Source organism: Mercenaria mercenaria, chromosome 17 (assembly GCF_021730395.1).
Source record: "Mercenaria mercenaria strain notata chromosome 17, MADL_Memer_1, whole genome shotgun sequence".
NCBI classification, from domain to species: Eukaryota; Metazoa; Mollusca; class Bivalvia; order Venerida; family Veneridae; genus Mercenaria; species Mercenaria mercenaria.
The window spans coordinates 2,932,678-3,004,766 of NC_069377.1; the positions used below are offsets into that span (position 1 = coordinate 2,932,678).

General features: G+C 34.7%; 2 protein-coding genes across 4 annotated transcripts; one reads left to right on the forward strand and one right to left on the reverse strand.

Annotated features, from left to right (window-relative positions):
* Positions 1–9,540: 9,540 nt before the first annotated feature.
* On the reverse strand, positions 9,541–29,565 carry LOC123537494 (1,4-alpha-glucan-branching enzyme-like). The gene is made up of 15 exons (XM_045321228.2): positions 29,381–29,565; positions 28,797–28,966; positions 27,823–27,938; positions 25,826–25,942; positions 25,479–25,623; positions 23,852–23,942; positions 20,939–21,148; positions 20,044–20,159; positions 18,697–18,827; positions 17,841–17,939; positions 16,797–17,079; positions 15,323–15,510; positions 12,944–13,077; positions 12,350–12,467; positions 9,541–11,791 (listed from the first exon to the last, which is right to left on the reverse strand). Exons 1-15 carry the CDS (start codon positions 29,470–29,472, stop codon positions 11,744–11,746), a joined length of 2,058 nt encoding a protein of 685 aa, XP_045177163.1. The 5' UTR covers positions 29,473–29,565; the 3' UTR covers positions 9,541–11,743.
* A 4-nt stretch (positions 29,566–29,569) lies between these two features.
* Positions 29,570–45,712, forward strand: LOC123537496 (mitochondrial inner membrane protease subunit 1-like). Of its 3 annotated transcripts, none has more exons than XM_045321230.2 (6): positions 29,570–30,516; positions 34,584–34,748; positions 35,880–35,968; positions 37,193–37,307; positions 39,045–39,155; positions 39,819–45,712. In XM_045321230.2, exons 2-6 carry the CDS (start codon positions 34,635–34,637, stop codon positions 39,864–39,866), a joined length of 477 nt encoding a protein of 158 aa, XP_045177165.1. In that variant the 5' UTR covers positions 29,570–30,516; positions 34,584–34,634; the 3' UTR covers positions 39,867–45,712. The 3 variants fall into 3 exon arrangements, with proteins under 3 accessions (XP_045177165.1, XP_045177164.1, XP_053384761.1); XM_045321229.2 differs by having other exon boundaries at positions 29,576–29,867; XM_053528786.1 differs by lacking the exon at positions 29,570–30,516 and adding an exon at positions 33,077–34,142.
* The last annotated feature ends 26,377 nt before the right edge of the window (positions 45,713–72,089 follow it).

Here is a 72,089-nt window from a genome sequence, read left to right on the forward strand (position 1 = left end):
TTTATGGCGGCCATCTTGGATTTCTCAGCTCGCCACCATTTATGCCACTTTATGACGGCACTTACAGAATCTACAAACTTTAACGAACATTTTCGGTATATAACATGCCTTGTTAAAAACCGGGCCCTGGTTACCCCTAGAAAAAGTGGACTTTCTCGGCCGAAGTCACCCTACCACTAGCTTTGCCAGTGTACATGTATATGCTTTACAAGCCCGGCAAGAAAATGTATGAATCGGCAGTGCGGCATCGTGTTGTGACAGCAGAAAATTCGCCGTAGACAAGCACGTATTGGTATAAAAAAAATCTGTCACATCTGTTCCACCGCACAAGACACTGGTCTGATTTATTAATGGAAATTAATTAAACGCTAAAAACCAGCTTTTATTTATTTACCTGAACTCTTATGTTAATAAATTAATTGTAGGAAGCTGATATGCCGTGTGGATTCATGTTATACTTGTATACTTGTATACAGGCGACAAAGTATATCTTCGATGTCTGTAGCTAGAAACATTGTCACATTGTTTAAAGCTAAAAAAAAATGTTTGTATTGTTTAAATAAATCATCAGTAGTTTCACAAATTTGAAGTCTTAGAAACGGATAGACGGTACAGTTGATTTGAATTCCAAATTTTAACAACTACTACAACCTAAGGATGCTATCGCTCGTCTGCCTGTAAGAAAATAGCTTATATAGTCCGTTTGGTTTCTATGTACAAAAAAGGGCTATAAATTTGACAAAATGCATATTAAAAAAAGCAAAGAAACTGAAATTTTCTAAGTACAAAAATGGCCATAATTCTGACAAAATGCAAATCAGAGATATGGTTCACGGCCTACATAGTCCCCTAATATTCATAAACAAGTGTGCAAAGTTTCAATGCTGTAGCTCTTACAGTGTTTGAGAAAAGGTGGACCTAAACAAACAAAAATTAAGCAACGCCGACGCCGACACCGATGATCAAGTGACGACAATACCTGGTAGATTTTTTTCACAAATCAGATGAGCTAAAAATCATATCATTGCCAATCCAGTAACAGTATTTTAAATTGAATTTCGAAGACAGACCTCATTGTATATATTTGCAATCACTATTGACCTTTGTAATTATTGAATACATGTAATAATTTCAAACTTAAGAGGAATTGCAGCGCCATTGAACCGAGTATATTTTGTATGTAATTATATGATCTAATTTTGTAAAACTGCGTAATAAGAAAATGCGTCAAAAGAATCAATTGCGGCCATTGTGTATCAATTCGTAATAAAGCTCTTGTTTTGCTATACACATGTATACAACGTTCCGTGACAATGATCGTTCCAAAAGCAATGTCACTTAATTTAGGGCCATATTCAACAAGAGCTGTCTAGTGACAGAGCGCTCGACTTGTTCATACCCATCCACATAATACTGACTTGTAAACTTAAGTTTTTTCCCCCAAAAATACTTCTAAATTGAAAAAAAGGCAATAATTTTGTAAACTGTAAGTCAGAGATTGAACATGGCTCAGAATAGTAATTTCATTACGTAAAACTAATTCTGGAAAATTGATACATTTGATTAAGAACAAACCTCGCACACTTGCTAAGTACATTGTCAAAGTGTACTTTTACAGGCGTTTAAGTTTATATAAATGATTTGACCCTCAAAAATTGATAAAAACAGTAGAGATGATATTACCATTATTATAATATTACGTAAATATGATATAGTTATTCAAGTTTTAACAAACATATTCATGCATCATATTTAATTTTGAACACAGAGCTCTTGCTGCATTGTATATATTTGTATTCATTTGTGACCACGAAAATATTGTATGTGATAATTACAAATCAGGTGACTTAATATAGGCTCATTGGGTCGGGTGTATTTTGTATTTATTTTTATAACCTAGCTTTGTAAAACTGTTTACACATGTCACTATAATAAACAATTTACTAACTTACTTACAAAGAGTTTTAAAGTATTCCATGCAACTTGCTTACATTCACTCATTATATTTCAATATTAAAAAGGCGCATGTTTTTGACAAAATGAATGTCAGAGCAATGAATCCTGCTCTGTGAGGTCATCACATGGGGTCAAAAACTTGTGATGAGATTTAACCCTATTAGTAACCCTGTTTATTTCTATGAACTTGTCCATCTTTTAATTTGTACAGTACCATTAGGGTGTTTACCAAAAAGATACAGACTGAATAGTGAACAGTGCAGATCTTGATCAGACTGCACGGATGTGCAGGCTGATTATGATCTATACTGGTCGCAAAAGCAGAATCACCCTTGTCCTGCATGATAAGGTTTAAAACATGATGAAGTGCAAAACTTTTGTGTCGCCGTATGTGGATGCGGACACCAATGCCAGCTACATTTTAACAAAAATGATTTTATAGATAATAATAGTTATGAGCATTTTTTTCACCCAGTTTTTCTCGAGCTTCTAGAAATTCTAGACAGTAAACTATGGCCCTGGGTACGTACATGATCTACCATGGTACGCTGGACTCAGTGCAGTGAAGAACCTCTGAGGGAAGAGAATGGGTGTGTACTGCCGCCCTTAACCCTTCTCATGCTGGACACGATTGACTTTGCCGTGCAGTCGGATCATGATCTGCACTGTTCGCCATTCTGTCGGTAATTTTTGGTAAGCATCCCTTTTAACAGTGAATGGTAGTGTTCAAAATGAAAGATGGACAAGTTCATTACAGATATTTAGCATGGTAAGGGTTGAAAATTGTCTTTCTATCTATTGTGTTCGTGTTGTATCATTATACAGTATAACAATTCAGTGATCAGTATAAACCATGCTTACAAATACAGTTGACATATTTTGAATATTTTTATCCCTGCAAAAGAAATATATATAAAAAGTATTTTTACCTTGCAAAAGTTCCGTATAATCCCAGTAATATAGTATTATTTAACACTTAATATCATCTGTGGAAGAACAATGAAAATAGACGGCACAAGATTTTTCTCTCAAGATTTTATACAATATTTTCATTAGGTGTTTTTCACAGTTGTCTAAAAATGATGTTTCATTAATAATTATTTATTTCATGATTTCCTTTAATGATAACCGGATTAATTACCAGTTTTTTTTAATTAAAGGAATGTTTTCTCGCGCGTGTACATTTCAAACAAAAATAAAAGTGTTGATATAATTAAATAAGATACGTGTATTTGTTTGTATATTGCCTGGTAATTAACTTGCAAAATTAACATGAAAATGAAACCGTGGCGATTTTAATTGATGATCAAAGTCTTCAAAGGATCCGATTCGGCAAATAATAATATTATTATTTCTAAAAACTGAGAGAGAAAAATATCATAAATTTGAATGCCAATCTTCACAGCGAAAAATTCTGGAAAAAGGAACAATTTGTTTTACACGTTTGGTGGCTTAGAATTTATTTTGCTTCATAGAGCGGCCGGAGTGGTGCAGTACTATGAAACCAGGGATCTTGAGTTCGCTCCACCACTCCACACTAATCCATTCCACTCCAGCCCCACTCCACTCCGGACTCAACAAGCTTCCTACCTTTCATCCCAACATATATCATTATCAATACAATCGTTATGTAATTAGCAAACGGGATCGTGCAGATGCTGTTACACGAACAAAACGTGCGTTAACCCTACAATCATATCTATTTCACCCACAAAATCCGCTAGCGTTCAGGGTAAAGAATAGATATAACTATAAAAAGAACGGAGACTTGCCAGACCTTCTCAAAACAAACAAAATAAGTGGTATTTTCTTTCTTTTATAACGGTTTTAGTTTCATAACTTTTATTAATATTTGCTGATCGAGGCCTAACTAAACTTGCTATATAACAATTGTTATCAGAATTTGCTAATTACATAACGATTATATTGGTAATGATATATGTTGGGATGAAAAGAAGGAAGCGCGAGGACATTGAACCAAAACCATCTTATAAGATCTTAATATAAGGTCATACACATTCATTCTAAATGTAAATGGAACAAGCGAAGAAAAAAACTGTACTAGAATGTACACGTGCCGATATAGTGCATAGATCTTAGCTCTTAGGGTACTGGTCGGATTTTGCTAATTAGAGTGCTAAATCAAAGTTGTAGATCTTATAGCACAAACAAGCCACAGGCAAACGAACAAACAGATATACACCAAGAGGACTTCCATTCATAATTCTACATCTGTCTTATCATTCTTTTCTTTTTTTTTTGTCATTTCGCAGTGTCAGATTATGCACTTTTAATCAAACTCTGGGCATTTTTTTTCACCCCAATTGTCACTGAGGAATAATGGCACATTTATAAAACCACAAGCCTTAACATGAAAATATCAATGACTCAGTTGTCATATTTTTAGTTACAAACACATGAAACATAAAATACATCATTTTTATGTTAAATCTTACTTCCGATAATCATTTTCTCACAAATACTATTTTTCAGTAAGTAGGAAATATTATTGTATCTATTGTCTTTGATTGTTTAAGGCACTGGTCCTGTAAGATTATGCGCAGTAGTGAAAGTAGTGATTTTCAAACCATGTTATTATGCATACTCTCTATTTGGATAACTGATTGACTAGACTTTAAAATTTAGTGTATGAATACAAACTTATCTCTGCAATCAGACACGTTGCATTAAATTATCTACTTTCGGTTTACAAATGAATTTTGACAGTGCGACGTGCCAAGTTTTGTAAAAAATGAAGTCTCAGGTAATATTTTCGTTGAGTGTTAATCGGTTTACATGAAAAACACTTTAACCTTTAGCCTGTTGGCGCAAGTGATTCTGCCTTTGCGGCCAGTGCAGACCAAATCAGCCTGCACATCCGTGCCTGCTGATCATGGTCTGCACTGTTCGCTATTTAGTCCGTATATTTTCAGTGAACACCCCTTTGAATAATAAGTGGTTTTGCCCAAATTGAATGATGGACAAGTCAATTTCAGAAATTTAGCAGGCTAAGGGTTAAACAATGTGATACAATGTTACAAACTCTATCAGGTCACGGGAAGTATGAACATTTTATTACCAGTGCATGCCTTATTAGTGTCCATTAAATGAAACAAAAAGAATTCGTACGTGACCGATAGAAAGTCAGTTCGTTTAGTGTTTTTATGAGTTGTCATTTGCAAAATATAATAAAATCGAACCGGAAGGTAGGTAAAACCGTATAAAACAATTCACGATGTCAAAATTATTTTTATCTCTTCATTTTTCATATGCATTTTTTTGTAAATATCTTGGTAGGACACTTTAATGTGTAACATAACTATAAATTCCGCATAAGATTGTTTCGTTGATGTCACTGAATACGCGTAAGAAGTTATCTTGTTTACATTGATTGTTGGTAATAGAGGCATTTATTTACCTTCAAATTTGAGATAGACTGACTATTCTTGTATCTTAAAACTGAGGCCTGAATATTTATCTACTTTTTAGCCAGCCCCTTACCCCAAACTGTATTACGGTTGTCCCAAAATAAGAATAATTGCAAACTTACTATGATATATGGGATTATAACATCTAAAGAGATATTCTGGTTTATACGTATAACTTATGTTTTTCTTAGTATAACATTTTACAGAATCCCCAGGGATTGGAAAGTGCCAGAGCCATGAAGGAATAGGTACCAACATATCCAGAGGGACTATGCTGATGTTATACTATTAAAGGAATATGCGTTAACGCTGTTCTAGCAGAAACACGTAAAAACTATGAAAATGAATATCTCTTAGAAATAATATATCAAAGAAATTGAAATCAAATCAAATCATTATTCGGAAATAATTGAGGTGCGAACTTTGGGAATTATATAAGGAGTGCACAGTCTGACTCGGCAAGTGATATAATAACACGCATCTGAACGACATACAGTGATTTTATCCAAGGGACAATCACTGTTTGAGTATGATTTATCCCGATCAAGGACCAAAAAGTACTGTGTTCATCCTTGACCACGCCCAACAAATATATTCCTAATCAACTTTCAACCCGCCGATATGACATTTGACGCTATAGCGTAATAACAGTAACGAAAGTACAGCTTTGTTGCAAAATGTCGTCACTGTTACAGTCCATTTAGTTTAATAAGGAAAGAAATAGTATATCCATAAATGTGGCTTTATCGCTTTGAATTAAAATCATTGTTTGAAGTTTAGATGCGAAAGAATAATATCACGAGGGCGCAGCCCGAAAGATATTATGATACGCATCCAAAGAACATGAATTTGAACGTTCCATGGCAGGACGTAAGTTTACGTATCACTGTCCTATGATGCAAAGTTCAATTAAGAAAAGAAATGATTTTGCCGATCCTATTCTGTCGTTCATTTCGCATGAACACAGAAAAAATAGTTTCATTTCTTATATTTGCATTATATTTCCTTTCCATTTGTAAACAAGATAATATTATAATTTGCACAAATTTTGTGGCATTTAACATTAAAATCAGCTTCCCGGCCATTCTGTTCAACACACGGAATAACTGAGACGTCATCTAAGCACAGGTGCTTGAAGCTCAACGAAATATATGTGCAGGTTAGATCTCTAGTATATTAGGTGGGTGGGATATGGTAATGCATATATTTATTGATAGAGCTTCAAGCGCCTGTGATCTAAGGAACGTTCTTCCTGACTATACGCGGACGTCGTAAAAACAGCGGTCGGTTATCACTAAGCAGCGATGACGTAAATTTCGCGCATTTCCTTTTGCTGTTCATAAGAAATGAACGTCATAATTTTCAATGGAAAAGAATGGGGTGAATGTAAATATTAGGAAATGACGTCAACGTGATTAGACAACGTTGACATTCACGCTCATTTCGTGAAAATTTAGTAACACTAATCGGGCAAAATACTAAATATTTTTACATGTTTATACAAGAATAGCCTTAACGCATATTTGTTCATGTAATTTTGCAGAACACCTAATGATATGAATTCATTACAGAAGAAGCCCCCCAGGCCGGACGCTGAATAAGTATCCTTTTAATTTCAGATTTATAAGTTGCTGCAGTCTTCCGTACTATTCAGTATTTGCGGATATGCAGGTTCGCCATTAGACGTATACGATTACCTTTTAGCTAACGGGCATCTTCAAAAGGCTCTACAAGCCCCAGCTGGTGGATTTACCGTTCCGGCCGGTATGGCTGTACATTATAGTATCCAAGATTCGAAAATGCACGATTCTGTAGAAATGTTAAAGGTAATGTTTGATCAAGTAGTCACGAAATATTATAAAGCAGTTGTGTTAGAGGGCAGTGACCTGCTTAATTATTACAGAATAGTTAACTCAATAACATCGGTCTCCGAACTTGACATAAATGATATGTCGATAAAGCTGAATAGAGCTAAACAGTCGTTTAGAAATGTGGTTGACAACATGATTGCTCTGCAAGGAGAAGATCATCTTCTCATAGAAACTGTCAGGCATAGAATCCGAGAACTACAAGATGAAATCAAAGAAAATGAGGCAGAGCGCGAATCAATGGACATACAAATAAATTCATTGGAAGAAGAAATAAGTGACAATGAAGAAAGCTCGCAAATTTATGCCCGAGAAGCCCGGGATATGGAGTACCATGCTCGTAGAATGGAAGAAGAAGCAGATTCCGCCGCTGCTTGGGGAGTTCTGGAGTTAGCAGGGGCAGCCGCAATTGGATATTTCACCGGAGGAGTAGGGTATCTAGTCGCGCCTGGTGCACTGTTAGGAGGCTTAGGTGCTAAAAATTTACTCTCTGCAGGAGATTACTGGTCTAAAGCTGAGAATTTGAAAGAACATGCCAGTAGATACAGGAATAGAGCAAATGAGCTGCGATATCAAGTAGAACTGTCAAAAAGATCCAAAATTCAATTGAAACAGAATGCCGAAAATATTCAGCGCCAGATTTTTCAGTTGGAATATTCATTAAGAAGAGTAAATGAATTATCGATATCGTTACACAGATCTGTTGGAGCGACTTATGAAATTGTCCTAATGCTACAAGACACGGTAGTTGCTGTAGAACGTGCTGAACTAGACGTTACGTCCCTGCAAGATCGGTTTAAACATCTGCCTCAAGTTATTTCAAAGGCATCTGCATCACTTTTGCAAACTACGAAATCTGCGTGGACAAGTATACAAGAACTGCTTAAGGTACATCACAAACTTCTCACATGAACATTCTTTCACGAATTTAACATGTGTAAAAGTATGTTTTAGACTGGAGTAAACAAAGTAAAAATTACGGTTTTTTTTTCATTTATCCAGTTTGATTTAATGCTGCTTGATAAATATATCAGGTATATTAAACCCAATATTGTTTTTCGCTTTTCTGAATCAGTATGGTATATGTGACAATCTGCCCACATATAAGTAAGATGAAAAATGTAATTGTCCTTAAATAAAGTCTCATCAGAGTTTTGAAGAACAGACATTTCACTGTTTTGTTCACAGTTTAATTTGTTGAGAGTCTGGGAAATCAAACGTGAAACATTGGGTATTTCGATATGCATTAAGGTTGCAGTGTAGTTCCGTACTACTTTGGACACTTTTTATACAATTCAGAAATACTGCCAGTGCGTTAATGGTATGGTTTTTAAAATTCTAGTATGCCATACTAAAATGATCAGTGGCCATGTTTTTTAAGGAAATTATTTGGAAGAAATTGGTACAGGCTCACCCAAGGATCATTGCTGTGAAATGATTTTCAATTGAGCCAGCAATTTCAGAGCAGAATATTTTCTGAGTTTTCCTTAAAGCCATATAGGTAAAACTAGCCCCGCCCTCTGGTGGCCATGTTATCTAACGTTAAAAGAATTGGGCAGAAGGTGACGCAAGGCTCATTGCTGTGCAATCTTTTTCAAATCGGGCTAGCAGTCTTAAAGATTTTCGAAATTTTTCATATAGATATTTAGGGAATACTAGTCCTGCCCCTTTTGGTCATCTTTTTTTTTACTGAACACTCGGATTTGAAGAAAATTAGTAGAGGGTCACCAAAGGATACCTTTTGCGACATTATTTTCAAATCGAACCAACAGAGTTTCAGAGCAGAATATTTCCAAAGTTTTCCATATAGTCTGTAGAAAAAATTCATGCAGTTTTCAACTGATATAAATTTTCCATGTTACCATGTACCCATATCATTTGGAACAACCTCTCGTCATTCTCCAGCTTTCAAGTGGGCAATATGCCAACATACTCATTGCAATCAGTTGCAGTAAAGTGTGTTTTAACCAGATTTTACTACGTCTGCTTATGATATCTGAAAGCATTAGGGAAGTTAATGATCGAAAATAGGGTGGTTAGGGTAGGGCAGATATGTGTGACCGGACCTAAATGCTTGTGTTCAAAATGTTCAAAGTGATAACTGTCTGCAGTATTCTAAAATTGTGGAATTCATTTGTAGCTTGTTGCTGTCAATGACATTGTCTAAAACAACCAAATAAAACATGTCTCCTTGCAATATGGTTCGATCATTTTGTGCTGCTTTCCAGTAATTCTATGCATGGATTATCTATATCTGAATTATTAGGAAGTTAAAGAAAAATAACACATTCTGGGATTACATACATGTATTCCAGTAATTCATTTATAAACCGTATATAGCTAACAACCATCAATATAATAACAAACAGATTACTGACAAAAAGCATTATACCAATGGCACATAGTTGATAGTACATAGCTTGATGTTGCGGCCTGGCAATTTTATGCAATGGAAAATCAATGGAAAATCAATCACATAAATGTTGCTCTGAAGCATAATCGACTCAGTGCAAAAAGCAGTCAACTGAATAGACATAAAGAAGCAATTAACTATTCTTTTCAGTGAGGACTGAGGTGTCGATCATTGCATCAATTATTAAAACATTTAAAACATCAGACACTTAGTTTATACCAATTCATTAAAAGCTTGAATCTAAGATACTTGATTTGTTCTCGACTCAAAATCAGTCGGAAGACATAACATCAATGTTTCATAAACATTCCAATTCCGACTTTCAAACTTGGTGGGTGACAGCTAGGCAGTGACCTAGCCGAATCTTACAGAATAAACTGAAGTCAAACACACTGACTTGCTTTATGGATTCTAAATCTAAAATATATACTACAACAAATAACAAGAGCTGTCCGTAAGACAGCACGCTCGACTTTTCTCAGTGCTTGACCCTGAATAAGAGCTTTGCCAGTAAAAGGGGCATAAATCTGTCAAAATTCTAATCAGAGTTATGGGGATTGTTTCTTATAGTGTAGCCTTTGATAGTAAATAACTATTTTAAGTTTCAGGTCAATAGCTTTGATAGTAACAGAGATATTGGACGTTATATAAAACTTTAAACAAACAATTCTAAGTTAAAAAGGGGCATAACTCTGTCAAAATTCAAATCAGAGTTATGAGGATAGTAAATAACTATTTTAAGTTTCAAGTCAAAAGCTTTGATAGTAACAGAGATATTTGACTTTATCAAAAACTTTAACAAAAAATTCTAAGTTAAAAAGGGGCATAAATCTGTCAAAATTCAAATCAGAGTTATGGGGATTGTTTCTCCTGGAGTAGACTGTGATAGTAAATAGCTGTTTTAAGTTTCAAGTCAATAGCTCTGATTATAGTATCAGAGATATTTTACTTTATCAAAAACTTTAACCAATGCCGACGCTGGAGCGAGTGCAATAGCTGTACATTTTCTTCAAAAAGTCGAACTAAAAACTGCTGTCAAACAGACTTAAAAACTGCTTTCAAACATACTTATAAATTTGTTTAATAGCTGTACATTTTCTTCGAAAAGTCGAACTAAAAACTGCTGTCAAACAGACTTAAAAACTGCTTTCAAACATACTTATAAATTTGTTTAATAGCTGTACATTTTCTTCGAAAAGTCGAACTAAAAACTGCTTTCAAACAGACTTAAAAACTGCTTTCAAACATACTTATAAATTTGTTTAATAGCTGTACATTTTCTTCGAAAAGTCGAACTAAAAACTGCTGTCAAACAGACTTAAAAACTGCTTTCAAACATACTTATAAATTTGTTTAATAGCTGTACATTTTCTTCGAAAAGTCGAACTAAAAACTGCTTTCAAACAGACTTAAAAACTGCTTTCAAACATACTTATAAATTTGTTTAATAGCTGTATATTTTCTTCGAAAAGTCGAACTAAAAACTGCTTTCAAACAGACTTAAAAACTGCTTTCAAACATACTTATAAATTTGTTTAATAGCTGTACATTTTCTTCGAAAAGTCGAACTAAAAACTGCTTTCAAACAGACTTAAAAACTGCTTTCAAACATACTTATAAATTTGTTTAATAGCTGTACATTTTCTTCGAAAAGTCGAACTAAAAACTGCTGTCAAACAGACTTAAAAACTGCTTTCAAACATACTTATTTGTTTGATGGATTCTGAATCTAAAATATACCATAACAAATAAAAATTGCTGTCAAGCAGAATTACTTACTGGCTTTGACACAAAGAGCAAACAACCCTCTTTTAAATACATACACATCTAGGTTACATCTAATGTTAAATAAGTGAGTAGACCTCATACATATCAGATCTGCGCACACATCACTTGTTTTAGCTTGCATCAGAAAGCTGATATCCCTATGATAAAATGAACAAGTCCAGCATGCAGAAATAGACTGATCCATTTTGAATGGAATGGTAGAAATGCTGTACACACTTTCTGAAGCTTTTTTAGTTACTACTGTCCTCTTTGGTGCAAAAACGTTTAAGTGTTGACTAGTCAATCTACTTTCAATCTTGCTTTGCAAGAACTATAGCTGTCCTGCACGGTATGTATACCTAGAATATAAAAGAAGAAACTCCGTGAAATGTTAAAAGTATCTACAAACTTTCCAAGTACTGTGAAATAATTTCATTTTGCAGTCAAATAAAGTTTCGTAGATTTCAAATCCTGAAGATAAGATGGATCATAATATAAAACATAAAAATAGATTGGAATTTTTACACAAGATTGGTCAGAATTTATAACATAAAATGTATCAGAATTTTAACATAAACTGGATCGGAATTTATAACATAAAATGTATCAAAATTTACATATAAAATTGATTGGAATTTGTAACATGATATGAGTGGGAATTTATAACATAAAATTGATCAGAATTTATAACATAAAATGGATCAGAATTTATAACATAAAATAATTTTCAAGTTACCATAAAATGGATTGGAATTTATAACATAATATGAATGGGAATTTATAACAAAAAATGGATCAGAATTTATAACATAAAATGGATCGGAATTTTATGTCAAATATCACTAAGTAGCTGCAGTCATGTAAAGATGCAGGTGAAAGAAACCTATAAATGTATTATGTTGAAAGCGAACACTTACCATCATTGAATGGTAGCGATCGTCCCAGGATTCATTATTGGTGAAAAACTCTACATTATGATCTAGTCTCTTATGTCCTCCATATGTTTCTGAATCAGTGTCCAACACTATTCTGTACCTATTTTCCAAGTTGTAAAAAAATGAAACTGCATGAAAACCTGACTTATTACCGAATACCAGTTACCAACATCATTCTTATTTTCAGTTATAAATTTCAACAACATTTCAAGATGTATATTGCATTTCAGAAACAATGTACTGTAAAAGCAGAAATTTTCGCGAGGGTTTAATTTTCGGTATATTCACGAGGTCCTACATCTGACAAAAATTCATCCTCAAGTAAATATTCACCATTAGTATAATTCAAATTAAAGTAGGATACCATTTTTACAATTTGGCGAATATTAAACCTCGCAAACATACTCAAAATTTCAAATTCGTGAAATTTTGACCCAGCAAAAATATGTGCTTTTACAGTATATGAATATCCATCAGAGCATGAAAGAAGTTATATTTCAGATTGGAAGATTAAAATTATAACTTTGACCTCTAAATCTACCTCGAGCTTTACCATCTTGAGTAAAAATAGAATACCTTCCTGGATATCCGACACCAATTTTGTAGTCTGTATAACTATTGTTTGGATGGAAGTTGAAGATAAACAGAAGCTTTTCTACTCTCTCAAATACAACCACTTTGTCACCTTGGTTCTTTCTGCTGATGTATTGCTGGAAAAGCAAAAAATAAAAAATAAAATAAAAGATAATAATAATATATAACAACTGGCATGTGACCATAACTGGCACTGTTAATTATCTGAAACTTTTTCCAGAGTTCTTGCTTCTACGTCATATACTGTGATATCATTGTTATTCGTAGGGGACAAATTTTGCATTTATCCTCAAAATGCAATCCCAGCTAAAAAACAACAAGAGCTGTCAAAGGACAGCAACGCTCGACTGTTCAACAGCCTTGTCAACTGAAGTCGAAAAGGAGGCATTATTTTGTAAAAATGCAAATCAGAGTTATGGAGCCTGTACAATGAAAGTCAGTTTTTCACAATGAATAAGTGTGTGAAGTTTCAATCCATTCCCACAAGTGGTTACTGAGATACCAGCTTACATACAAAAACTTAACCAAAATGGGAGGCTGACACCAACGCAGGGGTGAGTCCAATAGCTCTACCTATTCTTTGAATAGTCGAGCTAAAAACATTCATTTTATCTTCGAAAGTGGAATTATGGAATTTATTTCCCATGGAGTAGCCTTTTGGAGTCAAAACCACTTCAAATAAAGTAAAACAGTTATTAAGGAGCATCTCTATATGAAGGAAATACCTTATTTTCATCTTTGTTTACATTGTATGTTTGCCTGAAGAAGTATTTTAATATGAAACACGTTGCAAACTTGAGTTGTCATCTTTCTTTAACCATATCTTGCTTTCATGAGAGTAAGATTTACAAGAGCTGTCACAGGATACATCCATTCAGTAACAACAGAGACAGAGTGAAAGTGCATCAAAACTTTAACCTAAAATTCTAAGTAAAAAGGGGGAATAATTAATGAAAAATTGGTGCCAGAGTTATGCACCTTGCATCATATGGTGTGGGTGATGATGTTGAACAACTATTTTCAGTTTGAATCAAATCCATTCAGTAATAACAGAGACAGAGTGAAAGTGCACCAAAACTTTAACCTAAAATTCTAAGTAAAAAGGGGGAATAATTCATGAAAAATTGGTCCCAGAGTTATGCACCTTGTGTCATATGAAAAGGGTAATGATGTTGAACAATTGTTTAAGTTTGAATCAGATCCATTCAGTAATAACAGAGATAGAGCGAAAGTGCACCAAAACTTTAACCTGAAATTCTAAGTAAAAAGGGGGAATAATTCATGAAAAAAAAGAGTTATGCACCTTGTGTCATATGATGTAGGTGATGACGTTGAACAACTATTTTAAGGTAGTTCTGCACGTTTGATAAAACGGAAGTGATGGCGTAACGTCATTTTTCCGGAAAACGTAGAATATAGACTGGATTCGGCGTACGGAAATGAAAATCATTTTATGGATTAATCACAACCTGTGAGTAAATTTATAAGTGGTTCTGTTGCTATAATTCTAAAGTCGAAATATGATATTAAAACATATCACACGTTAAATAATACAAAATAATTTCTTAAAATTAGCGTGAAATGTCCGGTTTACTTTAATCATGGTCAAATATCTCAAAAATAAGAACATGGACCTATACATTTTATTTTATCAAATCATAGGCCATGTCTTTATTTACAATTGTGAGAAGTTTCATCAAAATCTACATTGCAGAAAAATTTCTATATACGAAAATGTTATGAATGTTATGATTTTCCCATAGACTCCCGTTATGAAGTATTGCGTGAGGTCCCTATTTTTCAAATCAGTCTAGCAAAAAATCAAACACACGACCCTATCTTTTTTATTTGCTGAATTTTCTAGGTATATTCTGAAGTTTTGAAAAATCAGAGTTTAATCAAATTCCACATTGTAGAAACAATTTAGATCAAAACGTGCAGAACTACCTTAAGTTTGAATCGAATCCATTCAGTAATAACAGAGATAGAGTGACAGTGCATCAAAACTTTAACCTGAAAATCTAAGTGAAAAGGGGGGATAATTCATGAAATATTGGTGCCAGAGTTATGGCCCTTATGTCAGATGATGTTAGGAATAAGTATTACAAGTTTGAATCAAATCCATCAAGTAATTACAGAGATAAGTTGAAAAAAGAGAAAGTGCACCAAAACTTTAACCAAGGTGGGGACGCGGAAAGACGCCGACGCCGGGGCGAGTAGGATAGCTCTCCTTATACTTCGTATAGTCGAGCTAACAATTTATTAAAACATTTTATTCTTGCTTTAAACTACAGTTCTGCAGAGCAACCTTGACCACTTGGACTCAGAGGCCCCTACTGTTTTTATATTCAAATTGTTTACCTGTGTATGTTGAGCAAGCCATCCAAATGCCTTCTCCAGATGTTGCATGTCTCTATCGAATGCATACAAATACTTATATTTAAGCATTTTATCATCAACAAGGTTCCACTGTCGCCTGCAGTAGTGGTAACTCTCCTGGTTGCCGATTCGTGGAAAATCCAACCATTCTGGATGCCCGAATTCATTTCCTGCATAAAAGGTAAAGTATCAATAGCTACTGTGTATTTAAATTACTCCAAAGGTTTTATCTGCTTATTTTGGCATTCAAGCATAATATGCATGCCTGTCAAAGAACTATATTTTGCAGAATAACTTTGTGTTTTTGGTTCCAGCCTTATTGTTTAGGTTTATAGTCAAAACTAATAATCAACATTAAGATAATAGTTGAGGAAGACCCCTGGTGCACTTAAATCATTACTTTAGGCTTGTGCGGGCACCTAGGTAGGACGACTCACCTTCTACAAGCCAGTTACATGACCATTTATAGACTTCTGCTGTGGCGGCAGCAAAAGCTAAGTTATTCAGTTTAAGTCAGTGACCTTAAGTAAAAGTACAGTCAAACCCTGTGTTAAAGACCACCTCTGAACAGAGACCACCTGACTCTAAAAAGACCACACATTTTCTTTCCCATTTTAACATTTACAGTGTATTTTAACCTGTGAATAAGGACCACCTCCCAATAAAGACCACATTCTGGCTCTCCCATGGGTGGTCTTCATAGACCGGTTTGACTGCATATGGAGTCTCTGTACAAATCTATCTCCGTGCCTTATGTTTTTTAGCATTTATACAGGTAGTTTTCTTAGCAGAAAAATGGCATTTAATATAATCTAATGAATATGGACACTAAGCAGAATTTCTGAATAATCAAGTAATTCTTACAGTACAGCTCTAGTGACAAACAATTTTTCTTAATTTAGTTCGTCTCAAAAGGCCATAAACAATACAATGTATTGTGTCATTCTCAATTCTCACTCCAGGTCCCGTGTTCACAAAAAAACTTAAGTAATTACTTAGTTAAGTCTGTTATTTTAAAATCGTGTTATTATTTAAGTAATTGTTATTTAAAGTTGATTTTTTCTATAACAATGTATTTATAGCTAAAATACACTATGGTTAGTAATATTTGTCTGCAGTACTTATTTTTTCCATGCAAATATGATATTTCTCTTTAAGCACGATATAACAAACTTAAGTATTTGCTCAAGTATATTTCTTATTTCTATACTTCGTTTTCTGTAAAATTCAGAATTATTGTGTTTTGATCAATGAAATAGACATATATGGTTCTGTTATGGATGAAAAAGTCAACATTGAAAATGCATAAAAAACAAAAACAAGCATCTGAAATAACAGACTTAGCTAAGCAATTACTTAAGTTTTTTCGTGAAATCGGGGCCAGGTTTTTATATAAACTGAATGTTGTACATTATATATGTAACATACAGTAATACCCATTACCAGGTCCACTTACCAATGAAATTCAGGTAGCCTTCTCCTCCAAGTCCCATTGTGATCAGTCGTATCATCTTGTGTAGAGCAATACCACGATCTACAATCAAACTAGGGGGAGATAACTCTGACATATGTGTATACATCTCCTTGTCCATTAACCAGAAGGCTAGAGTTTTGTCCCCTACCAATGCTTGATCATGACTCTCTGCGTAGGCGATACATTTCTCGGTGTACCTTCGGTTGGTGAGAATGTGACAGATGTTATCAAGGTCCCAGTCATCATCCGACTTCTCCTTTAAGTTCTGATTGACGGAAATAATACAGACATAAATAACAAAATCTTTACAAATTTAATTATTAAGAATAGAGATTTCCTTTGTATATTTGCCTGTACTGACATCTCAGCCTCTCTTTATATCATTCAAATAATTATTCTATAAGACATTATCTCTTAAAGCAAAATAATCATTTAAATGAATGTATTTGTTTACATATTGTCAATTTTCTCACAAAAATCAACATACAGCCCATAACTTTTCATAATATCACCAAATGATGACTGCTTCAAAGCAAGACCATTCCTTACACATTCTGTGTGTGTTTGGGTTTAACGTCTTTTTCAACAATTTTTCAGTCATATAAACGACGGTGTCTACTTGTAGCAGTGAGCACAATGCCCAACTTTATAGTGCTGCGTCACTGGAATTATCATGCCATAGACACGTGGCATGATACTCCACCCACTCACATTATACTGACACCGGGCTGACCAGTCCTAGCACTATCCTCTTAATGCCGAGCGCCAAGTGACGAAGCTACTAGTACCATTTTTACGTCTTTGGTATGACGCAGCCGGGGATTGAACCCACGACCTCCCACACTCAAAGCAGACGCTCTACCACTAGGCCACCGAGGCGGTATTTATGCATTCTGAAAAGTATTTAAGTAGATACAGTAATACTGAGAAGCTTGCTTTAAAACTTTAACTTAAATGTAATGGTGACGTTGTGTTGAGTACAACAGCACTCCTTATTCTTCAAATAGTAAAACTAAACATTCTAACCTTTATCCACATGTCTGGTATGGACATGGCTAGGCGGTAATCAAAGCCTTGACCACCTTCATCTACAATACGACACAATGCTGGCATCCCTGATACATCCTGTTCAGCAAAAAATGAAGAGAATTGCATACATATATTCAGGTTCCTGTATGTTGTTATTAACAGAAATAGTAAAAACAAATTTGATAACAAACACCTCTTTCCTTCAATGATGGAGATTTGAAGAGTATAAGCATGTCAAAACTTTAACCTGAAATTCCAAGTAAAATGTGGGTATAATTAATGAAATATTGGTGCAAAAGTTATGGCCCTTGTCATATGAAAATGTACATATTTGTTTTGTTTTTTGTTGTTTATATTTTGATCAATAAGGTGTCACCAGATACAATAGATCAATCAAACATGACTATTCTATTTACATCATGTATCAATCCAGTAATACTGGTGTAATAGCCCACTTTTTTCCCCCCAAGTCAGTTTTTTCAACAATTAGTCTTTTTCCCCAGGGAAAATACTGACCGAGGGAAAAACTGACCGTTACACTGGGACAGGATTTATATTAAGAACTGCTGAGCACTCATGCTTATAAGCCCTCACATAAGACAGTAACTGAACATTCTTTAAGTATCAAAGAATGAAAATATTACATACTATGCACAAACTTTAGGGTCAGGCTACTTTTACAGGTAGAGTGGAGTTAACCCAAAACAGTAATTGTTTGCAGGCCACAGCTTAAAAGTCTGGATAGTTTTGATGTAGGATAAAGCTTGACTTTGTCAAGTAGGTGAAAGACTTTTACTCAGTTTTCAAACAAAACTATTCAGGAATCACCATGTATAACATTGACTAGACTTACCTCTGCTATGGTTATCATAAAGTCTGGATAGAACTTATGTAGCATGTAGTTAGACATAGTCAGGTAGGTGAGAGACTCTGTGTCAGTATTCAAACCAAAATATTCATTGTAGTCTCCACTAAAACCATGGCCTGAAAGATAATTAATTGTCAGCATGTAAAAGAAATGATGGAAAGTAACAATCCACTTTGAAATCAAGAAAATATGGATAAAAAATTTTAAATACCAGTAAAACTACTTTCAAAACTTTTCTGGTGTTCAAAACTAGGTGATGTTAATTAGAAGAGTTTAAGAACTTTTAGATTAACACTTTAACAGATTTTTTCTTCTTATAAGAGACAGACCTAGAACAACATAAATATAATCAGAGAACTTAGATATTCATTCATATTTCAGATTTCTTATGCCACAACAGAATCCAGAAAAGAATAATATTGTAACAGTATGTATGTTTTTGGGTTTGAAGTCACACCAAGACAACTGAGATAATATGAGACGTGCCATGGGAAAACCAACATAGTGGGTGTGCGACCAGCATGGATCCAGACCAGCCTGCGCATCCGCGCAGTCTGGTCAGGCTCCATGCTGTTCGCTTTTAAAGCCTATTGGAATTGGAGAAACTGTTAGTGAATAGCATGGATCCTGACCAGACTGCGCGGATGCGCAGGCTGGTCTGGATCCATGCTGGTCGCACACCCACTATGCTGGTTTTTCCATGGCATGGCTCATATGGCGACTCCAGTTTCTAATGGTAAAGGAAGACACCCGTTACCCTTTGGTCATCCCTGCTGGCAAAGGCAGACACCAGAGTAGAACCATCAAACTTTACAGGGCCAGATGGATGGCTTTGCCACATGATGACCTAAGTTGGGCTCAAACCCACAAACATGAAGAGCAACTGACTTGTAATCAGCTACCATAACACATGGCTATTGAGGCCCTTTTCCATGGAACCTCTACCTCTGTGACAGGCAAGGTGTATGCTACCATGTGGCTTTGCATGCATATCTAAGGTACTTATGATAACTGGATTGGGGTTTTATCAAGGACTGATACTCATATATTGCGAATTTCCAGCTTTGATGGTGGACAAAAACCCTTGGTGTCTCTTTTTCGGGCATTATTTCGTAAAGGCTGGGCACCTCTAGTAGGTAGAACCATCGACCTTCCATAAGCCAACTTTTCTGTTGCGAAAGAACGATTTACCGTACACCTCTGAAAGTGGTAGCTCTGTTGTTTACCAGGCGTGCTTAAGCCAGCTGGATGGTTTACTTATACAGAAGTATAAATCAAGCCTATGGTGTTAGTGGTTCAGTTTGAGTTCAGGATGTAGAGAATGTGACATACCCATTCCATGACTATGATACAACATTGAGGTAACACCATCAAATCTGAATCCATCAAACTGGTATTCTTCAATCCACCATCTCAAATTCGAAAGCAAGAATCTCAAAACTTCCCACCTAAAACAAGCCAAGAAGTCTTAAAAACTAAAAAGAAACAAACCTCATTGTAGATACCGAACAAGGAACTTCAAGTGCATCCTTTGGCGATAATTCTGTTACATATTATGTGCAGATACAAATGGTAAGTAATAATACAATGTACAGAAATTTACATATTTATACCTTCATCTTTTGAAGGCAAAATATTTCAATAATATTCTTATACTCAGGAAGATGATATTCTTTTCTGAATCTTTCTTTATGAAAATTTGTCATTTTGTAGTAAATTCTTTTTTCTTTGAAATAAAACTCTGACATTAAATTATATCTTGGTTTATCCAAAGAACTATAAAATACACAGAATGGCAACTTGGGATAATCCCGCGACATCTCGTGTTAGCGTGTTATCTTATTTCAAAGCGTTTGCCGACTTGATCAATCATGATCAGATCAACAGACGCTTACTGAAGTATAAAACTGGTGGTACGTCCGGCACGTAATAAACCAATTTGAGTCCTTTTTCAAACGAAAGCTGTTGATTTCTCAGACTTTCAATCATAAATTCATTCCTTCCCCGTGTAGAAAATACTAATAACATTAAAAATGCACCATTATCATGATAAACAAACGATCCGAAAGTAACCTTATTTCAAAGCATTTGCTGACTTGATCAATCATGATCAACAGACGCTTACAACGAGATCTCATTCAGTTGTCACGGGATGTTGGCGAGATTTGTTCTATATGCCTTTCAAGTTGCCGATCTGTTTATTTTATAGCTCTTTGGTTTATCTCACTCAGTGTAATTAAAGAGCCTCGAATCCCACAGATCATGGTTTCCTCGCCCGCCACTGTGGAAATAGCAGGAATCAGTGCCGTCAAATTGGTTGAGACCGTCCACAACATTCTTTGAAGCGTGACTATGTACAACATCAAGTAATACTGTTATACCCATACCGTGGGCGGTATCTATCAACTCCTTCAATTCTTCTGGGGTACCATAACGACTGAAATGTTTCAAAATTAAATTTTGCTAACACTCAACAAGAAATATAATTTATGATTTTGCTTTTGCGACCAGTGCAGACCAAGATCAGCCTACACTGACATGGTTTGCACCGTTTGCTGTTCAGTCAGTAAATTTTCAGTGAACACCCCTTTGAATAATAAGTGGTGCTGCCCAAAGTGAATGATGGACCAGTCCATGTTAGAAATTTAGAAGGGTAAAGGTTAAAATCAATAAAAGATTAATGTATTCTATTTGATCTTCTCTTTATGATAATTATTATATTCATCATCTAAATTGACCCCTTTCATCTTTGGGCATGGATACAAGCTGTTTTAAAATAGCAATTTAATTGTGAAATACAGTCGAACTTCGATGGCTCGAACTCGAGGGTCCCGTGGAAATCAGTTTGAGTTTTCCGTTGTTCGAGCCATCCAAATGGCGGCCATTTTGAATTTGAGAACTGAGACATGATGTGTTACAAACCTTACATCGTAATATATTGTCATATTGTACCTAAATATGTGTATGATACGATGATAAATAAAAAATGAACGCTGAAATAGTCTTTATTATTTATTTTCAAACATGACATAGATAAGAAAAACACAGATAAAACTCTAATATAATTTTGTTTTCAGACCTTTTTGACATTCGATGATGCATTATATTTTGTTTCTAAAGTTTCTGGATCTAAATTTCGTTTTGTTCCTTGCTTTCCGGTAGCCGACTTAGCTATCACCCCGTTTCCGGGTCCTATACTAAGTTGTTCAGCCATGCTAAAGCAGTATGAAATAACATTTAAGAATTGCAGTTAACGAAAGTCACTTTGTTTAATTTGTTTGTCGTATACCGACGCTAATTACATAAGCATGTGAAAATTACGCACACTCTGGTTAAAGGGGAAGCTTAGCGAATGTCAGGCACAGGTGTGGAAAACTTTGTAAACACAAGCCATTCCGGCGACAAATTGTCTGTTCAGCTGAATAGATGTAATTGTCACTTTAATTGAGTCGAGGGGACCATCAAATGAGTTCGAGAGTAAAATTATACAATGACTTTACACGCTCGCTTAGTTTTTCTTAAATTTTAATATGAAAGTCACAAACTAGTTTCGCCGTGAATGGCTCATCAGTGTGTCTAAATATATAACAATAAGACAAAGGGAATTAATTCAATAGAAATGACGTTTACCTCAAGGAAACAAGGGACGTAATTTCAACGTCAAACAGGGGAGTTAATGACGTTATAATGTTATTTATCAATCCGTATCATGTGAAATGTTCCGCATGTTTAATTTCGGTTTAAAACAGTCAATAAAGTATTTTTCTTTTGTTAATCTAGCTGATAAACTGTTAGTTTTCATTTTATAAAATGGGAATATTGTAAATTTTGGTTCTGTTATACAGCAAGAGTCTATATGGCCACTGACAGGTAATTGTCTTACTGACGGGTCTCTAATTTGTTGAGAATGAATTGTTCTTCTAGTTCTTAATTTGTCTCCGGTTTGATCTATGTAATATTCATGGCAGCCATTACATGTCATAACATAAATTAAATTTTTCACATCACAGGACATATTTTCATTCACGTAAAATATTTTCCCATTGAAGTTAAATGAATTAGATTCTTTTATTTGTTTACATAGGTTACAGTTAGGTCTATTGCACTTGTACACTCTGTTGTTTCTTTGTATATTTAATTCAGAAAATTTTGCTCTAGTTAATAGTTTTTTCAAATTTGGTGGCTGTCTTTTGCTCCTTTTGATAGTATTGGCTCTTAATAATTTGTTCATAACTGAGTCAGTCTCTAAAATTGATATATTGTTTTTGAGAACGTTAAACATCTCTTTATTATTTGGGTTAAATGTAGATACATAGGGTATGATTTCATCTGGATATTTTTCAACTGGTCTGAGGAGAGTTTCTCTTGGTAAGCTGTTAGCTAATTAAAATCCTTTTTTTATTGTATTCTTTGGGTAATTTCGTTTCATTAATGAAACATATAGTTCTTTAAGTCTTCGAGCCTTAAGTTTAGAATCTGATACGATGGTACAAATGCGTCTTGCCAAGTTATAAGGGATGCTTCTTTTTGTGTGCTTTGGGTGGCATGAATGAAAGTTAAGGTATTGTTTAGTATCAGTTTCTTTGAAATATATATCTGTACTAATGTCAGTGTCGTTTTTGATGACCAATATGTCAAGAAATGGTAATGTTTGGTTACTTGAGTCTATTGTAAAACAAATATCTTCATGAAGACCATTTAAAATTTCATGAAATCGTTTAAGTTCCTCCTTTGTTTCATTCCAGAATATGAAGCAATCATCAAGGTATCTTTTCCAGTTTTCTCGTATATAATGTGCAAATTCTAAGTCATATGTCTGTTCTAATTTGGTATATAAATTTTCTTCTAAAAATGCTAAAACTAAAGTAGCATATGTTGGTGCAAACTTTGTGCCCATAGCCGTACCCTTAATTTGGTTGTAAAAAATATCATTAAATATAAAGTTTTTGTTTTCAAGTATAGTTTTAATTGCTTCAAGGTAGGCCGTAAAAGTAGCTAGATTTATATTCAAAGTCCAGTATGTAGTTTATTTCGTCTATATACTTATATCTTTAAATGTCTGTTATGTATGTGTATCAGATCTGCTCCTAAAAATGGAAAAAAAAAAAAAACAACAACAAAAGAAATATCTACAGCTTACCCAGAAGCAGCAAAGAAACTGGTAATTTGGTAACCAAAACTTGCATAGTAGGCATGTTCCATCACCGCCATCAGCTGTATACAGTTGTAACCTGTGGAAATAAAACAGAACGGTGTCCATTAAAGTTATAGTGGTTAATACCCCTCTTACAAACAGTGTCTACATGAGGGGAATGGGCAATTCTTCCCAAACTGAACTTACTATAAACAGACTTCAGACGGGATAAAGACGCGATGGACGTAGCGAGAACTGTTTATGAACTAACTTCGATCGCATTATGGATATTAACCAACAAAAGTACAAACGTTCTAGCAAGATCGCAGCCTGTTTTACGATTTTTTCAGACGGGTTAGGACGTTTTGAGAACTAGTTTGGTGTGATGGGGGCGTAAGCAGTCTTTTAGCTTTAACAGTGGCGGAAGACTCCATCAGTTGCTCTCAGCACTTTATGCAGCATATAGAAACACCGATCTACAGCAAGTCAGCTAGATTGCTTTTGCACATGATGACTCCTGCAGGGCTCCAACCCACAATGGTAAAGGGCAAGAGATTCAAGTCAGCCACTTTATTCCCTCATCAACAGAGATCCTGTATTACAACCAATGTTAAGGTACCATTTATACCATATGTAAAATTTAGAACCATTTTCATTTAGTAGAGCAAGAGAAATGTATTTGGTTTTTTGTTTGGGTTTTGTTGGGTATAGTGTCACACTGACACAATATTATTTAGATCATTTTTGTTGATATTTCCAGCTTTTGATGGTGGAGAAAGACCGCTGGTGCCCCTATGTGCATTGTTACAGGTTGAGTTGTGTGGGGGGACTTTGGTAGAACAACCAACCTTCTGCAAGCTAGCTTGATGGCTTCCTTATATGAAAAATTCTACATCCAACCCACGTTAGTGAGGAGCAAGTGATCTGAAGTCAGCCGGCGTAACAACTAAGCCATGGAGGCCCCCAGGAACAACACTTTAACAGGCAAAACAATCTGTATAACCCCAGATGAACACATACAGCTGCTCATGTTTTGAAATCCACTCTAAGGTTCTGGACTGTTTATGACAATGCGAAATTTCCATTTGATTTTGTATTCTCTGCAAGAGATTTTAGCATTTTGTGGTTCGTACCTAAAGTCATGTGATCTTGTCAAGTAACTTCACAGACAAACAGCATAAGATAATATACAATTAAATAGATATACAATTCATAATCTGTTAGTCTATCAAAACTTGGTTGCAAATCCAGTTCAAAAACTTCAATACCAATATCTATTTTTTTTTTGTTGGTCTTAATGTCATACCAACACAATTATTGGTTATTAATGCAACTTCACAAGGTGATGGAAGACCCCTGGTGCCTCTCTGGGCATTAGTAAAGGCATGGGCCAGCATACTTGTACATTCAGTTTGACAGCTGCACAACTTCTTCACATGAAGAATTCTACATCTAGAGCGGCATTTCGAAGCAACAGCAGTAAAGGGCAACTGCAACAGCTCTGAAGTCTTTGACCTTCACCCCTTGCCCATGGAGGCCAGAATACCATTATGTTAATATTTTGAACACAGATTCCATGCTTATAAAAAAAACCTTAAACATGTTAAAATAAAACTTTTATATGTAAATTTACCTAGATATGCTATTCTTGGTAATACATCTCTGGTGAACTCTGGGTAGGTGGCGACCTTTCCCTGCCATGAGGCGATACCAACATGAGATTCATAAATCCTTAAACTTGCAGGTTTGTTGGGATGTCCATGCTTGAACTGGTACGTCTGTAAACAAATGGTTTCTTGCTTTCATTTAATGGTTTTTTATGACATAATTTCCTCCATTGCTTTATTAACAACAATATTATCATGTAGGGAAACAATGTTTTGAAATTGTGAAAGTCAAAGGTTGCAATTTTTCCTTAAAAATCTAATTCTACCAATTCAGTAAAATGTTTAGCATTATTTCAACTTTAATACAACAAACCTCCTTTGGGTCCCAGAATATTTGGTCATAGATTGGTACTTCTTTCTCGCGGGTAACACGTTTGGCCCAGGGAGACAACCTATCCTCAAGTTTACCCGCTTTGGTATGCATCACTAGCTGTAAAACATTAAATTAAAACATTATTTTTTATACAATTTTTTTATCAGGGCAGCACCACATCAGTACATATAGCATTATAGCAATAATACTGAAAAAAAACAAGAGCTGTCGGAGGACAGCAACGCTCGACTATTCAACAGTCTTGTCAATTGAATGAATATTAATTTCAAAAAGGGCATAATTTTGTAAAATTGCAAAACAGGGTTATGGAACCTGTACAATGCATATCAGCTCATGACAATGGACAATTGTGTGAAGTTTCAATCAATTCCCATTAGTGGGTACTGAGATACCAGCTTACATACAAAAACTTAACCCAAAACAGGTAAGTCAAAAAAGGGGCATAATTTTGTTAAAAATGCAAAGCAGAGTTATGGAACCTATGCACTGCATGTCATATCATCACAGTTAACAAGTGTGTGAAGTTTCAATCCTTTCCCATTAGTGGGTACTGAGATACCAGCTTACATATAAAACCTTAACCAAAAATTTCTAAGTCGAAAAAGGGGCATAATTTTGTAAAAAAGCAAAATAGAGTTATGGAACCTACTCACTGCATGTCAGATCATCACAGTGAATAAGTGTGTGAAGTTTCAATCCATTCCCATTAGTGGGTACTGAGATACCAGCTTACATATAAAACCTTAACCAAAAATTTCTAAGTCAAAAAAGGGGCATAATTTTGTAAAAAAGCAAAATAGAGTTATGGAACCTATGCACTGCATGTCAGATCATCACAGTGAATAAGTGTGTGAAGTTTCAATCCATTCCCACAAGTGGTTACTGAGATACCAGCTTACATACAAAAACTTAACCATATCGGGATGCCGATGCTGACGCAGACACATGGGTGAGTCCAATAGCTCTACCTATTCTTTGAATAGTCGACCTAAAAAAACACTTCAAAACCGGTATAAAAATCTGATATTTATGAATGGAACTGTTATTTCATACTATGGAAGGCCTTGTAGTGCTAGTGGGAATAACTGTTCATATTTCAGGGCAACAAAAGTTTTGAAAACTCAGCTGGTCTGAGATAAAAACACACCTCACTACATTTCAATGGGCAGTACCCAACCCACTATATTTACCTATAATATTGTAATCATTTTGTAAATTATGATTTGAATGTGCGATCAAACATTTCATTGCTGGCACAAGGTCTTTGAGATTTCTGACTAAACTTTTTACTTAAAATTTTTTTCTCCTTTTCCCCTGGACTGATATTTTAAAATTTGTTTTACTTTAAATTGATAAATCTGTCTAAAAAGTTAAAAATCAGTCTACAACCCAGAAACTGGCAGTTTCCGAAGCCCTGATTTATGTAAATTACCTGCACAAGAAATGCAGCAACAAGCTTACTACTTATTCAATATCATCTTTATGTAAACAGAAATGATGCCAGATCGTTAAAGCGGCATTTTCTGTAATACTCACTGTTTCCTTTGCTACATGTATATGCAATGACCCGCCCGCTTAGCTCAGTAGGTAGAGCGTCGGTCTACGGATCGCGGGGTCGTGAGTTCGATCCTCGGGCGGGGCGTATGTTCTCCGTGACTATTTGATAAACGACATTGTGTCTGCAATCATTAGTCCTCCACCTCTGATAATTCATGTGGGGAAGTTGGCTGTTACTTGCGGAGAACAGGTTTGTACTGGTACAGAATCCAGGAACACTGGTTAGGTTAACTGCCCGCCGTTACATGACTGAAATACTGTTGAAAAACAGCGTTAAACCCAACACAAACAAACATGTATATGCAACAAATTCTGCTAAAGAATTATCTTTTACTCGTATTTTGGAAGTGTTACAGTAAGAGTCACAATACAAATGACTAGGGTTTCCTCTGCATTTACAACTTATCAGTGACCGTTACCTTTATTTTTGATCCATGTGGAATGGGACAGCTTCCATCTTCCTTTGGAGGTATCTTTAGCTCCCATTTACCAAAGTCCCCTTTAGTGAACTTGTACTGTAACTGGTTCCAATCATCTGAAAAAAAAAATGTATTTGGCTTTGTTTTCGACCTAATGTCAAAACGTCTATTAATTCAATGACAATGTAAATTTTTCAATTTCAACCGATGTTTCTAACTGAAGCATGGCAATTGTTTACTGGTTACATGTAGCAGCCACATTTATAATAATCAGATACTATTTCCTTTGTTACAGGGTGAGAAAAAATGCAGTCAGACCAAGACTTGAACACTAAGCTTTGGAATACCATTCCTATGCTCTACCAACTGACCTATCCAGCTGCCTAACCATTTTCTCCCCGTTCTAATATTCAAGTCCTATACCATGACATATTTCCCCACCATTTTGAAATCTGTCCTCGAATTTCAGTTCTAAGGTAATTTCAAAATCTAGCAATTACAAGCATCTGAAACTAACCAGTGTAATGCAGTTGTGGCCTAACAATGGGCGCCAAATGTCACAGGGTGGGAAAAATGTATACCATGACACTTTCACTGTGCCTTTAAATATTGAGATTTTAATGCAGTTTCAGTTCAGTTTTCTTTTCAAAAACAAATGCCTAAATGCTATAGGCTAATAAAAATCAGTGTCACAGGCATATTCATAATCCACTTTGCATACATATTTAGTTAACAGACCTGTGTCTTTCCATCTGAAAATTTCTTTAAAATCATGCACCCCTGTTGATATAGTGATTTTCCAATATATACATAAATATAGTTAGCTCTAAGAACTCCAAAAACTTTGATCAAGTCAGAAAATCTGACTGGCAGATTAACAGATTAAAACAGGTTTAACATACTACTGACTGTAATATACTGGTCTTATTATACAGTGTTACAGTTGTAAAGTTTTTTATCACTCTTGTACTTACTAAATTCACCTCTCAGGGAAATTCCTTCTGCCCCAGGGGCCCACTCCTTCATATAGATTCCATTATCTGGTGTCCTGTGGATCCCAAATGTCTCATATCCACGAGTAAACTTGTCCAAACTACCTTCATTGCTTTCAATTCTGTTAAGTAAATCCTTGAAACAGCCATACCTGAAATAGTTTGATTATCATAGTGTGCAGTTAATATAGAAATTTATTGATAATCATGAATTTCGTTTTTCAATCAAATATGGCAATTTAAGTGTTTAATGACGATCAAATCAATGGTTACATATAACTGGCAACACACATTTCAGAATTTTTCATGACAGAATATGACCCAGTTTTAGGACATCCATGATTTATTTGTAAACAGTTTCAGGACTCAGATAATAATTACCTTAATTGAACTTTTTATAATGTATCATTATCCAAAAATGACAACTACAAAAAAATGGTCCTCATCTATAATACATTTTTCGACTTTTTTGCATAATTCTGTGATATTAATGATAATTAATGTCTTTTATTCTATCTATCTAAATGTTTACATTTTGAAAATTTCAGAGAAAAATAAAACCCTACCTTCTTCTAATTTCTGCTTCATGAGTGGTCAGGTACCCATCAGCTTGAAATAAACTTTGAATGTATGGAACCTCAATGTTACTAGACGACATCTTCACAGCAAAATTCCAACTGATTCTCTAGCATGCAGCATGCATGTGTATGTGTACTGTGTATGCTACAGCAACCTTGTACTTGTAGGTTAATAAAAGGTCAAGGTCGTTCAACTGAGGTAAATTTGGACATTTATCACCCTTGAAAGTAATGTCATTCGATTTCCGGCAAGGAATTAGAAAGAATACGATCTTATTTAATAGAAAACATGTCTGTGACTTATCAGAATAATTAACTAGAGTGCATTTTAAAATATTTAGATCTATCTTCAGATTTTTTTCAGTACTCTTCATAAAGGAGGCGCGCAGAGGACAAAACAAATATAATTTATTAAAGTTTTCTTAAATTTTGAAAGCTCACGACGTTTTTGGTAACCAAAAGTACTCTGGCAGTGGTGAGACCAGCCTTTTATTTTTATTTATTATCCAATAACTATCATTGTTTAATTACTATGGTAGATAACGCTACATAATGTATAATGTAAAAGAAATCGGATATAGAAATTTTGGTTAAAAGTCAGCTGATCAGTTCTTACAGCTAGCTGGTTGTGAGAGAAGTTTTAAAGATAAAATCCGTACTAGCTGATTGAAAACAACACACACTTCTTTTCCACATACATTTTAGAACTGCTAATACATATCATACATTGGTGGGAAAACTGAAGTAGCTGATTCCAGTTTTATAGTTGAAGAGTAGGGTGTTCATTTGATACATTTATGTACTTGCCTTCAGTGGAGTTCTGCTTGTTGGTAATACGCAGTGCATTACATTCACCTGGATTGAATCTATAGTTCCTACAGTCTATCTCGGTTCTGTTGATCATTTGCAACACAAGAGTCAACAGGTTAAGGACTATGCTATTTTGACAGTGCAAAATTCCTATGTAAAACTGAGATTGTCGTAACAACGCGAGAAATGCTCGGGGTTCAAAGAGAAACTAATAATAATAATAAAAAAATCTCCGAGTAAATTATAAAGTATCAATGACACTCAAAAACATGTTCCAACAGTGCACAAGAGGAAAATGCACAGGAATTTTCGGGGTAAGTATTTGGTACCGTAAGTCTCTTATATCTATACAATATATATATTCATCAATCAAGGATATGTCAGTGTAAATGAGCTGAGCGTTAGTTTTCTAAGAAAACGTCGTTAAACTGGGTTACACAAATCATACGTGCACCAATATTTTACAAAAATATGTCCGCCATGTTTTCTTCAGTGAACGAAGTAAAAGGAGTATTTTACCTTAGAATTCCTTATTGTATAGTGCGATTCACTTATTAATCTAAATAAAGTATCACTTTTTTATAACATCCCACTGTCCGATCTTTCTGATCACGTAACGATCACTCACAATTACAAAATAAAACCAATGTGTCATCAAAATTATCACTTTACACGGCTTCTTGGACATGACGGCCTACTAACATGAAATTTGTAAACATACGCCAACCAAACAAATGATGAAAGATCGGGACTTTTTCAAAGATATGTTTTATTTCCAGTAATTTTCTGATATTCTAACGAAATAGCAACCGAATTCTGTGCACAGAAATGACGAAGAAGTTATGCAATATAGCTTTTAGTTTAAATTTTGGATCTATCTTTTTACAGCCCAACAATAGACATGTATGTGTCACAAATACGGCTTGTCCTCGAAATCAGTGTCAAAGGTTACTAGAACATAAATAAAATAAATAAACAATCGCTTACAATGTTCCTGTAAGTCCCATAAGATGAAACGGCTCGTATATATACGTTCATATATATTCTGTACCGGAAACATCGACAATCACAGTTCGATCTTTTCCACGAACATTTAAAAATTACTTTTATTCCTTTATTTACATTTCAAGCATGACGTTTCATATATACATTCAAGAACGTAAATTTCGTCCTTTCCGACCCTCGTGGTGTGTAAATTTTTGTAATTAAAAGTATGGTGTATTCGACAAACCATTTGTAATTTCAGGCGGTAAATATCATTGACAGTATCATTTATATTATCGGGATTTAATTGAATATATAAGTTTAATAGTTGCAGAAGAAAAACGTAGACATAATTGTTCACTTCACAGGAATGAAAATCAGCGTGAGAATTGAATAATGGTAAATATTTCAAACATTACTTCTATAGATGCCTCCATGACCGGATGGCCAAGGTCGCTGACTTTGAATTCCTTGCCACCGGCGTGGGATGGTGTAAGGAAGCCACCAGCTGACTTTTCGAAGGTCTCTGCCTCTATCTAGGTACTCAGCTGAGCCCCAAAAATGTTTGGAGGGGCACCTGGAGGTTTTCCCCACCAAAAAAAAAAAAAAAAAAAAAAAAAAAAAATGGAAAAAGTTAATTGTATCGTTTTGATGTTACTCTAAACCCAACAAAATAAAAAAGATAAACATTTTCCCCATAGTTGTTTGTTTGTTTTTTTGTTTTTATTATTATATAAATGAATATGCAAAAGGGTATTTGTTTGTATCAGTGTAACGTCAAAGTATAATATTATAATTATACATATACAGTGAACGCCGAAAGCATAATATTTTCACGAGGGGTTAATGCTTTGATGTTACATGTAAAACAAACATATCCCTACTGTATAAAGGTAAAGGTCTCTTGTTATTTTTTATTATAGTGTCACCCTTATTGAAAGGGCCAGCCAAATTGGCTTATGAGACACCTTTATTGTGCTAGCCAACTACCTCCCAACTCCTACCACTTTGCCAGGCGGCCATGCGGATAGAAGTCTGTAACCATTCATTCAACTAACTCGCGGCTGACGACGCCTTTTCGGGACGATCCATGACCCAGTGCAAAATAATCATGCTAAATTACTACGTAGGATTATGTTTGCTGTATCTCACTCTCTAACACTTCTCGAAACGATCAATTTGATTTTTATCATAGAGTTCTAGTTATTTTTCACTTTTTATTAAAGCAAAAATTTAAACTTTGAAGTTTTAGTAGTTGTAGCATTCCGTAGGTCACGTATTTTTATTTCCGTGATATTCCCTCTGTAGCCAGTCACTATCTACAAAAATGTATTGTAAAAAATGCTTTTTAACCAAAGTGGAAAATATCAGGTACTTGAAAATGCAGCTTTCTAAAAGGCTAGTTAGAATTCTCGATGTCATTTGTCCGAGATAGGCTACGCTTGTAAATAAATAATATTATTACAAAATTAATACTGCTATTTTTGGTGCACTTTTCAGACTTACGATAAAGTCAAATATATATTAAATATTAATTTGAGCAATACACTCCCTGTAAATGCGCACTCGTACAAGCGCTCAGGCCCTTCTCGCACCCATACTTATAGTTGGGACTTCTTTAATGTGTAAAGGCATGTGCACCAAAAATGACAAATTTTACCCACACCTGGTTAATTTTAATGTGTTTTTTTTAGAAAAGTAATAAATGGAAATAGAAAAATAGCTCTCAGCTCATTTACACGGATAGTTCAGCTTTACTATGTATGTTAACTTTTTCGCATTTATGCTTGATGATATAGAATACTTACCCGAAAATTGTGACCCGAACATATGATAACTTTTCCACTTAGTCTTTTAATTAAAGTAAGAGTTCAGCACTGCATGGTTTTAATGTATTGTTACACTGGAATAAAATTTGTTTTACAATAACTTCGAAATTTCTCAGAAATAATATCATGTACCCCACCCACCTAATTCATAATTTCAGAATAACATAGGCCTTAACCATTATATAATGTATAACAAGGAATAGAAAGGGCGCCAGAGCACTGTCCGCTAGGGGAAACCTAGCTGATGTAACCGGTGCTGATTTGGAAGATTGGCCTTCAAATGTATCCTGCTGGGTAGAATTGTGATTGGAAAGGAAGCTCTGCATCAAGTCAATCAAGGTTCCCCTGATTCCTTAGTGATTCAGCATTTGAGTGAGTCATCTCTGGAGCTCTTGATTTGTAGCAGTGTGTATATAATGTATATAATTAGGGCCATATAATTAGTCTATGATATCAATTGTCCGATTAGCTCAGTTGGTAGAGTATCTGACTTGCAAGCAGAAGGTCACAGGTTCGAGTCCTGTATCGGGCTGCACATTTTTCCGCTTCTATCACACATCAAAGGCCTTAGAAAAATAAAGAAGAATGGCATCATCTGGATGGGACTTGGCTAGACTTGATGCAAGTTTAATGGCTGTCAGAAGGAGCTGGCTCTTACTTCTTCTGGAAACCATGCTTGCAATTGCTGGTGGTATAATGAATATTGAAGATTTTCCGTGTAATGACTTGGTGATATGTTCTGATAGTTTACAAGTTAGTGGTGGTGATACTGATACCAGTTGATAGTTGGATGGCTTGCTCTGATCACTTTCTTGAAAGTTGTGGTCATTGTTTGCAATATTGTGTACCTCTGGAATTTGAGGACAAAATTCCAGTTTGTGAGGGTGTATGCTGCTGTACAAACCTGATCATATTAGGGGAGAAAATACATAAGGCAATAGGTTAGATCAGAGTCAGTAGGGTGTAACTTAGACTAGAAAAAAAATGAATGCAATCAGTAATTCGCTAAACTTTCACTTTTGTCACTCGTTAATGCAGTTTTCTTTGTGCAAGATTGCAACCTACCAGGTGATTTGTGTACAAACTTTATAAGGATTCAGAAAATTGGATAGGACCAGACTCAAAAAGTTAGTTTCATTTCATCACTTATTCTTATGCGTAGAAAAAAATACTAAGTGCATTAAATGAATTGTTGTGAACATGTAAAATCAGCTTTGGTAGATGCCCAGATTTTGATATAATTGTAAAAGCTTTAAACATACCATTCTGATAACAGCTTTGTTACTGAAGATTAATTTTATTCTTTATTGTACAATGTTCGATCATTACTGCGAAATCATTAATATTCGTGGGGGACTAATTTTCATTGATTTTGTGGTCGAGTCAATCCACAACATTTAGTCCCAACAAACAAGACTTTGTAAAATTCCCACTCATTTTATGTTCAAAAGCTGAAGTCCATAAATTCATATCCGCACGATATTGCTGTTTTGACGAAAACCACGAAATTTCATGCCCACAAAATTAAATGAATTTACAGTACTTATTTTCATTTGATTTACTTTCAGCATACTGTCATGTAGGTGTCCAGTAAATAATCTGAAGATAATTTTGCCAGAATGCGACAGAAAGTATTGTATGTTCTCAAGGGGTCAGGGAATATCTTCGTGAAGTTTGTACAGTATGGCTGCATCTATCATTGTGTCACAACATATGGTGTCTCTTGTGTAACTGTAAGTATCTGTAGTGTAAGATTCATGATTGTTTATTTAACCCTGCTAAATTTTAAAAATGGACAGGTCCATCATTCAATTTGGGCAGTACCACTTATCGGGGTGTTCACTGAAAATTTACTGACTGAATAGCGAACAGTGCAGACCATGAGGCATGATCAGCCTGCACACATGTGCAGGCTAATCTTGGTCTGCACTGGTCGCAAAGGCAAAATCACTTGCCACCAGCAGGCTCAAGGTTAAGATATAATATATGCTGAGGAATAAACAGGGATTTGTTTAAGAAATAATATATCTCATCCAGTGATTTGTCGTTGAATAAATCATTGTTTGGAGTTCAGATGCGAAGGAATTATATCACGAGGGCGCAGCCCGAGTGATATAATAATACGCATCTGAACGACAAACAATGATTTATTCAAGAGCAAATCACTAAATGAGATATATTATTTCGATTCTAACACGTTACCAAGGATTTTTAAGTACATCCTTGACGACATTCATTCCCCATTTTTAATTGGTTTCTTTTCCAGTGTGCCGCTATGCCGTTTGACGCTATGACGTAATAATTGTGACGTCAGAACAGTGATTTGTTGTATAATAATTCACTGTTTTCAGCCTTCTTTGTTTAATAGGAAAATGAATCGGATCGTGTTAGAATGTTAAATAAAATCATTGTTTGGAGTTTAAATTCAAAGGGATTATACCATGAGGGCATAAGCTTGAGTGTACTTTTCTTTATTTAGATATGCCTATCCTTTCGTTGCATGTAATTGCATGATGATGCAAATACTATTATAAATTGCCTTTAAAAGTTAATTTTCATTAAAGAATAAAAATGGATTGCTTTGTTCACAAATATTAGCAAAATTAAACCTTGCCTTGCTAAATTTCTGTAATGGACTTGTCCATCTTTCATGAACTGTTAAGAGGGATTCTTACCAAAAAGATATTGACTGAATGGTGAACAGTGTAGATTTTGATCAGACTGCATGGATATGCAGGCTGATCATGATCTACAATGGTCGCAAAGGCAGAATCAATCTGTCTAGCATGATAAGGGTTAATACATGTACCATTGTGACTATTACGCAATCTATAGTAAATGCATATGCCATGGTTTCATTTCAGTGTGATGGCAAGTCAATGGAGCCAGCAATATATCATGGTGATGCATATATCGTAGAATGTATAAGTGTACGTAGGCAGAAGTTGAAAAGGTATGATTTACTAAAGTTGTGCCAAAATGATTTTTAAGGAAGATGGTTTTAATTTACTGTAAAACCATTTTTGTTCCTGGGAAAGTAGTTTTAGATGATTTTAGTTTATATTGATATTTATTTAAGCGTTATCATTATGAAAACTTGAAGCTTATTTGAATCACTTTTGAGGCCACTGCCTACAAAAACCAGTCCTTGTGATATATGAGAATGTGGGGTTATGAGTGGGGCTTGAGCCCACAACCCCAGGGTTGAGCTGGTAACCACAAGATCATCACTCCCATCAGTGGAATTTGTGGTTGTCTCAAGAAAAGTGACCTAACATGGATCCTTCCAGTTTGGAATTTATACTTTACTACAGTGAAAAGGATTAATTCATGTCAGTCAACTTAACCCTAACCCTGCTAAATTTCTATAATGAACTTGTCCATCTTTCAAATTGGACAGTACCATTAACTGTTAAAAGGGATGCTAACCAAAGAGATACTGACTGAATAGCGAACTGTGCAGATCTTGATCAGACTGCACCGATTTGCAGGCTGATCATGATCTACACTGGTCCTAAAGGCAGAATCAATCCTGTCCAGCATGATGTGGGTTAAATATTACTATACCACACTTATATGTAAGAAGCAATTTGATTGGCTGTTGAGTTTAATTTTGCGGAGGCATAATATACATAATATTGTGTCAAGAGTAAGTACTACATTTTGGAAATTTCATAATTTTGAGTAACAGATTATGTTAAATATGACAATTTATTTTATGTTTTTCGGTGGTTTATCGAAATATAACGGTGAATTATATCCTGATAAACTCACTGGCCACTCAGTGAAAATTATCAAATCTGATACCCGGATTAACGTCAAAAAGTTTACCGAGCGTACTGAAAGCCGGAAACAATATGACGATGACGTCGTTAAAATGACGACATCTTTGCGATGCTTCCTGATAAAATTTCCCGCAAATTTCGACATTTTATTGAAATAAACACAACAAAAGTAGAGTTTTAGACATAAAATAAACAGAAAAATTGTTGGTATCGATGTAATATCACGGTAATTTCACTCGTGAACACCAAAAGTTGTTATTTTCACTCGTGGCTGCGCCACTCGTGAAAATATCACTTTTGGTGCCCACTCGGTGAAATTATAACGTGATATTACACCGAAACCAACAATTATCCTCTATATATGATGTTTTTATCTATGTTTCCTTTTTCAGAGGGGACATTGTTGGTGTCAAGTCTATGGATGATCCAAATAAGTATATATGTAAAAGGATAGTTGCAATGGGTGGAGATAAAGTATACAATGACATATCAAATGAACGTGTTTGGGTAATTATTTCTTACTTTCAATGTTAAGAATGATATTAAAAACTTGTTTAAATTCAGATTCATTACGATGTCATCTCGTTAACTGAGGTTTCTTTCTTTTAAGTTTGCCCTTGAGCTTATTTTTCAGTTTGTCTTACTTTCACAGCCATGAATGCTAGTATAAGATAGTTGTTCCCCTTTGATATTTTCAACAAGGTTTTTCTGTTCTTAGTTGTTGTTTTTAGTTGTTTTTTAAAGAGGATCCTCAGTTTTCAAAATGCATATAATTATTATTTAATATCATAATTCAAGTGAGCCGCGCCATGAGAAAACCAACATAGTGGCTTTGCGACCAGCATGGATCCAGACCAACCTGCGCATCCGTGCAGTCTGGTCAGGATCCATGCTGTTCACTAACTGTTTCTCTAATTGCAATAGGCTTTGAAAGCGGACAGCATGGATCCTGACCAGCCTGGGCATCCACACAGTCTGGTCAGGATGCGGATGCGCAGGCTGGTCTGGATCCATGCTGGTCGCAAAGCCACTATGTTGGTTTTCTCATGGTGCGGCTCACTTGAATTATGATATTAAATAATAATTATATACATTTTGAAAACTGAGGATCCTCTTTAAAAAACAACTAAAAACAGTCTGGTCAGGATCCATGCTGTTCGTTAACTGTTTCTCTAATTGCAATAGGCTTTGAAAGCGGACAGCATGGATCCTGACCAGACTGCGCGGATGCCCAGGCTGGTCAGGATCCATGCTGGTCGCAAAGCCACTATGTTGGTTTTCTTATTGTGCGGCTCAAGTGAATGATCCTCAGTTGATGAAACATCGAGTTTTCTTGATATAAAGGCAAAATATAATTTCATTATGATATTTCAGAAACTTAATTCCTTACTGTGTGACTTGTTTTTGAATTAAAAAATCATCATTGTTGAAAGGGAATACAGAGTAACCTGTAAATGAGTGCTAGGTCTTTGCAAAGGACCTATTTGGCTTAGTGGTAATTATGTCTCCCACCACACAGTGGTGTGGGAGACATATTGATTTACTCCAAGTCGAACATTTCTCATCCGATCCTCACCAAACTTAAACAAAATGTGTTTGACCATAACACCTCGGCCAAGTTCGATAACTGGCCAAATCCGCCCAGGCACTTTTGAATTATTGCCCTTGAATTACTGATTGAGTCCACTCGTCCAAGCCGTCTAACTGAGTCCATTCATCTAAGCCATCTAGAGAAACTAGACATTTTTCATAGGGGCAGTTGTGGGAGACATGCGCTTTTCTCAAAAGCATCTGTAGTTAGGGTGCTGACTTCACATCACTTGCCCCAAAATGCTCGGGGTTCAAAACCTTGCATAGGTTAAAGAATTCTTTCATATGCAGACTTTGTTTTTTCTGACAAAAACATAAAAGTCAAAACTAGTAAGAATGTGTTGATGTGTAACTTTAAATCCTTTTGTTATATGAGGAACATCGTGCTGGCATGCAGAGGTTGATGGTTCTATCCAGGTGCCTGCCATACATAAGATAATGCTAAGAGGGCATTTAAGGTCATCATTTGCTAACAGAAGCTAAGAAGTTGCCGTTTGACCTATAATTGTGTTAGTGCAACATGAAACCCAGTAAAGAAATGAAAAAAAATGCTATAATATTGCCTCCAGTTTGTGCAACTCCTTCGTGTGAGACTTTTTAAAATAAATTTGGATATGTGTGACAAGTGTTTATCCAATATTTATGAATATTTAGGTACCAAAAGGCCATGTATGGTTAGAGGGAGATAATAAAAGCAGCTCACATGATTCAAGATATTATGGTCCTGTCCCCTATGGACTTATATTTTGTAGACTTATATTCAGGGTAAGTATATAAAATAACATTATTAATTGAGGTGAAATTCTAGTATTGAAGTAAAAACTTGGATAATTAATGTGTTAAGAAAATTCCAGACCAAAGAATTGATAATTGAAATTGTTCTACTCCCCTTTTAAACAGTACAGAGTTATTGATATATGTATATATTTTAAATTTATTGTTTTAGTCCATTCCCTTATTAGGAAAAGAATAATTAAAACTACCCCCTTATTAAGAAGAACAGTGGTGTAAAACATTGATTCTTGAACTTGATGTTGTGGGTTTGAATCCTGATAGGAAGTGTAAATTGAACTGGGTCTTCTACAATTAGTTATTTAAGCAAATACACAGTTGTTATCCAAGAATGATTCCTTAGACATATTAGATCAGATCTTGCTCCACATAGACTATATCATTTAACCCTTACCATTCTAAATTTCTATAATGGACTGGTCCATCTTCCAATTTGGGCAGTACCATTTATCATTTGAAGGGATGTTTACTAAAAATTTACTGACTGAATAGCGAACAGTGCAGACCATGATCAGACTGCACGGATGTGCAGGCTGATCTTGGTCTGCACTGGTCGCAAAGGCAGAATCACTTGCCACCAGCAGGTTAAGGGTTAAAGAAAGTTGTTTCTTTTTAAATATACAATAATTGTTTCAGATCTGGAGTGGCCACCAGCACAAAGTTCACATGTCCAAGGACAGATGACATTGACTCAGGAATTAGTTCATTTCGTGTACAGTATTCCATATAACTTCATTGTCTTCAGAAATAAAGACCAAAGGGGCATAAATAATTATGTGCTACAGTTTTTAGCTCAGTGTAAACTTATTTGGATATAGATACTATATAGATTAATAGTATTATTTAAGAAGTAATAAGTTCCCAAACGTGGTTTAGCGTAGAATAAACTGAGTTTTGAGTTCTTGTGCGTAAAAATAGGCCTGAGTGATATATTGTTTCGCATAAGAACGAAAAACTCAGGTTTTTCTATGATGGACGGGACTTGAAAGTGTCTTTAAGCTAGCCAGAATTGCCTGTGTCGATTTTTATGATTTATTTATTTCCATTGCTAAATGTTACCTTTGTTATAATCTGCCTATGAAATATATATTCATGACCTGTTTTAGCTAAACCATAGATAATTTTTTTTTTATGTATTGATAATGACATTCAAAATATTCATTTTCATAAAAGTATATGTAGTTGCTGATAAGACATATCTTAAAGTGTGTAACATTATTGTAATACCAGTGTTTGTGTAGATATATAGGAGTCAAACAGAAATGTTGAATTACATATGAGCTGTGCCATGAGAAAAGCAACATAGTGGCTTTGCGACCAGCATGGATCCAGAACGGCCTGCACATCCGCGCAGTCGGGTCAGGATCCGTGCTGTTCGCATTCAAAGCCTATTGCAGTTAGAGAAACTGTAAGCCACTATGTTGGTTTTCTCATGGCGTGGCTCATATAGTGAGCATTCTGCTTTTACTTTTAAAATGTTTTGCAAGTAACTGAAATGAAAGACCCTTAGATTGCAGGATGACATTTTTTTCATTTATTTTGACTTATGTTAAAATGCTATCATTTATTAATGTCATGTTACTGTATTAATATAGACACATTTCACAATTGCTTTTTACATACAAAATATTCTAAATTTTTTTTAAATATCATTTATTTTATAAGCTTTAGAAATATGGTAATGTTTCCCTTTATTGCCAGTACTGGTAAAACATGGGATATTTCCTATTTGTGGCTTTTATTCAAGTCTCTGTGTCTGAAAAAACAGAATTTATTTAGTAATATTGTCTTTTGCCAAAGTTTTATTAGATATTGCAGAGGATTTTACTAGACTCTCAAGGTCAAGGTCACACTTTAGTTCCAACTGAAGTAGGTCATATAGTTGAGCCTGCCTTAGCAGCCACCTGTATTCAACAGCTATTTGTCTTAATTAAGCAGCCTGTGAGCCAACTTATTAAATGAAATATTTGTTCTAATTTGAACTTGAGTTAAGTAGCCATTTGCCCTATCAGCCAGATGGTGGTCTCTTATGTTGCTTCTTAACCTTTATCCTGCTAAATTTCTAAATTGGGCTGGTCCATCATTCAATTTGGGCAGTACCATTTATTATTCAAAGGGGTGTTCCCTGAAAACATACTAGCAAACAGAGCTGCCTGCACAGATGATCTTGGTCTGCACTGGTCCCAAAGGTAGTCCAACTAATTTGACGTGATCCTTGGAAATACTGAGATAATTTTCTCTGTTACTATCAAAGCTATTGACTTGAAACCTAAAATACTTATTTACCATCAAAGTCTAAACCCGGAGAAACAGTCCCCATAACTCTTATTTGAATTTTGACAGAATTATGTCCCTTTTAACTTAGAATTTTTTGTTAAAATTTTTGATAAAGTCAAATATCTCTGTTACTATTAAAGCTTTTTACTTGAAACTCAGAATAGTTATTTACTATTAAAGTCTACACCAGGAGACACACAATTCCCATAACTCTTGTTTGAATTTTGACAGAGTTATGTCCCCTTTTAACTTGGATTTTTTCTTTTACTGGGAAAGCTCTAATTCAGAGTCAAGCACTGAGAAAAGTCGAGCACGCTGTCTTATGGACAGCTCTTGTTCATATGGGCAATATCCCCACTCGCGTCAAACACTCGAAAGACCAAAATAGTTGAAGCAATTTACGATGAAATTTTCATCGCTGCCGATGCTTTACATGCTATAGGTTTAAATGCCAATTATTTCATGAATTGGCCATAAATTCAAATAAAACTTACATGTATCAAAATGGGATTCAATTTTTCATTGATTTATTTAAAATTATCAAATAATACCCAAAATTATGAATTTTCTGGTGATTTAAACCTATGTATGTATGGTACACGATTAACTGTTACTGTATTACACAGTAACTTTACATGGCTGTGTACTGTGATTCATCCTCCATTATCTTGGTGCTTCAAAGTTTTGACTTTTAGATTGCCAGTCACAAATATAAAACAATGTGAACGTTGAATTATTTTGACTTGTCACAAAGGCAGAATCACTTGCCGGCAGCAGGCTAAAGGTTAGATACAGGTTTGATTGTGTATCAATTATTTGTTCTTCTTAGAAAACAATGTGTTCAAATTATACTCCTTGCATGTGCAGTACTGATTCCCACATCTTTTATAAAAGTCAACAATTTCTAATATCTTTTCCCAAGAATAAGATTTGCATTTAAGAGGCATTTTATCCATTTTGTTTTCACAATTTACACAACAATGACAAACTGTAATGACAATGCAAACAACTTCTCTGGTATTCAAACTTTTATTTTCATTTATTGAGAACATTTTGTATTTAAAAAACATGATTATCTTAAACAATTTTACCAGACAGTAGACATTAAAATCTTTTTTAACACCCATTAGCTATTCAACAGGTAAGAACACTTGTCCCCTGTATTCATGATAAAAAAACTATCACGGTATAATACCGTTAATTATGTCTTTTTGCTACATCTATTGTTTGTTTACCAGTTTGTTTTCCACTATTCGGATATGTGTCTACTTTCGAGACAAAATTATGGTAAAGGCATGGCATGGGCTTGTTATCTCATACGGAATAACAGTAAGGCCTTATGTGCTTATTTTTGATATGCGCTTATATTCGAATATGCACTTATTTACCAGATTTTACAGTATTTAGGTTATTTTTTTAAATATAATAATGAATGGTGCTTAAAGTGTTCACTATGTAAAGGTTTTCATGATTATTGTGATTATACTCTGGCAGAATGAGACTGTAATTAACTATTCTGTTTTATATTATACTGAGTAATTAAATAATTTTTTAATTAGTAATAATTATGTGTATGCAATTACAATTATTTAAGGATAGGGTTTACTTTGAAAATTTCCATTTTCTTTGTTTTTTCGTTATCAATGATAATTTTAATTTGAGGAATAGTTGTATAAATAAGATAAATATCATATTACAGTTTATAATCTCTTCACTATTTGTAGAGATATATTCATTTGAAGGGAGCCTCCATGGCCGTGTGGTTAAGGTCGCTGACGTCAAATCACTTGCCTGTCATCGATGTGGGTTCAAGCCTCACTCGGGGCATTGAATTCTTCATGTGAGGAAGTCATCCAGCTAGCTTACAGAAGGTCGATGGTTCTATGAAATAATGCACGGAGGGGCACCTAGGGTCTCCCTCCACCATCAAAGCTGGAAAGTCGCCATATGACCTATAATTGCGGTGTGAAGTAAAACCCAAAACAACAACCAAAAAAAAAAGAAAGATTCATTTGAAAGTTAATACACTAAAACAGTCACTACATATGAATCATTTGCCATGCTGACATTTGTTTTTTCATTAAGGGTAAATTTTTAGCGCATCTGACTTATTGTGATCGCTCAATGTCTGTCGTCCATCGTCTTGTCTTCTCTATTGTCTACCAACATTTAGCTTGTGTATGCGATAGAGGCTGTATTTTTCAATTGATCTTCATGAAATTTGGTCAGAATGATTGCCTTGATGAAAATCTAGACCAGGTTTGAATATGGGGCATTTGAGGTCAAAAACTAGGTCACTAGGTCAAATCAAAGAAAAACCTTGCATATGCGATAGCTGAGGCTGTATTTTTTAGTTGATCTTCAGTGACATTGGTCAGAATAATTGCCTTGATGAAATCTAGGTCAAGTTTGTATATGGGTCATGTTGTGTCCAAAACTAGGTCACTAGTTCATATCAAAGAAAAATCTTGTGTATGCAACAGGAACTGCATTTTACACCGGATCTTCATGAAATTTGATCAGAAGGTTTGTCTGGATGAAATCTAGGTCAAGTTTGAATTTGAGTCATCTGAGGTAAAAAAGTAGGTCAACTGATCAAATTAAAGAAAAACCTTGTGTATGCAATAGGGGCTGCATTTTACCCTGGATATTCATAAAGTCAGAATGATAGCCTTGATGAAATCTAGGTCAAGTTCGAATATGGGTCATCTGGGGTCAAAAACTAGGTGAAATCAAAGAAATATTTTCCATTTATCTTCATGAAATATGGTCAGAATGATTGCCTTGATCAAATCTATGTCAAGTTTGAATATAAGTCATCTGGGGCCAAAAACTAGGTCACTAGGTCAAATCAAAGAAAACCTTGTGTATGCAATAGGTTCTCCATTTTACACCGGATCTTCATGAAATTAAGTCAGAATGGTTTCCTTGATGAAATCTAGGTCATGATTGAATATGGTTAATCTTTGGTGGGAAACTAGGTCACAAAGTCAAATAAAAAAAAGCAACCTTATGTATGCAACAGGGACTGCATTTTACACAGGATCTTCATGAAATTTGATCAGAATGTGTCTGGATAAAATCTAGGTCATGTTTGAATATGGGTCATGTTGGGTCAAAAACTAGGTCACCCGGTCAAATTAAAGAAAAACCTTTTGTGTGCAATAGGAGCTGCATTTTACACTGGATATTCATAGAATTTAGTTAGTGTGGCTACCTTGATGAAATCTAGGTCAAGTCTGAATATGGGTTATCTTGGGGCAAAAACTTGGTCGCAAGTCCAATAAAAGGAAAACCTTGTGTATGCAATAGGGACTGCATTTTACACTGAATCTTCATGAAATTTGATCACAGTGTTTGTGTTGATGACCTTTAGGTCAAGGTTGAATCTGGGTCATGTTGGGTCAAAAACTAGGTCATCCAGTCAAATCAAGGAAAAGCTTGATAACACTTTAAAGGCCAAGTTTATGGCCCTATCTCCATGAAATTTGGTCAAAATGTTTCTGAGGTCAAAAACTAGGTCACCTGTTGAAATAAAAGAAAAACCTTGTGCATGCAATAGGGGCTGTATTTTTCATTTTAAGTGCGTGAAACTTTGTCAGAATGTTTGTCTGCATGAAATCTCGGATTAATTTTCATCTAGGTCATGTGGGGTTAAAAAGTAGGTCACCAGGCAAATCAAAGAATAAGCTTGTTTACACTCTAGGTGCCACATTTTTATTCTATCTTCATAAAACTTGGTCAGAATGTTTTTTATCATAAAGTTTTTGATGATGTCGAATCTGGGTCAGGAGGGGCCAAAAACTAGGTCGTTAGGTTAAATTAAAGAAAAAGCTTGTATACACTCTAGAGGCCACCTTTTGTTCCTATGTTCCTGAAACTTTATCAGAATGTTTGTTTTAATTAATGGAATCTTGGACAAGCACGAATCTTGGTCATGTGGGGTCAAAAACTAGGTCACTAGGTCAAATCAAAGAATACTACTTGTTTACATTCAAGAAACCACATTTTTGGTCCAGTCTTAATGAAAATTGATCAGAATATTTGTTTCCATGAAATCACTAGGTCAAACATGTTTACACTGTTATGGTGTGATTCTCAGGTGAGCAACCTAGGACCATCTTAGCCCTCTTGTTACATATTTTAAAGTTAAATGATTTTTTTTATATGTGTTAATTTATGTATTAGTTAAAATGTTTTGTAATAAATATTCATAATGTAAGGTAATTAAAACTAATTTTGAAATAATTTAATATGTGTTTACCAGTTTCTTTTCTATGTCATTTTAATGTATTTGTTTGTAACTGATCACCTCTCATGCGTTGATATCTGGACAAGACAGTTGTTTGGAAATAATACTGTAAAAGCAGAAATTTTCGCGAGAGTTTAATTTTCACTATATTCGCGAGGACCTACATCTGGCGAAAATTAATCATCTCATAAATATTCACCATTAGTGTAATTGAAATGCAAGTATAAAACCATTTTTACAATATTGCCAATATTAAATCTCGCGGAAATATGTGCTTTTACAGTACTGCACTGTTAAAATACAAACAAACTGATATTTGTTCTTTCCAATACCTCAACTTTTTTGATATTTATATTAATGCCCCCATGCCCCACCCTTTTAAGAAGAGATGGGATGTTGCCTGTTGTTTGGTTGGTAGACTGTTTCTGATAAATAACATTAAAATGTGTATTTCACAGTGGCCAAACTTCATATGATAGTTTGTGTTCAGTAGATGACTGCTTTTGTCTTAGGGTTCAGTAAGTCAAAGGTCAAGGTGACAATGATCTTGAGACCACACAACAACTAAAGAACACTTCAGCCTACAGTCATCAAACTAAATAGGTTGATTGCCTGTGGTCAAGTGATGACCCCTATTATACTAGGGTCGTTAGTAGGTCAGAGATAAAGGTCACAGTGACTGTGAGACTGGACGGTGTCTACTCGATAACTAAAGAACAGTTTGGCCAGCAGTTATGAAACTTCAGAGGATAATTACCTGTGGTCAGTAAATGTCACTGTTAAGGGGGTCAGTTTGTCAAAAGTCAAGGTCACTATCATAATGACTGAATGTGGTTTCCGCTCATTAACTTGAGAATCCTTAGGCCTACTGCCTTTAAGCTTAATAGGACGATTGTCTGTGGCCAGTAGGTGATCCTAATTGGTTTTCTTGGGAGTGGGGAGGGGGTTCAGTAGGTCAAAGGTCAAAGTCACTGTGACCTAGAGACTGGAAACACTTTCTGCTCAACAAGTAAAGAACGCTTTAGCCTACAATCTACAAAGTTCGTAAAATGACTTTCTGTGGTTTGTTGATTACCCCTGTTATGCTGGGGATTAAAGGATCAAAGGTCATGATCATAGTGATCAAATTTTGGCACTTGGCCCTTTTAGGGGCTGCTAGAGCTAAAAGGAGAAAAAACTCAGTTGCTTTTCATAAATTGCTTGATGGATTTCATCAATCTTCGTATGTGCTTCCTTGTAATGGTTCCGCTTGGTCTCTCTTAGTGACCCTCTTGTTAATACTAAACACATATGTTATTATTCATGGTTCAGAGCGTCGTACATATATTCAAGGTCAAATAGTCAAGGTCAGGTGAACGACTCGGGGGCACTCTGTTTAGGCTCTATTATTTTTTTATAAAAATAAGCACTATTTATTCCACGGAATGATATTGCATTTCTAAAGTCCGCAGCAGAACTTCGTGCATATTTCTCAATACAAATCTAATAACGTATGAATAGTTCTTGTAATTAACTTGCATAATTACATAGATAAAATTAAAATGATTCTTTTTTAAATGTCCTCTAAGAAGACGAGAGTGATTTTTTAACCCTTAGCCTGCTGCAGGCGAATTTAACAGCCTTTGCAAACAGCTTGGAACCAGATCAGACGCCGATTAAATCGGCGTCTGATCAGGTTCCAAGCTGTTTGCTACTCTGACAATATTTCTTCCAATTTTGGAGCAAATTGAATGAACTTCACAATTTTAGCAGACGACATTTCCAGCAGACGACAATTTATCTAGCATGCTAAAGGTTAAGGTTCATTTACACCATTGGTACTATCAAATGTTAATGTAATGGGCGCAGGATAAATGAAAGAATCATTTCTCGGTCATATCTGGAATTAATTAATACATAATTCACCCGATGGGAGAATTAAGACCAGTTCTCCGTATAAATCAAATAGGTTATGAACTTATGATATGATTCTGTCTGTATTTCCCGGATACACTGCCTGTGTTATTTCCTGTTACTGGTGTAAAAATGCCAAACTCCTTCTATTTATTACGTCTTCGCAGTCTCCTTTTACATCTAGAAGTAAATCTACGTCATTTTTGGCAATCAATTTCCCGGTAACATTTCCTGTTATTTTTAGTATAAGAAATTTATTCTCATTAAAATCCGGTAGCTGTAAGACAGAATATAGAACTGTACATTTTAAAATCCTTTTGGACAAACTGTTTCTATACTTTCATTTCAGTAATTGTATGTTTTCAAATCTGTTTCATTGTGACCGTATATATGTGTATGATTTTATACTTTTTTCATCTATTTTTCCTTTTAAATTTGTTAAATGCTACTATTTTTCGTGCATTTCCGTTGAGAGAAAAAAAACTCGAACCAGTTCCACATGCTTTCAAGTAATATGTTCTGCGTTAAATTTACTAGATCACAGATTTTCAAAAACGATTAAAGTATGACCATTCCGTTTAAAAAATATATAGCGCCATGAAAGCGAAAGAAGCCTGCTTGTTTTTTTTTTTACCTAATTTCTGTGCACCTAGACCTTTATTGCTCGAGGCCGACGGCATGTATTTTGTCGTAAACACTGTTAATTGTCTCTTATATGAGACAAGTTTTACATGTCTATGGCGCTGTACTTTATCTGGTGTTTAAAACTTTTAGAAATGTTCCCAATCTACTTTTTTCCAAAGGTTCCTCTTTCAAAAGCAATTCTTACCGAGTCAAGAACAGCTGTACCCAAGCGGCAATGTTGTAATATGAATTCCGACAGGGATGTATAAATCTGAGATAGGATAAGCCTTAATGGCAAAGATTAATTTCCGTAAGTCGCCATATGATATCTAAAGTAATCATTTCGTAATATGTGGGGCAGATAAGAGTCTATATAGATTACAATCGGACCAGAGTGTGTTTGACCTTAACTGATCCACACAGTCAGTGTATAGCAGTAGCAGTAACATTAATTGCACGAAGTAACATATACATATTTGCAGACCAAGATTATAAGACTCTCGTGGGGAAATAAAATCTGTTTATCTTTGGTCTCGAATATGCCTATAAACATGCCATAAAGAAAACAAGCAATTTAGGAGAGACAAATATTATACTTACATCCTGTGTAATGTGTCAGACATTGCAAAATTCAGAATAATATTTATGTTGTATATTGTTGTATTTATATTGCATAATTCAATGTTTTAGTTCCATTTTCCATAATGTCAAACATTTGTCCAAAAATAATATTTGTCTTGTTTATTTCAATATTTTGCTGCATGTCTTAATATTATTTCACCAATTATTTCATCTTATATTTGATATGTTAACAGACTATTAAAATTCTTCTGTTTCTTCATTCTATACCATTGGTTCACAACCGTGAGTATTTATTTGTTTAAGAGATCTAATTCATCCCACATCTCGACTTGTCGCGATATTCGACGTGTATGTACCTACCCCATAGCATAGCACAGAACCCTACAACCCAGGCCAAAGTCCGGAAGCGGGAACAATAAACGTGTCGTTACGAACGTCCATATTTTATATGATTAATGTAGGGATAACGCATGTTTTTTCGTGTTATAACATCTGCAGAATCCCGAGGGACTGGTTGGTACCCGAGCCCGTTAGTGCGAAGGTACCAACGTATTCCAAGGGATTCTGCAAATGTTATAACACGAAATGAACATGAGCTAAGGCTATTCTTGCATAAAACGCGTAGAATCTGCTGATAAATGGATAAAATGTCTCTCAACGTCATTAATTTTTCACCAAATGCGCGGGAATGTCTAAGTTGTTTTTTTTACGTTGACGTCGTTATAACAGCACGCGAGCGCGAGAATCTCTCTGTTAACACACGTTTTCTCTGCTGTTAAAACACCCCCGAAAAGTGACAAGAACAGCAGTTTTATGCTAGAATTGACTTAAACGATCGAGTTTAGGTATAATAACAAATAAATCACTAAACATTCAGTTATTTTACAGATGTAACAGTGTGCCGTTTTGGCCATTGCTCTTGTGAAAATTTACCAACAAACGAAATATGTGACAGGATAACACGCGCAATTAGAGGAAATTAATTTCTTAATGGAAAATCGTAATAAGTCCTGTCACTTTCTAACTAACTGTTGACAGCCTTTGAAGGATTGCTGGTCATGGAATAATTCTAAAACGTCAACTGTATCCAGGTTTCGATATTTTGACAGGGATTTAGGAAATCTGATTACTCCAGTACCATTGCAACGGAACGAATGTCTATTCAGACGGATAGAGCCGATGAATTAAGTCGTGTACACTTATTTCGCCGGAGTAGTGTGATGAATTTGCTGGCTTCAAAGTTATATTTTCACGCAAGGCAACTTTTGTACTTTACTATGGCTTTGTGATAAATATTCCAATATTTTTGCTCATTTTATAATCTTTCGGTTCTATATGTATATACTGTTCATGTTTTACTTTAAAATCTACGGTAAACACACGTTAATATCTCTAAATATAACAATTCCTCAAACAATTCACTTTATATTTACATATCTCGGTATTCATCTGCTGTCCAATGTATACTTCATTGCAATATGGGCTTTCGTAAATTATTGCAAAATTTGATACACAACTTATTAATATTCTACAAAAGTTTTAAAGAAATAAAAGTTCCTTACCGGCATGTGGTGCATATAGACAATAAGGTTAATATTCTATATACTGCAATCTATCTATGTTTTCTTGAAAAACTGTTGTATACATGAATCAACTTTTTGTGAAAGGCACATGCAGTTATTGAGGTTCAAGTGAGAAAAATTCCAATAAAAAATGGTGCATTCATTGTCAAAATCTCGAACGTGTTAGCTATTTTTATTGCTTTTTACTGCCACTTCTGTTTATAAAAACACAAAGTTTAAAATGCGACTAGTAGTCCTATCTACACCCGGCCAGTAACGCCTACTTTAAGGGCTCATTTATGCACCCAGCAAACTTTGTTCCTTTCGGACTTTATATCAGATACTTTCTTCGTTTCAACAACAAAAGTTCATTAAGAACTTAATGAGTTTAATAGTTATATTGTAAGAACAGTTTGTTTCAAAAGTACTGACAATAGCTATCCTTCAATGTACAATCGGTTCCATCACAGACACTGATTCGCGCCAGTGTTTCTCATTGACAACTTAATGGTTAAAGAAAGTATAAATGTATGTGTATAGAAAGATATATCTGAGGCTTATAAACAGCAAGAAAACTGTAGTATTGCACCGAAAAACCCATAGGTACACGTAGTTGCATTACGTATTTTTAAACCCTTTTCTCTCGAATGGCGGTAGTGCCGTTCAATACTTGTACATTTCGGTACTTGTACATTTTGGTTTCATTAACAAAACCTTTGTCTTGTTATGGTGTATGAGTTGTTTTAAATTTCGGTTGTCAAGACAACACCTAAAAACATCCATTTATAAAAAAAGTACTTTGATAACTAGATTATAATGCACTAGTTTCTAGTTTCTGCATGGACGCTACAAAAAACATTTTCCAGTATTTCAAACAGTTAATACTGGGAAACATATTATGTTTCTAATACAGGTTTTCTCATACAATTACCCAATGTATTCTATACTGTGCAATGAGCAGAGTGTTGCATTCCAAAGAGCCAGCATTGCGGTATGCAAGTACAATGTAGTAAATATTTTGAAAATATATCTTTTTTAATCAAATATTGAACCTTCTTGAATACTGTATTCTTTGATAGAGGATCTTACTAGTTGTTATACGGTTATTAGAAATTATAAATTTGATTAAAGCATAACATTTTCAAATTTTAAACTTGATTAAAGCATAACTTTTTAAAATTTTTAACTTGATTAAAGCATAACTTTTCAAGTGAATTGAATTTATTAGTTGAAATATGACTTTCCAGTTTGGTTTTCTATTAAACAGTTCTACAACAACAAGATATAAGATTTTCATTCAATTGTCCAAATTGAGAAGAAATGAGATGACAAAAAGCCTGTTAAAATCTAGTTTTATTACAATTCTGTTTAGCAAAATACTTGATTTAGTATAGACAGTTAAACATATTACGGAAATCTACAAGAAGACATTTCACCTTGGTGGGCTATTTTTGGTTTTATTTAAGATAATGCGTTTCATCTAATGACTGAAAACAGACGTAGAAGTTTAAAATCCTCAAGTCGGTGTCAGTTTAACATTGAAAGATGAAGACTATAACCTTTGATCAAAATATATTTTCACATACCAAAATTTAAAGACCCGAAATTAAATATAGTAGATATATGTTACTGAAATGAAAATTAATTTACAACGTAAACTGAGTCAGTTAATACATTGGCCGATCTGATATATTCCAGATTGCGTCTGACGTAGACGAAAAAGATACACATTTATAAAGGTTGACAATGGCAATTTCTGACGAAACAACAAATATGGTGTTATGTGATTTGTGCTGGTAAATGCCATTTTAGATGCAAACCAGAGTATCAATAAATATCATATATGATACGCGTTGATAATGCAAAAACTCAATAATAATGCACTGTCATTAATAAATGATGCAACGCCATTAGAATATAGTATTGGAGTTTCACAGATCAAATACTTAGCAACATAAAATTTGAGAGAATTTGCTACAAAATTGATTATTCATGTGTTGATGATCACTCTCTATCATAAATGTATGTACGTTTATTTCTCTCATATATTATTTACTATTGTTACGATAGTTTTTGTCATCCGATAAGAAAACAACAACAAAAAACAATAACAAGAAAAAAAGCACTTAATGTAACAAATGGTAAAGTTCGGCAGAACTAGGGAAATTGAAGAAGAATAGTTTTTGCATAGGTAATTATTTCGTTTCACAGAAAGATGATAAAAAGATGAAGAGATGAACAGCTTTATATCTCGATCGGTGCTTATACTAGCGTCTACGAGGGCGACAATTATTTAAGGAATATGCTATATATCCTTTAGACACCCGAAATGATTTTGACACGTTCACGCTTCAGTAGAAACAACTTTTATTACCCAGTAAATGTTATTTCGCCATTATGTGAAAAGGGCTTGACGTAAATTTGGACCCCACGCAATTTTTCATAATAAAAGTCTATGGGAAAATCTTGTGTCTTTGTGACTTTGTTAGTAAATTACTGCCAGCTCCATCCGAAGCATTTTGCCGGTTCAGGAAAAGTAATAAGTTTTACTAGATTTGAAATCCAGGACTCAGTTTGTTTCAACTATTGATCAACAAGCACATACGTAGATTACATCAAAGAACTTAACTATAAATAGATAGAGCAAAAGAGAATTGAAAAACGCAATCGCGCATGTGCGGAATCTCACTAGAGTCAGAGTCAAATAGTGCCGATCGAGTTTGGTGTTCGGTTTGGTTTCAAAAATCAATATTTGGAGACGATTTCATGATTTATTATGTCTTGATTAATCCCAGCCCTGTTGCATATTCAATTTCTTTTGTGATCATTCGCCGTAATGATATGCTGGAATTTTGCCATTGACTCTTTAGGGGAAAACTGTCCAGTCTACGTTTATTGCATGTCATACCAACAGAAAAAGTTAGCATGTTGTTTCGTGTTTAACATTAGAGGATGTATATAAATCATCCGGGTCAATTAATTAAGAAGTAACCGGGTAAAATATGATTATTAGACATTTCTAACGTAAACGTAAATCGGAAACGGAATACTGAATCCGTAAATGTTATTTGCAAATAATGGTCTAAGGGAAATTACTAGTGCATTACTATTGGATGAAATTGTCTCCCATAGACCACAAATTAGCCTAAAATTTTACGGATTCAGTATTCCGTTTCGTAATTACGTTTACGTTAGAAAGGTCTATTTTGCGGTTTTGATTAATTACTTTATGGTTACTGCCTGGCGTGCAAGTAATTAAATACATTCAATGAAGCATTACTTAAATTTATACAAATACAAATATCTTTATTTCACTCAGATCAAGGTATTGACAACATGAGGCAAATAATAAACAACAAATTTCAAGGCCGAAAATATTTGTCAATGTTAAGCTAACCTAATTTATATTTCGATGTTATATAAACTTCCTTGGTCTCAAAGTATCAGATACTAAAATATACGACAGAAATATCCGATTTAAAGGGCATTTAAATTCTCCTAGGTTCTAATCGGGTTAAACTCTAAAAGAAGCCGGTGAATAGACTTTTGAAGTGCCAGCAGAGAGTTGTAAGCAACCAGTGGCTTCTGGATAACTTGGCAAATCGTGACATCAAAGCTCTTGGGACTTTTGGTCGGCATGAAGTCTACCACATAGAGAAAGCTACAAACTGTTGCACTCTACAATTCACTGAGTCAGTTTTGCAATCTAGTAAAACTATCTGAGATGTGGTTTGATAAATCATATCTTTTTTTTTTGCAGTCGCATTTTTTCTTAACCTTAAACAAATGCCAGAGGGAGGACAGTCCTTTGGTCATTAGGCACTTGAATAAGCCGACACTTTTCAATTGATTTGAATTCTTTGGCTAATTAAGACTTTTCTATATGATTTTCGTTTCTAAGGAACAGTCTTTAACCCTGCTAAATTTCTATAATGAACTTGTCCATCTTTTAATTTGGACAGTACCATTAACTGTTAAAAGGAATGCTTACCAAAATGATACTGACTGAATGGCGACACTGCTACATTTCTATAATAAACTTGTCCATTTTTCAATTTGGACAGTACCATTAACTGTTAAAAGGGGTGATTACCAAAAAGATACTGACTGAATGGCGAACAGAGAAGATCATGATCAGACTGCACGGATGTGCTCTGCACTGGTCGCAAAGACAGAATCAATCGTGTCCAGCATGATAAGGGTTAAAGTAACGGATACATGTCTACCATTCACCCATTCTGTGAAACATAACTATTTTAAAAAGACACAAGCAAAATAGCCAATATCGTTTCGATATACATTTGTATAGGGACCAAATTAAATTTAATCTTAGAAAGATTTGTGTATGTCAGACATTTAGGCATCGTCAGTTTTACATTGGCATGTGCTAAATGACACTTATGTCAGATGAATATCTAATTACACTCACTAATATTCAGTCACGTAAAAAGAAGTACCAGTTTGTATAAACATGTTATGATATTCAAATAGAATAATGCAATATTATGCTTCTGTCAAAGCGAATTCGATTTAAAATGGACCATAATGAGCTATTCGTTCGACATTTCGTCTGACATAATGGTCGGAGATATTGAGTTTTTTTCTGGCGGTTTCGGCAAGTCTGAAATAACAAAATTTTATTTACTATTGTTATAGTTCCACTTCGGTGATGAACAGTCCAAAGGGTAAACAAGTTTCATGAAGACCACTTACATCTATATAAATCCGTATACCTGTATGTTGTAGTTACTGTCAGGGAAATAATTTACATACCGGGGCATCTCCATGAACACCCTTCAGATCTCCATTCACCCTTATATACTGCATATTATAGTAACTGATTGTGACAATTATTCAAGGTAGATGTCATATATACCTGGACATCTCTATGAAGACCCTTCAGATCTCCATTCACCCTTATATATTGTATATTATAGTTACTGATTGTGACAATTATTCAAGGTAGATGTCATATATACCTGGACATCTCTATGAAGACCCTTCACATCTCCATTCACCCTTATATACTGTATATTGTAATAACTGATTGTGACAATTATTCAAGGTAGATGTCATATATACCTGGACATCTCTATGAACACCCTTCATATCTCCATTCACCCTTATATACTGTATATTGTAGTAACTGATTGTGACAATTATTTAGGGTAGATGCTATATATACCTGACCATATATGAAAACCAGTCATAAAACCAACATTCTGTTGATGCTTATATATTATTGTATATTGTAGTTACTGACTGTGACAATTATTCAAGGAAGACATATACTGGGAAATCTTGACAATGGTACTCTTGGGGAAACCTGTCTCTTCTACGGTTATTGTCACCTATGGAAAGAAAACGTTATTGCATGATAAGCTATATCAACAGAATAAAATGTTGTGTCGTGTTAAAACTCAAGTATGTATCTTTCGAACACGGTATTTCAAAATTAAAATCAACACAGTATGAAAATTATAGATGGAAATGTGTTGGCAGTCTTTATGTTTATTTCTTTTAGGTAAAACCAGTGACTGTTTTTTTTTTTCTGGACTGACATTAAGTAGAGGGAAATTGTCATTATCATTGACGCCACTCATCGCAGGTCGGAAATTAATATTTACTTCAATTTCTTACATGAATGATTTCAAAATTATGAATTAAAGATCTTGTACGTAACAGGTTTAATGTTTTTTTTTAATATATACTTTAAATAATACATGCAGAACGTACCAATCTGGAACACTACGTTTATCAAAGGCTGCTCAGCATATTGGATGGCTCGGTATTATCTGACTACCCTATCTCCTCACATATAGGGTTCAACTTAAACGCGACAGCTCAGAAATGTTAACCCTTATCATGCTAGACACGATTGGTTCGGCCTTTGCGACCAGTGTAGATCATGATCAACTTGCACACCATGCAGTCTGATCATGATCTGCGCTGTTCGCCATTCAGTCAGTATCTTTTTGGTAAGCACCCCTTTTATCAGGAATGGTACTGTCCAAATTGAAAGATGGACAAGTTCATTATAGGAATTTAGCAGGGTAAGGGTTAATGCCTAAAGTGTCAGCTGTAAGCATACCATACGTTCAGCACTATAAAGGCAGACAAAATACATCTTATAAAAATGAAATTGCTAAGACTGGTTGACGTTTTCACCTAATTGTCTAATTAAAATGACGAAAACCAGACTATTTTTCTTTAGCATCGTTAAAATACCTAAGTAAAGTCTAAATAAAGAAAATTTAAACTGCAATATAATTTTCTCATTATTAACATGTTCAGTAATGAAATTAAAGTACTTTTGATTACACTGTTCTGTAACTTTTGAAGCTTTTTGGGATACAAAGTGAGGTTTTGCGCACAAGGAATTGGTTTTAAGTCCTCATTGTTATTACATCACCTACAGTTCCAAGGGTTCCTTAAGGTGTTTGCTTTGTCGTTACTGTATACTTGTTTTACATTTCGTTTATGTATTTTTGTTTTCATATCAGTTATATACATAACCATACATACATCTTTCATTAGTGCTGCATGTTTTTGTTTTTGTTCAAATGGGACTTCTTTTGTGGAAAGTGGATATTCCTTCTTGAGTTTGTCCCTGTTTTATTTTAAAGCAAAATATATTCGTCACAGTAAAAGTATTCTAGAACATGATAATGAAATTGTCTAGAACTTTTAACAAATACGACAAAAAATTGTTAGGCAAAATAAACGAGGACTGATCAGCGAGCTACCGTGTCGTTCCTGACTGCCGAAGACATTTTCTAAACAATTGTAAAAGACTTAGGTTATTCAAGCAGACTCATTGATAAGTCTATCCGAAAGCATAAAAGAGAGTCTATAATTTTTTGGGGGCATTGCCCCCAGATTTAACAAACCGTCTTTCAATTTTCTTGTCGAGCTTATGACCAACCTGACAACACAAAGAAAACAAGTTCCAAAGTTTTTGATTATTTGTTAGGTTTAACATTGCGCAGACACAATTATAGGTCATATGGCAATTTTCCAGCTTTTGATGGTGGAGGAAGACCCCAGGTGCCCCTCCGTGCATTATTTCATCACGAGCGGGCACCTGGGTAGAACCACCGACCTTCCGTAAGCTAGATTCCTCAAATGAAGACTTCAACGCCCAAATGAGGCTCGAACCCACATCGGTGAGGGGCAAGTGATTCGAAGTCAGTGACCATAACCACTCGGCCACGGAGGCCCCTTAGAGAGTCTATAAAATCAAATTATTGATATTGATTGGAACTAACGTAATAGTAATAAATATAGATAGCCTAAAACACATGAATCTTAAGATGTATAAAGTGTCTGGAAAGAAATAAAATCCACCACGTTTGTTGCCATGAACGGAATACAACAATTTCTATACATTTCGTATATACTTTCAAGCTTTTGAGTAAACAAAAATCGTCTACAAGAGTATATAATGTGCCCCGTAACAGGAATATGTGTCTTTAGTTATATTTTGCAAATAATGACGTTGATAAAAATATCACAAAAACCGACTCCGACGTGAAATTCTGTTTAAAGAAATAAAAATAAATTTACAAAGCTATTTAGTGTCTGTATAGGTCACATTTAAATTTGATCCTGGATGACCACATTGTGTGTAGGGCTTTGACATATGCTAATATATGAGAGAAGGTTTTTTTTATTTATGAATGTAGCTCTAAATACACGACTGATTTTTATATCAAGTAAAGTCAGAAACCGTTAATGATGATTTTTTACCTCTGAAGAAAATATCTAAAGATAAAATACTTTAGCGAAATATGGGCATTCGATGTCTTAATTAATGTTATTCGCTCATGAATAAAATTCATTTTGCTTTACAATATTCATGGCAGGAGTAATATTTAGTAAAAATAGCATTCGTTAAATCGATACACTGACCAATCCTGTTTAGGTCTTAAAGGGATATAAGTTCTGCCATATTTATAATTCTACTATTGTATCAGTATCACGAACAATTGTTTATCATCGGTCGAATCGTGCATTATAATGGATAATGTATTCACTAAATTCTGTCGTATAATCGTTCATTTCCGTCAAGTAAGTCCTAGTAAGTGATTTTGATAATACCCCTGTTGATCTTTGACCTAAAGTGTGACCTTAACTCTTGAAATAGGGCCTAGATGTTGCATTTGACACGTTATCTTATTATTGGGAAGATTTGTGTCAAGTAATATCAAAATCCTTTGAAAGATTGCAGAATTATGAACCGAACACAAATATGTTGACGGCCGAACGGGGTGAATGACAGAAAGACGGAATGGCGGATGGACGAAAAGCGAAATCCTATAACCGCCGAAACCGATTTTCAGTTAGTAGGGGATTAAACCCTGTGTAAATATGGTGAACAAGATGCGTCAATGGAAAAAGTATCCAGTCTTGAATGTATAGTAAGATAATATATCATTGACAAATACAATATCATAATGTAAATGCAAAATTCGCCAATAATGTTTGACATTAAATGCCACAGACAAATGGCATCGTACACTAATTCTCTATGATATATAGAAGTAACTTTATGGCATCAATTAGAGATATGTTAGAGATATGATATTATATCACAGACTTCCGTTTTTGCCTGATTCTAGTAAAATTAATAACTCGAACTTGATTTATTTTATTTTACATTGTTTTTGTATATGCACAAGAGATATATAAGCTACAGAAATCAAAAGAAAGGGTGTAATCAAACTTTGAACAATTCCTTTATAAATCTAAAAATAGCTTGCGACGAGTTGCACGGGAGAACGAGTTCATGGCTGTATTATACCTATGCGCAACCGATACAGTAAAATGATCCACACAAATTAAATAATGAAAAAACAACCCTATGTCCGAGAATTCACTTAAATATGTTTTACAAATAAAAATTATATGAACAATGATTCAAGTTGTCTGTCTAGTATCTGATTGTTTCTAACAATATATATCCATTATTTCAATTTTTTAAACTCAACATGTTTTAATTTATACCACATTTGTTTGGACAAGCAACAGCGGGTGAGCCATTGTGCTTGTCTATTCCCCTGTGTTGATCGGAACATGAATGGTGCTTGTCTAAATGTTTGTACGCACAAGTATTAAGATATTCTATAGGGATATCTTAGATATTTGTAGGCCAATGTGTCAATAAATGTCTGATGGAGTTCCTGCATTATGGCATTCCCTGTAATCATAAAACACTTACAAAGATGTAAGCGGTGCTAAGTGTCTCTTTTGATAAACAAATCACACATTATTTTTTTGTGAATTTTGAACAATCATATTGGCATATATTTGCCTTTTATCACTATAAGAATACGATTATAACTTGATAAAGCAATGAACAAAGCTGCAGTACATGAATTAGCCTAAAACGATACATGCATCAAAGCAATTATTGTCGAAAACAAGACAATACAAACATTTAAAAAAAAAATTGTAGACTTACAAAATGTGATACTTCTCATGTTGAAATAATTGTATCATATTTATTGAGTTAGAATTAAAGTGATGTGTAATCACTGTTACGAATTTATTTTATGTTTAGAACAAAGACATCTAGAATTTGACCTTGATAGTCACGAGAAAGCTTACACGGAACTGTGCTATAGACGAACTAAACCTTGCTCCTTTTTACTTAACACCATTCACTAAATTTGTAATATTTAAGGATTTACTTCATATATAGTAAATCCTCATCAAATGTATTTAACTTTAGTAAATATATAGACTGTGTGTGAAAAGATACATAATACATACATAATCAAATGTCATGCAATAGCAATCGTTTGTTAAAAAACTTCCAGTTTTTTAGCGGCTGTACACATACTGTGTTTAGCTATACGTGTATACAGCTTGTAGCATTTTATTTATTTTTTTCCCATTTATTTCATATTTCAACATAGTATAACATTGTGCATAATATACATATATAAAACAAAATAAAGCTAGATTGGCAACATAAGACAAAGATGGAAGTTAAATTGTATTAAATGATAAATGGTATTAACCCAGATAAAACTAGCCATAAGTTCAGTAAATAAGGTTATTATAAAAGGTTGCTTTAATAAGAAATTTACAATAAAAACATATCATTCAAATAAATAGCTTTGACTAAAAATATGTGTATATAATTAGAAGAAAAATAAGAAATATTAAACAATCTCACAACATTAAAATACAAGGATGACACAAAAAAGGAGACTAATCCTTATTAGTCGCCGGTTTCTACCGGCGACTATATTTGATACGCTTTAGGATTCTGCAGCTGGTAGGAGAAGTTATTTCCATTGTGGTCCTTTATCAAAATGTAGCCTGACACAAGAAACAACAACAGATACTGTTTTATTAAACGAAAGGAAAATTGGCACTATTAAGCTTGAGATCATTATTATCACAGACAGAAAATGACTATCACAGAATTATCATCATTCTCTACAGATATTAAAGATGTAGAAAAAAAAATTCTTTATATTCTGGAAACAATTACCAAAAAATAAATCAACAAGATATTGAATCATATTGGACAATTTATAGTATTACAGGAAAAGACATAAAACCTCAGACACCAGCTAACAAATTCGCTTTGACAGCGGACTTAAAATGAGGGATACTCCTAGCTTCTCTTAAATGCTGTGGCATTTCATTCCATAATGAGCAACCATGATATGCAAATGACCTCTTATCAAAACCTTTAACCTTGGGCAGACAAAATCTTCCAGTGTCTGCAAATGATTCATTGGAAGAATCAACCGACACTCTTAACCTAGTGGGAAAACTATGAATTGAGCTTAGTGGAATGAAATTCTCTTTAAGGTAACCTGGTGCTTTACCACTAAATATTTTGAATACATGACACAACATGATCTGATCAACTCTTTTCGAAACAGGTAACCAATTCATGATCAGCTTGACAAAATGACCCTGATCTATATGAGCTCTTGCCTCTAAACCTAACACAAACCTGATCATTTTATTTTGGGTGACCTGTAGCTTATTTCTAAGTTCCTGCGTCAAGCTGTTATACCAAACTGTACAACCATAATCAAAATGACACTGGATAAGAGATGTTGCTAATAACCTTTTAGAATGTGAATTAGGGAATTTACTTTTCCTGTACAAGAACTTCAATCTAGCATTAGCCTTCTTCATAATTGACCTAGCCATTTAATCAAAAGAAAAACTTTGATCAAGAGTGGCTCCAAGATACTTAACAGAATCCTTTGCTACAATAGGTTGGCCGTTACATGAAACATTTAAATTAGGTTGAGACTTTAACCTTGGTTTGGAGCCAAATAACACGGACTCTTACTGTCTTACCCAAATGCAACGATAACTTATTACAAATCAACCACTGACTGAGAACATTTTTTTCCGATCTCAACACTGATTCGATTTCTGTCCTATCCTTACCAGAGACCAAAATACCTGAATCATCTGCATAAAGAAGTAACTTATTCTTCACTGCACCAGACATATCGTTTATATAGATGAGAAACAACAAAGGGCCTAGAATAGAGCCCTGGGGGACACCGCATGAAATAGTTGCACGAGAAGAGTGACTGCCACTGACATCAACCAACTGATGTCTGTCAGACAAATATGAAGTAACCATTGAACAGCAACCTCTGAGAGACCTATTGCCTTCAGCTTTATCAACAGAATGCCATTCAGCATACTTATCGTAAATCAATCATAACAGCTTATATAGGATAAATCATATAAATAAAATATGTGTGTGTTCGGGTTTAACGTCTTTTTCAACAATTTTTCAGTCATATAAACGACGGTGTCTACTTGTAGCAGTGAGCACAATGCCCAACTTTATAGTGCTGCCTCACTGGAATATCACGCCGTAGACACGTGACATGATACCCCACCCAGTCACATTATACTGACACAGGGGCGTCGGAAGGTGTTTGATATTGGGGCCGCGAGGGCGAGGCGGGGGGGGGGGGGCGGGAGGTACGGGGGGGGCATCCCCCTCCTGTAAGGGGGGTAAGGGGGACCTCTCCCTGAAATTTTTTTTAAAACAGGATCATAAATGGCGAGTTCTGATGCATTTAAGGGTACTGAATCGCATCTCAAGTCTCCAGTATTTTCTTACTATTTACATGACTATAAGCAAAATAAAGTTTAATAAACTCTTTTAATTAATAATGTATAACGCAATACAAAGAATGCATGTATGTTTTTTTTTTGTATTTAATGTATTGAACAATAATCATTCATGTTACATTCATTTCTTATTTTTGTTTGAAATATCATTTTTTGAGTAAAACCAATTTATGTAATTAATTCCTTACATCTTAGCGGTGTGATAAATCATAACACTTACCTCTTTCATTAAATAAAAACATGATAATTATTTTTCTGAATTTTATAAGTTAATACCTTAGATCTTTGCAGCTGGGTATAACGTTATATTGACTAAAGACATGCCAATTAAAAACATGCTGATTTGTTCATGCGTAATTAAGTCCAATCACGGACACGTGTGTATGACTCCAATTAACACCCCCGATCGTGTCACCGTCACCACGGTAACACACTAATCTGGACAGCGTGTATTGTTTAACGCGAAGCAGAATTTAATATACTATGCAAAATATTGGGTCCGCGGACCTGCGACTCCAACTTATGAATTTACAAAAAATCGTTTTTGGGCAAATTATTGGGGCCGCGGTCGCGGCCCCTGCGGCCCCACTTCCGACGCCCCTGTGACACCGGGCTGACCAGTCCTAGCACTATCCCCTTAATGCTGAGCGCCAAGCGAGGAAGCTGCTAGTACCATTTTTTTACGTCTTTGGTATGACGCGGCCGGGAATCGAACCCACGACCTCCCACACTCGAAGCGGACGCTCTACCACTGGGCTATCGAGGCGGTTATAAATAAAATAGGTTCAGTCTAAACCACTGTACAAACTTCCTAACATTGGAGTAAAAAAAAAAACACAACCTTCGAGGACACGAATTTTAAACCTAATGCATACCTTTAATTCCCGCACTGTCATGATATAAACTTACAGCAGTTGCGCATATTTGTTTGCACAGACACAGTATATAATAATAGGTGTATAAGAGTGGGCGGAATTCCATTATAATTTAGAGCACGAGAACTTGTATCTACAATGAATCCCTAGTGTCAATTTGTGACAACCATATTAGACAGATATTGAAGTCTTAGGAAAATATATTAGTAAAAAATGAAGACACAATAGATTAGGTTGAAAGTAATCTAAGATATAATAATTTCTTGCTAGACAATAACAATTCCCGAAAGTCTATTGAATCAGAAACAGTTAATTGTATTTTGGCTACAAAAATATTTCATAACAACGCATTCTGGCTAGACGTTTCCTCAAAGGTTGTGTTCTTTGTACCTCAATGTTAGGAAGTCTTCAGAGTGGTTTAGATTGAACCTATTTAGATCATTGGTTTATCCTATATAAGCTGTTATGATTGATTTATAATGCTGAACACATTCTGTATCAACCAACTAAGCTACAAAATATTTTGTTTCACGTCAGACATTCACTCATGTGTTAAGGCACCGACCGGGTCCATATGTGTGCGTGGCAGTTTGTTACAATATCTCATTAAACATTTTTATCTTGAGCAACCAAATACCTACCATTGGCGCACCGACACATGATAGATCATATGGCGACTTTCCAGCTTTAATGGTGGAGGAAGACCCCAGGTGCCCCTCCGTGCATTATTTCATCACGAGCGGGCACCTGGGTAGAACCACCGGCCTTCCGTAAGCCAACTGGATGGCTTCCTCACATGAAGAATTCAACGCCCGAGTGAGGCTCGAACCCACATCGATGAGGGGCAAGTGATTTGAAGTCAGCGACCCTAACCACTCGGCCACGAACTAACGTTGTTTGCTAGTTCGATCTGAGAAAAAACGGGATAGGAATCTTAAACCTCTAATTTGCTATGCATTTAAACATTGCACATCAAATGATTTTCTATAATATTTGCAAGAAAGTCACAAAAAAGACAACTTACTGCCAGAAAAGAAGAGTATGACTCTTCGAGAAACGGCTACTTACAATGATGTACCAATAATGCTTGATGCTGATACTCATGTGATACTGTAAAATCATTTATTTCGTGGGCATGAAAATTCGTTGTTTTGGTCAATATGAGAATTTCGTGGGGACACATGAATTCGTGGATTTCAACTTTTGAACATCACGAAATTCACGAAAATTAGTCCCCCACAAATAATAATGATTTCACAGTTTTACCTCTGGTTTAGTCCGCTGTTATTGTAGAGGGACACAAGACTCGTTTGTTTTACTGGTCGGATATGGAAGATATTTGAGAAAAAAATCACCTCTCGCACCGATCAGTAAGCTTGTCGTTCCCTCGGATACCGAAGTTATTAATCAATTTGTTCTTATTCTTAGCGGAGACAAGCAAGAAGTTAAGCTTTTGATCATGCGAAAATATTATTAAATAACTTTATACAATGACCGTTCAGGCACAAAAGATTTATTATCATAGCATAGGGAAATAAATCTGAAAATAGATAAAGCCATATTTTGAATAACTGCTTCGTTACTAAAATCCAAAATGTGTTACCATAAAACAATCGTTGGAGTTCAATCTATATATGTAGTTCATTATTTCCATATTGGTTTTCCCTCTACATTGTTTTATGATTTGCAGCAGATTTAATTTATAGCACCGTTTTTATAAGACTGGCGTTATTATGACGTTTTTGTTTTGCTTAATATCCACAATGTAATAGATATTTGTCAACTTGCTTAGCCGAATCCAATTTATAATGGCTTGAGCAAATTGTATGCTTTAATAAGTATATGCTTTTGTGTGTTTCATACAATAAAGGTATTTTACATTCATTTAATTTTTGTTAAACATCGATTCTACTTTTTAAACCTTAACCTGTGGAAAATCTTATCGTGTAAATAAATTTAACGTTACGCCTGTGGTACAACTAGACCGTCACATATAAAACAAGAGGGTCATGATGACCCTGGATCGCTCATTTGAGTAATATGAGCTACATGTTTCAAATGTCAAACTGATGATAAAATATTAAGAAAGTCAATAGGTCACATTCATGGTCAATGAAATTCAGTTTTACGATTTGTGTGCAAAACTGTGTATGTCATCAAAATTTCAAGACTGTATCTTAAAAACAAGAAAGTAGGTCAGTAGGTCAAGGTCACAGTCAAGTGACATCATATTACTTGGGGTCATCAGGTAATTATAATTAAACAGTCTTGGAAATAGGATCAGATGGTTTTTAAAGTATTTTTCCTATATAACTCACATAATAACTAGTGACCAGGCGGGGCCCTTTAACCCCAGGGGCATAATTTGAACAATTGGTAGAGGACTACAGACAATGCATATAAATATAAACCTGTCGTACAACAGGGTCCGGAGGGCCCGGCAGGGCTTTTTCACCAATGGTGCAATTTGAACAATTTTGGTAAGCAGCTATATGACCTACATACGAAACACAGATGCACATCCAAATAAACCTAGCATGTGGTTTGACAGAAGTTTCCTATATAATCTATATAACCATGTCACTCCCGGGGCGGGGCCATATTTGACCCTAGGGAGATAATTTGAACAATTTTGGTAGAGGACCACTAGATGATGCTACACACCAGATATCAAAACCCTAGGCCCTGTGGTTTTGGACAAGAGGATTTTTAAAGTTTTTCCTTTCGGTTGCCATGGCAACCAGAGTTCTGCATGGAATTCAATTCTTTAAACAATTTTGAAAGGGGGCCACCAAAGGATCATTCCTGTGAAGTCTGGATAAAATTGGCCTAGCGGTTTATGAGGAGATGTCGTTTAAAGTAAAAGTTTACGGACGCCGGACGAAAAGCAATCACCAAAGCTCACATTGTCACTCCGTGACAGGTAAGCTAAAAATACAAAGTGGATATTCCAGTTTTTTCATGAATGTGGTTTTTATTTCCATTGAATGGTATGAAGATTTTTTTTTAATACCATGAGATGAGAATAAAATCAACAATCATGACACAAACTGGAATTTTCTGTTTATTATATGCGAACATGTATGAAAACGAGCTGCGTACATCTCACAGTTTCCTGTCCTGTCGACAATTTTGATGCGTTTATTTGATCAAGTTTCAAGTTTATTCCGTATCAAGGCTTATTACTAAGCATGTGATAAGAATAAGATAAACATAAATTGAAACACAGTAGCAAGACATGTGTGACAAAATGAAACAAAACGAAACAGCACATGTATTATTCCAGGAATGTACAAGACTAAATATGGAATGAATAAACCCACAAAAGTAGCCGTACAAAATGCCCAGATTGATTTCTGAAAGTGGTGAAACGGTTTACCGAGTAGTGTTCGTTTGATGATGTTTAAATGCCGCGAATTCGAGTATGTATGATTAGCGGATAACAATTATATTATATTTTGCAAGCTAGAAAAATAGTTTATTTCATTTTTCATATGCAGGTTTTTCTTCAAATTGTCACTGCCAAAAGATAGAAATACAGTTCCGGAAAAGCAGTGAAAATATAGAAAATATGTTTAATTACAGTGAAATATAGAAAACTTATTTCACTCTAGCGAAAAATAAATACTATGAAAATACACATTGTACATTTTATTTCGTCAATTGTTTTGATATTTCAATATTATGTATGGGGAAAAAAACGAGAATTGATTTGTCCGTGCATATTGCAGTATCTCTTTTATATGAATTTTACGTTTTTAAGGTTATTTCAATACATATGACAGTTATTTTTGACGTCAATGTTTTCATTAAAGGTTGCCAACTTTATGAATAAATGTCTCGAACATAATGACAATAGTATTGTATTATGTCTGAATGTTATTCTCATATTGAATAATGTTGCACTAAATTAAAACTGAAATCACTACTACACGTACATAAGATAAAAGGTAAGGGTTGATTTCTCCGAAGCACAGAGCACCACAAACACAGCCACAAAGCCACGCATTTGCAAAGTAGGCCGACAACAAAAAGAAGCTGTAATAGCGGAAAAATATTATAGACCGATTGTGGACAGGATTTGTTTGTAAAACTTATGTGCTGCAATGAAGACTTATCGAATGTAAATTTATTCTGTTAGATATGCTGTATTATTGATCGTTATCAAATCATTCCGTTACTACTTAACTGGATGTCAATTATTCTAAAGGTCAACATGATCTTGATGTTCGAGGTCATTGTGGTCTTGACCCTTATCCCGCTTACGCCCTTAAGTAATAAAATATTCTGTATGCCACAAACATTCATACTTCAGCCATAGGTCAAAGATATTGATCAAAAAACCAAATGATCTACCAAAAGACGGACTGACGGACAGACCGACCAGCTTGGGAAAACTTGGGAAAAAACTACATGACACTATTCTTCGAAAAGAGAATAATAATATAGATTATTCACATTTACAAATGAGTATATTTTCCCCATACATATTGAAATCTTCTTTGATGGTGTAAAACTTTGCAATTATATTGCGTGTATTCTGACCTTAGACATAAATTTGATTATGTCCTGAATTATATTATGTCCATGCCATTTGTTTAATGTACATAGAATCATAAAGCCATCGTCATTGTCAAATTATATGGTATTAGTTAAGTGCTTTGTCTGTTTAAAACAAAGTGCACAACTGGATTATTTCCATTAAAATGATTTATGTTGCATTTATGCACAGCATGTTTATATTTCATGGTTTCCTCTTTAACCTTGTTTCAATTAGGAGAGTCGTGACGACAACGATATTTTATTATTTATTCGTGTCAGACAACGTTTAACTTAGTTGTTGCCATTTGCAATTTGGGTGAGCCTTGAAATATTAAAAAAAAAACAAAAAAAAAAAAAACAATAACACAAAAACAACTCATTTCGTGTTTTTCGGATGTGACACGGTTGCTTCACCATTGCAATCAATGCCAGCAATGAAAGACCATAGACATTAATTGAATTGATCCAACCTGCCAACCCACGTAGTTGTAGAATTGGAAGACATCGGATATGATTTTTTTTCATCGCGAATCGGAAATCTTTGCAACTTTTGTTCATTCATTTATTAGAATTCTTCACGGTAGACCTTATTCGACCTCTGCGTGCCTCATAAAGGGACAGGACAGCAGTAGAATGTTGTGTTCTTTCAAGCAACATACGAGGCAAGATGTAATAACTAGACAGTTAGTGTGTTATGTAATAAAATCTAAAGAAATCGTTGAAAGCATGCGGAGAGAGGAATGCATCCAATCAAAACAATATCAGACATTCTGTGAGATTCATTCGGACATGAATATCTCGGAAATGGCAAGAAAGAAGATTTCACACAAAAATGTTATCTTAAGTCTTTTAATGATTGTCTCAATAAACTGGTATAAAATTCTTGTTATAAGTATTCAAGCATGACTTAGTGTGACGTTCAAAAGCCAGCTCTTTACGCAATAATGTTTTATTAAACCTTTTAATGATTGTCTCAATTGATTCGAATAGAATTCTTGCATTGAAATGTTATTGTCATTTTCTACAGCTATTTTAACAAGATAGTAAATAAGTGCTAACAAAGAGATCATGTGCTGTTAACATATATTTATGAATATGAGCATTCCATGGCAATCGTATTGCGGCCCTATAACGCATAAGTAAAACAAACACATTAATTTTATTTAGCTCTGTCTGCGTTATGTGTTCGAATATCGTTAGTATGGCGTATCAAACGTTGCAAAATGCAACAAGCGTTAGCCAGACATATAACCTAACATTCTTTGAGGCCAAGACTACATTTCCTTGCCAAAGGAAAACATTGATAAAAAAGTGATCATCTATGACACTCTAGGGCTACCAAGTTATATAACAATTGGGGTTTACATATTATTTTCTCATTTTCTAAAAGGAGAATTGTTTGCAAGGGAAACTGCAGGGAAATCAGTTAATAGACATCAGAAAGTTTTAGATAATATTCCAAAATTTATTGAATTCAGACTGTAATTTCAGAATTAAGAATTGTGGTGCTATGTCTTTCTTTAAAACACTGAAATAGGAAACCCATCTATTCCACCATAAAAGGTATTGTTTCATGAAAGAAAGAAATAGCAATTGCAACACATGCATATGACATGCATTTTTACTTAAAACGTTGGAGAATTTATATATAAAGAACGTAAAATAATGTAAATGTTTTGAAGTCAATTAGTTTTCAACCAGTTTTCGGTGTAATCCATTATCAAAGGCCAGATCTTGTACAAGCTTGACAGATCTTATCAGCACGTATTTTGATCAGGCTGTAGATATATTTCATAAATATCATACATTTGAGTTTGAAAATAGTATTGTTATTCACTAATTCACCATTACATAAACAACAATTGAAATACAGCTTTCTTCGTAACAAAAACGTGTGTAAATTGATGTCACCCCAGGAATACTGCATTTTACATGAACATACGGATTAAATGCGGACATGATTTATATAGCTAATGCTACCGAGTCTTGAGACGTGGTTGACAAATCACAGCAAAGACAGTTATTATCAGCAGCAAATGTTGTTTCCTATACAAGTCAACCAATTTAATCGTCATCCCGCTAGGTAATTAATCATCTAATTGGAATGCTTTCACTTTGAAATAATTTCCAAGAGAGAAATGACAGATATATTTTGATTTAGCACTAAGTTTTTGTGAGTTATGATGAAACCCATTTAAGAAGCCGACCGACATAACAATGCACATTTTCACGGGGGATAATACAGTATGAGTGTATATACTGTGTTAACAGTTTACACATTTTTGTACAAAAAAAGAATACTTATCAACAAACATGTATAAAGATTTAGACATTCGACTGTCTATCAGCAAATAATTGACATCTTACAAAAGTACCATACCGCAATTATATATTATAGTCGGAAATAGTAAAAAAGTGCCATGCCATGATAACATTTAGATAGTAAAAGAGCGCTAACAACGTTCTTAAATGACGTCACAGTATTTGAGAAGAAGTACGCTTTGTTTGTTAGTTTGTTTTGGATTTAACGACAGTATTTCAATTATGTAACGATGGGCAGTTAACCTAACCAGTGTTCTTGGATTCTGTACAAGTAGAAACCTTTTCTTCGCAAATAACTGCGAAATAAGTTGTGACGGCATTTATAAATGTTTGTTACTTTAAAAAAACTTATATTAAAAACCTTAAAACCCTTGTTAAGACTCGTGTCCATATATAAAACATACCGAAGTAAAATAGAATTGAGCTTCTATATTCTCTTGCCTTTAATTTGTAACCCGTCTGATTACACTTTCAGAAACTTGAAAAAGAAGAACATATTGAAGTAAGTGTTATAATCCATTAAGGTACCATCAAGTTATATTATATTTCCCATAGAATATTACACTTCCAAATGACGGTCTTGATTTATTGTTGAAACCTTGAAACCTGATCCACAGGGATTCAATGAAGAAAATTGATAATCCAGTTAAGGTGCCCCTTAATGTGAAGACACCTCATTCATTTGCGACAAAATGAGACAAATGAGTTCTATACTAAAGAATTCTGAATGAATTAATATTGATCACCATCTCCCGGTTGATTAAATAGGACCTTTTGCGAATTGGACAAGAATGATGGTGGACATTTATCAAGGTGAGCATTAGATGTTACATTTAAAGTAGAAGTGGACTGCACAATACTACGATATGTTTAGACGAGCGACCATTCCCAAGTCCAAATATATGATGTTACATTATTAATTGTTCAAAGTTATTATTTTGTTCTTAATGAGAGAAGATCAGTCAGACAGACAAGATTCAATATTAAAAGCTGTTGCATCGTCCAGACAATGAATAGGATGTATGCAATATGGACATAAATTGAACGACCACTTGTTACAATTGCGAACTGCTAGCTGGAAGAAAAACATAAGTACACTCGCCTTTAGTCTTTATATGATAAATGCTTTACAAAAAGTAGTTCTACATATGTGTGCTTATGTTACTACAATTACAACAGATTCAAAGTTACAATTATGAAAAGTCATACAAGTACATTTATAGCCACGAAAAGCAAGAACAAAGATCCCTAGAATAGCTAAATTCTAAGGATACAGTCTCTCATGAACAAAACTTTACAGCAGAATATTTATATATGTGGTAAACATTTTTAGATTGGACAAAAAGCACACAACAGCACATTAAGTGGTTCCTTAAGGGGTTTATTAGATAAATATCGAGCTTGTTCTTTATACAGTTCAAATCAACGTGCTCATTCTTATTTTGTTTTATCAATAACATACAACGATATTTTCAACGAAACGTTTTGATGGAACTGTAAGAAATTGTCGGCCATTTAGCCCGGACGCTCTGGACTAGTCCGTGAATTACCACAAATGCTTGAATATTTGTCTGCATACAGACTTCTAACAAACCGCAATGTCACCGTTCTAAATGTCTTCTCCTCAACGTATACTATTTTGTTCAACATCACAAAATGCTTATGCTTTTCAACATGCATAAAATATACAAATGATGTGATTGTCTCTGTGAAGTTAGCAGAATGGTAGAAAAGCAGAATAACTCCAGCAGAATAGCAGAATAACTCTAGCAGAATAGCAGAATAACTCTTGCAGAATAGCAGAATAGCAGAATAATTCCAGCAGAATAGCAGAACAACATTAAAA

What these genes read in the sequence shown, in the direction of transcription:
- LOC123537494 (XM_045321228.2), bottom strand. Translation starts at nt 29,472, where the DNA reads ATGTCGTCTAGTAACATTGAGGTTCCATACATTCAAAGTTTATTTCAA. An exon ending in TTCCCTGAGAGGTGAATTTA is followed by an intron (nt 27,939 to 28,796) that starts GTAAGTACAAGA and finishes TTTTTTTTTCAG; the next exon opens with ATGATTGGAACCAGTTACAG. An exon ending in GGTGTCGGATATCCAGGAAG is followed by an intron (nt 12,468 to 12,943) that starts GTATTCTATTTT and finishes CTTGGAAAATAG; the next exon opens with GTACAGAATAGTGTTGGACA.
- LOC123537496 (XM_045321230.2), top strand. Translation starts at nt 34,635, where the DNA reads ATGCGACAGAAAGTATTGTATGTTCTCAAGGGGTCAGGGAATATCTTC. An exon ending in TATCAAATGAACGTGTTTGG is followed by an intron (nt 37,308 to 39,044) that starts GTAATTATTTCT and finishes ATGAATATTTAG; the next exon opens with GTACCAAAAGGCCATGTATG. An exon ending in TTTGTAGACTTATATTCAGG is followed by an intron (nt 39,156 to 39,818) that starts GTAAGTATATAA and finishes TAATTGTTTCAG; the next exon opens with ATCTGGAGTGGCCACCAGCA.